The 67,997-nt window shown below is 39.3% G+C and overlaps 1 protein-coding gene across 5 annotated transcripts; it reads left to right on the top strand.

Annotated features, from left to right (window-relative positions):
* The first annotated feature begins 22,967 nt into the window (after nucleotides 1–22,967).
* On the top strand, nucleotides 22,968–46,337 carry LOC134218511 (uncharacterized). Of its 5 annotated transcripts, none has more exons than XM_062697615.1 (3): nucleotides 22,968–23,246; nucleotides 41,282–45,753; nucleotides 45,819–45,979. In XM_062697615.1, exons 2-3 carry the CDS (start codon nucleotides 41,300–41,302, stop codon nucleotides 45,835–45,837), a joined length of 4,473 nt encoding a protein of 1,490 aa, XP_062553599.1. In that variant the 5' UTR covers nucleotides 22,968–23,246; nucleotides 41,282–41,299; the 3' UTR covers nucleotides 45,838–45,979. The 5 variants fall into 5 exon arrangements, with proteins under 5 accessions (XP_062553599.1, XP_062553598.1, XP_062553600.1 ...); XM_062697614.1 differs by having other exon boundaries at nucleotides 45,813–45,979; XM_062697616.1 differs by lacking the exon at nucleotides 45,819–45,979 and having other exon boundaries at nucleotides 41,282–45,279; nucleotides 45,362–45,584.
* The last annotated feature ends 21,660 nt before the right edge of the window (nucleotides 46,338–67,997 follow it).

Here is a 67,997-nt window from a genome sequence, read left to right as displayed (position 1 = left end):
CTGTTTTCAACATAAAATACGCACACTATTACTTGTGTGTATACGTAACGATATGATTGCAGTGATGCCGAGTTCTTCCATGTTTTGTATTTGAGTTGAAATATAATTACAAAATTGCTGTTTTTGTTGCAGTTTCACATCTTAATTTATCTTTTTGATATAATTTATTTTACAAACATAAGAGTTAAATTTCACAGTAAAAGTTCATTCAATCGCTTTGAAATAAAAATCTAGGTCGGCAACCCTTGAGAGTACTGCAAGCCATGTAAACAGTTTGAAATACGGACAAGGATAATTTAGACGTTGTTCGAAATAAACCTATATCAAACTATAGGAAATCGCGTTGGTTTTTCAAATATAATTATATTCATAGTGAAGATGTGATGTGCTTTATGTGCTGTGAAGTGAATTATGATGGGATAGAATTGTTTTAGCTTGAAATTGAGTGGAAAATAACGGCGGGAAACAGATGAATCTGCTAGTAGCAATCGAGCAGTGCATCAAACCATCAGTTCAGAGGTAGGAAAATGAAAATAAAAGTGCTTTATAATTTTATCTTTTAATATTTTGATTCTTGTGAATTAAAACATTACTTAAACAAAATCTTGAATAATATTCCAAACATTCAAGAATATGTTCCATCCATTATTGTGTACATACGATGTGAGAAATTGTAAATAAATTGATTTTTTATCTGGTTTATCGACGGTTGGGATTAATATACGGACTGTTATTAATATGGGAACAGATACCCTATATGCTGTACGCAAAACCTGCAAGGGAGCACTTAATTGGGAAACAAAATAGCTTTACTCAGTAGTTAATATGATATAATCCATCTTCCATCTTTAAAACTGTTACGTCTTTCGAAAATATGTTTCACTGGCGCAAGCGCCCCAGTGTAAACAGAACGATGTGCCCTTGGATACAAGCGCGGTGAATACAGCAGCAGTTGCTTCCAAATTATATGGAAAATATCAAAATGTAATACAATTCTGGTTATATGGACTTATGCTGGTTTTTTAATGACAAGCACATAGGGGTTTGTAACCTTTTTATTATAGAGATTATTGAGATCCATTTTTCACGACTTTTCAAAAAAGTTTTATTACGTGTTCTCTGTTATATTGAAAGTTATATTGAACCAGCCATACGCGGTAGTTGATTTAACTCTCAAATATATTTGTTTGAACCATGCTTTCCAGCTGTCACTGTCAAAAAATACATCAGAAAACAACAATATTCATGATTGTTATTATTTTCGAAAATGCTGCGAAACTACTTTATCGACAATACGATGATATCGAAAGAGGAAGAAAAGTGACAGAAACAGAATCGAACTAGTTAGATACATGGGAAGCCACCTTACCTCAGCTCTATCCCGAGTAAAAGGTCATATCAAATTTATATCAAAACATGTTATTATGTAAATTAAATTTGTTTGAAACTTGGTATTGGTGCAGGATGTTGATAAAATATATAAATTTATATACAAAATTACACTACTTAAAATAAAAAACTATCTATTTTCATAACAATTTTAGCATACAATTTTTTTTTATTTTGTTAGAAATTTATAACAGAATCAGATACACAATATATTGTTTACTATGCAGTTGGAATTTTTCACAGGTCGTGATAGGTCTCCATATTGTGAGCGACAATCAGATTTTTTTTTGTTTTTTTGTGAACAAGAATATTTTTCAAGAACATGAAACTAAGAACATTACAAATTAGGCAACCTTTTCAAAGTATAGCAGCGTTGTGATATTTATACTCCATTGCACGGTGACGTCATCACATCGTCTATCTCTTTCCCACCTGTTGAAAATTAGAAAACAACAGAACCAGTACTTGTCAAATTTTCCAGGTAGTTGTGTTGTTGATTTATATTTTTAATTAAGTTGGAAAGAGATACCAAAGTCCAAAGCTTAGTGCAATGCCATTGGTGGGAGACTTTGCTATATCTATTTTTATTGTCGATGTTGCATTTTTTAATCATATTACGATAAAATCCTGTTACAACATTTAAATGATAATGGCTCAAAAAAAAAGTTTTATAAAAATAAGTTACAAATATCACATTATGTTAATATTGTGTTCAGTTTTTGAAATGCTCTTCTTGTCAGGATGCGTACTTCATGTAGACAGGATGATTTATGTAGATCAGTTTATACAGTTTTTCCATATTTTGAAATGGTCGTCATTATTGTTTCAATCATGTGACGCAGGTTTGAAGCAACAATAATGTTCAATCCAAACAGAATCAGTGAACCAGCGTTGAAACAACGTTGATGCATCAATCGGAATAGTTGAATCACTCGTACAAAAATCTTCTGCGTGCTGTCTTTCGTGGTTCTACAATGGCACTCTACCCTACAGTGACGTAGCCATGGGGGTGGTTTTGGACAGAGACAAATTTTTTAGAAGAAATGTTTTTTCGGACCCTCTCAATTAAAAAAAACCTTCAGAAAACCTTCCAGGCAAATTTTCTGGCTACGCCACTGCTACTCTACATCGTATTTGAAACTTCTGTTATTAAAACTTTTTTTTCAGGGTGGTGGCTCGTACGTAGTTATTTCTACTTACGGCCAATTTTCTTTTTGTGATGCAAGCTTGCAATTAGTTGAGGTTTATCGGGCCTTTTGTGTTTGTATAGGTATTTTATGTAGAAAGAAAACAGTTCTGGTTTTCCTCACTGTGCAGTGGATGGTTTCTGACCCAGCGCTCCAAGCATTTAGGCGCTAAATTACATGCGCGAATGGCAACACGAAGTTATCCACCAGAAATGTGTATAGTTAAAGACTTCTTTTTTCTTCAGAAGTCGAACATTTTCACGTAAAACTATTTGTTAAAAGTTATGAAGGGCACCTCTAGCTCTAGATGAAACTTAATGAGATGGGTAATACAACCGTGAAATAATTAGTTAGTAGTTTTCACGATTTCCCAATTGCAGTATTCGCGATGTTAACCAAAAACACGAAATTGACTTTAGTCTTAACAAGTTGACATATGTATCATGCGTCTCCATATGCTCGTATGCATAAGGACCATTCACAAATTACATAACGTTTGAGGGGATGAGAGGGTCAGTAACCTTCATATGATTATACACCTTTTTTATGTTATATGAACATAAAACATGCAAGTGACTTAAATGCATAAGTAGCGACAAACCCTCTTTACTCTGTCTCGGAATTTTCCCAAGGGTTCTTTCTAAAATTACGTAACACAAAAATTTGCTGATTTTGGAACCCCACCCTCTCCCTCGTAACACTGTTTGTATGAAAGGTTTATTTTTAGTATGCTTGGCTTGACCCCATCCCTCCTCTCCAGCGTTACGTAATTTGCGAAAGACTCCCAATCAATCATCTATCTTCAGTCTCTAGTCGATTTCTGAAGTCGTGAACTAAGAATGCGTAGTTTTAGCAACACGGATGCATTTTTTTCTGATTTAGTCGTCCAGTGTAATCATTACCCCTTCATCATTTTGTTCCGGCCGTATCTAAAATTTAAACCAGCATATTACTATTAGTATTCGTCACTACACCAACGACCACTGTGTGACCCACATCAATTGCAAAAATCTTCACAATCACCATAGCATTTGCTATCATTATCAGAAGATCAATTCGACTGCAACATTATAATTGTCTCGAACAGCCTACAGAAATAGATGTGCAACAAAATTACACCTTACTTTCTTACATTGGTATAGTGCGTGATGACAAATTGTTTTTTTTTTATGACAAAACAAGCCGACACCGTTGAGTCGGCTATATCACAATGCGCGCATGTCAGTTATCAAAATGAAATGCCATCTCCTTCGGACATCTGGTTGAACATTATTCGATATAATCTGGTTCACACTAGATGATGATTGATTTCAAGATAAGTGCCTATCCGCGTTCATATGACCAACTGGGGGGATAATGTAACAAACGGATCGTCTCGGTCATATATGTCACGTCACACATAAACATAACGTTCGCGATGCGTAATGCAACCGCAAATATCCAGTTATCAGCGGAGCATATAGCAATAATGTTACTTCTGTGCATATCGCTATAATATCCTTTGAAACACACAAAAAATGTGCATCTCGTCCGCACACACTATGGTACAGATATGCAGGGGTTTATTATACAATATCATCGCACCACATTCGGATTAACCGACCGAGAGCAAATGTATCAACGCAATTACAGCATCATCACTTCGAGCACAGCAATTATTATGCAGGTATACTGAGTATGTACACATATGTAAAAGTTGCTGAAAATTGAGATTTCTAGAAACTGAGCCAAAATGCGTAATGCACTGATAAGTAATTAGTAAAATGTTTTGTAGAGTGGGTGTCCCTGTGATGGTAGTATCAGAGTAGAAGCAGATGTATTAGATCGCTAGTGGCGCTGTTATTCCATTCGCAGCTAATGAATCATTGGCAGTGGCTGATTTTCTTCTCGCCGCTACCACATCCAGGCGCTATAGTATATGCGTAAAATAGCCAGCATAAGTTATCCGCCAGAAAATTGTATGGCGAAAGACATCTAACGCGGGTTTTCTCGAAATTAGGAACCTTTCATGAAAAACTATTTGGTATCGGTTGGTGTAGAAAGATGTCCGCTATTACGCTTACCAAATAATTTTTTGATGAAGGTGCTTAATTTTGAGAAATCGGACCTTAGATGCCTTTCGCCATACTGATTTCAGAAAGTTAACTCCTAGTGTGCCGCTGTAAGCACGCTCAAAGCAGGCGATTCATTGTGTTCAACAAGGGTTAACCATAGTAACCCGGATTTCACAAAAAAAATGATCGGTACCTTGAATGTCAAATTTATTGATTTGTTTGCTACTACTGTGATAAAAAAGAAGGACATCTGACACATAAAGTACCACCTTGAATAAAACATGTTGATCACTAGATTTAGAGCGCTATTAGCGATCTAATACTTGTACTGGTAATAACGGAAAATTTATGACAACGTTTTTGGTATACCGTATACATAATAAATGTAAAAAACGAATGCAGCATGAAATGTATAGATTGTTGTGAAAATGTTAAAATAGCATTGTAAAAGAGAGAATTCGGAATACGGATTACTTTCGAGATTTGAATTGCCATTTTTAAGTTTATTAGTGCTTGCTTATGGCAATTAGCTTATAGCAGAGGTTCCCAAACTGTGGGTCGCGACCCCCGGGGGGGTCGTGGGCTGTTCAGTGGTGGGTCGCGAAAGACAAATCCTAATTCATGATTTTGTTACTATTTGGCCCACAAATTTATTCCATATTTTGAATTAAGATCTAATCAATGATTGGATGATTGAAAAACAATAAACCTAACGAGGTTAACGGCTTTTTTATACGATATTTGGGCAAGTAGAAAGAAGTCCTATACAATCCAAATGTAAGCCCCGAACCCAATCCAAAACCAATCCTTATCCAATTCGAATCCGATCTAAATCAAATCCAAATATAATTCAAATCCAATCCAAATCTAATTCAAATCTAATTCAAATCTAATTCAAATCCAATCCAAATCAAATTGAAATCCAATTCAAATTCAATCTGAATAAATTTATAATTCAGTAATTTATAATTAATAATTTCATATCCAATCCAAATCCAACCCAAATTCAATTCAAATTCTATCCAAAACCAATCCACATCCAATCCAAAAAAAATGACGAATTTTTGACAAATACAATGATGGGATATAAAGCAATTTATTATAATTGTCCAATCTAACGCGAACTCATTTTTATCTAATTTCACAAAATCAGTGCATATTTGGTACCTGGTGGGTCGCAAGCAATATGGGATTCTGCTAGGTGGGTCGCATATCCAAAAGTTTGGGAACCTCTGCCTTATAGTAGAAACTCAATTCCTGATGATTTCTTCAGAAAACCTCACAGTTGATGCAAAAGCATGTGTTCCGAAAAATAACGATACTTTTTCACGCATATTCATGTTGATAAAGTCCGATTTTCACTATCACTGGTACAGCCACCCTACCTTCTTCACTGTAAGGAGTACAGCATCAGTGTCAAAAGTCTAATATGTTAATGCGATGCTTACTACCATCGAATGTTGTATCTACGATGGTAATTGGAAAAACATAAATCAATCAAATCTTCAATAAGCATTTGAAAATATGATTTAAACCGTTTCAAAAGATATAGGGTAGATCCGGGCGAAAGGCCACACCTTTTTATTTGTCCAAAATAATAAGTTAAGTTGAAACTCTTCTAATTGTTTATGATAGTTTAGGGATCCTACTACATAGTGTAGAAGTCATTCACTGTTTACATTTGAAAAAAAAGGCAAATCCAGGTGAGATGCCACACCTCAGGGGGAGACGCTGCACGTGGGAAACGTTGGAGAAATAAGATTTTTTTTTTGAGGTGATCGATATTTTTTTCAGAAAGCATAATAATTTATATTTACATTTCAACTCAACAACAGACAAATTTATAGCGCGAACGATTTTCAATTACTTGTTATAAGACGAGTTTTTTTATTTATTTATTCAGACTAAGGCCGGAGTGGCCTGTGCTGCACATAAAAGTCTTCTCCATTGAGATTCTCACGTCCGAATGTGTGAGTGGCGATAAAAGGAAAACAAACACTCCTAGATGGAGCAACTCAGCAAAGATTGGGTAAAAATGAGTATATTTCCATATATTTTTTGGCTCTTTTGAAATCATTGTGATGACCCGATCATTTTTGAGGTTATGAGCAGAAGGAAAACAAACATGTTTTTACACATGACGAATTACACATTAGTGTGCGAGCGCTAAACGTCACTCATCTCTATTTAGCTCGGTCCATGGCTGCCATAGCTGGTCCCGATCGATTGTATCATATGCGGCTTTGAAGTCGATAAATAGATGATGTGTGGGCACGTTGTATTCGCGGCATTTCTGCAATACCTGACGTGTGGCGAACACCTGGTCTGTGGTGGAGCGTTCACCCATAAATCCCGCCATAAATCAGCAATGTGATTGCGCGGTAGTTGCTACAATCCAGCTTATCGTAGATGGGACACACGACACCTTCCATCCACTCCTGCGGCAGAACCTCATCCTCCCAAACCTTGGTAATCACCCAGTGCAGCGCTCTATCCAGTGCTTCACCACCGTGTTTAAACAGCTATCCTGGTAGTTGGTCAACTCCAGGGGCTTTGTTGTTCTTCAGCCGGCCGATCTCCTCCTGGATTTCCTGGAGATTCGGAGCCGGAAGTCGCATGTCCTGCGCGCGTGCTCCTAGGTTCATTACCATATCGCCACCGTTGTCTGCCATATCGCCATTCAGGTGCTCTTCGTAGTGCTGCCGCCACCTTTGGATCACCTCACGCTCGTTTGTAAGAAGGTTCCCGTTTATGTCCTTGCACATATCGGGCTGTGGCACGTGGCCCTTACGTGAACGGTTCAACTTCTCATAGAACTTTCGTGCGTTATTAGCGCGGTACAGTTCCTCCGTCTCTTCACGGTCTCGATCTTCCTGCTGGCGCCTTTTCCTCCGGAAAATCGAGTTTTGTCTGTTCCGCGCCCGTTTGTATCGTGCCTCGTTCACCCTCGTGCGGTGTTACAGCAATCTCGCCCATGCTGCATTCTTCTCCTCAACTAACTGCTCACATTCGCCGTCATACCGGTCGTTTCTCTGATCCGGAGCCACCGTGCCTAGTGCGGCGGTTGCGGTGCTTCCAATGGCGCATCGAATATCTCTCCAGCCATCTTCAAGAGATGCTGCGCCTAGCTGCTCTTCCGTTGGGAGTGCCGCTTCCAGCTGCTGTGCGTAGTCTTGAGTTAGTTTACCGTCTTGCAGCCGCCCAATGTTTAGCCGCGGCGGACGACTCAGACGCGTGTTGATCACCGTCGAGAGTTTTGAGTGCAGACATACTGCAACGAGGTAGTGGTCGGATTCAATATTCGCACTGCGGTAAGTGCGTACGTTCGTGATGTCGGAGAAGAATTTACCGTCGATTAGAACGTGGTCGATTTGGTTTTCCGTTACTTGATTAGGTGATTTCCATGTGGCCTTGTGGATATTCTTGCAGGGGAAGAACGTGCTTCGGACTACCATTCCGCGGGAGGCTGCAAAGTTTATGCATCGTTGGCCGTTGTCGTTCGATACGGTATGCAGACTATCCGGTCCGATGACCGGTCTATACATTTCCTCCCTTCCTACCTGAGCGTTCATGTCACCGATGACGATTTTGACGTCCCGCAGTGGGCATCCATCGTATGTCTGCTCCAGCTGCGCATAGAACGCTTCTTTCTCGTCGTCGGATCTCCCTTCGTGTGGGCAGTGCACGTTGATGATGCTATAGTTGAAGAAACGACCTTTTATCCTCAGCTTGCACATCCTTGCGTTGATTGGCTGCCACCCAATCACGCGTTGGCGCATCTTTCCCAGCACTATGAAGCCGGTTCCCAGCTCGTTGGTGGTGCCACAGCTTTGGTAGAAGGTAGCCGCTCGATGCCCGCTTTTCCACACTTTCTGTCCTGTCCAACAGATTTCCTGCAGCGCTACGACTTCGAAGATTCGGGGATGTAAGTCATCGTAGATTATCCTGTCGCAACCTGCGAAGCCTAGCGACTTGCAGTTCCATGTTCCAAGCTTCCAATCGTGATCCTTTATTCGTCGCCTAGGTCGTTGCCGATTGTATCGAGTCGTATTATCTTCTATGTCGTTTGTAATAGTTGTTTTTAAAGGCGGCTTATTGGGCCTGCGCAAACCTCCTGTCTCGTCGGAGGACCGTCGTGTCAGGGCTGTTTAGCATCCCACCTAACACCAGGACTTGGGCTTGTGCGCTTTGAGCGGCACACGGTCGCTTTGGCGGAGCCTACTTGCGGATACATGCAGCTTTTTATAGAGGTTTAACAGGGCCCACTGTCAAACCCCACCACATCCTAGGCAAGCGCCACAACTTGCAGATGGCCTGGGGAGGGATCGTCAAGCCCTTGGACATAGTCCCTGTTGCCCCCAAATATGTTTATATACGGGAAAATAATACCGAAAGCACCAGCAGCACATATGTAACAGTCTTATAATGTAAAATAAGTATATACAATTCATTTCTCAACAGAATTGAATGAGTTTTGATTTTTGGTCCTTATAATTCATGACCTTTGCTTTAGTATCTACTCGCTTCCAGATCTGTGATGAGATAAGTTTCAAATGTAATTTCAATTAAAAGCAAAATCTGTCAATATATTAGGCACTTTTCGAAAGCACTCTAAATGTCTCTTAACCATTTCCTGTTGTAAAACATCAAAAACAAATCAAAATCAAAAATAGGATCGAAAAAGCAAGACAAATTTTTTTTGTTCACCTGCTTGTGTGAAGGGGCACCATAGTGCATTGGGGTATAAATACCGAAAATTCACCTGCATTTATTATTGCCATCGGCTGGATGAAATGATGATGATTATTTGCCAACCCAAACCACCAGATTCTAATTTCAGAGTCGCTTCGTTCAAGGTTTGTCATGCGAGTGGAACGCAAAACTCGTCATCGGTTAACGAGAATCCTGAAAGTTCACCACGGCGGATATTCGATTTTTCAAAGAATGTCTGTTCAAATTCCCTTCATATGGAGTTAATCCTTCGCGGCATCCTAGCAAACATCAGTGGTGACCTGGATCGGCCCATTTCGATGGTCTAATTCTAACTCACTCTTCGTTTCTGCTGCGGGCAAGTATACAATTAGGTTCAATTTGCTTTAAAACCTCCCAGGGAGGCACACTCTTTTTCTTGTTGACCGTAAGAGCACTTGTTGATTCTCTGCTCAACTTCACTAGTTGTAACCCATCATAAACTATGTATTGCTTGACATGTTTATTTTATGTAACTGTGTTAGGAATAAGAATTAATTCCAAGTGGAATTATCAAGTATTTTATCGAATGCAATTGTAATACGACATCCGCCATTATACGTAGGTACCCCGGGTTGCAAACCTCTAGCTCAATATAATGTAGTCTAAAAGATTCTGTTACGAAAAGTTACGACGATTCAAAGACTGATTTTTCATTCCAAATCCAACCTGCCTTGCTATCGGAGCCTTCTAGGTTACTTCTCATAACTTGTCGACAACTAAATGTGGCAGGACAGGCACATGGGATTCACGTAATGGGTTGTTACTCATTTATCACATACAGCTTACATATGTTGTACAACGTTTGGGAAAATTTGATTGCATTTTATATCAGAAGGTTTTGTCGAGCACCGGATGCGGCAAAGCACCACAAGGAGAAACTGAACGCGAGAAAAATAATAATTACCAACGGAGCGTGTTGATGTATCACATAACTTTATTGTCCATCATTGGGGATCCCCTAAATATATCTAAAATCCTAGGTAAAAAAAATGATTTCATCATTTGTTTCTGCTCGGAGTCAAATGCTAGATTGATTAAGGTATATGTGAAATTTTATTTTGAAAAGATTTTAAAGTATCGTTCGAAGGGTGCAATTGCATTGCTGTAGACGACCTTCAACTAGTTCCCCTATATAAGACTCAATTAGAATAAAGCAAACAAATTCGTTTCAATTTGTAAGCACAATGGCTAGGAGTATCACATTCAAAGACAGTATTTATTGTAAAAAGTGAGAGAATTATAGAAATAAGAAGCATGCGGAATACCATACGAATCCTCTATTTTTCTAAGATTTTTCTTTTTAAATGTTACACTACTTTTTCCTCTCTCACTAGACCTAAGTTCAATCACAGTAGGTACTGTGCCGCTCATAAAAAAATCTACTCCTCCGCTCATTTTTGGTCGCAAAGAAAAATACGCGCCAGATAGTCGCCTAAGAAAAACATACCTCCAGAAAAAAGCTACTTCGATATTTTTTAAAATTTGGCCGCCACGTGTTGCATTCCGGCGGTGAATGCTTGGATAACACGTGCTATTTGTACTGCGGAGAAATTTGTCACATCTATGAAAGCCTTGGAAAATGATCACGAAAGTTGCCATTTTGTTGCAAGGCACCATAGGTATTAGCATTGAGGGATTCACTAAATTTGGTTTAAAGCCGTAAAATAAGCAATGTTCTTAAAAAAATATCTCTTAAAAACACAAAAAAATATGAAAATGGCCAATAAAGAAATTGGGATAGTAACAAAAGGATAATTACTAGATATAAAATTTCCATGGAAGAATAGTAAGTTTCTGCATAATTTATTAAATTAAAACATAAATCTGAAAGACTTTAGCAATTATAAATGTCAACATTACAAGTAATAATACAAAAAACCCAGATTAATCCACCTAGCGGTGATGATGCCTTTCTCGTGCGGTAAAAAATAGTATTTTGGGCATTACTTCTGAGTCCATCGTCCGATCGGGCCAATTTTCAATAGGAAATAATGAGACAAGATTCTGCGTCGAATGCAACCTGTTCAGGGTAAGCAATCGGTCAAGCTGAGTCGATTGGTATATAACACTATGGGTCTCCGAGCCTTCTATAAAAAGTTTGTTTTTGGAGTGAACATATAGCCTTTACGTCTACTTAGTATACGAGAAAGGCAAAAAAGTGAGCGAGACTTTTTTACGCGCTTTTTTATGAGAAAAAGTATTTTGGCCATAACTCCCAAGCCCATAGTCCGATCCGGCCAATTTTCAATAGGAAACAATGGGGCAGAATACTGCGTCAAATGCAACCTGCTGGGAAGAAATCGGTCAAGGGTAAGTACAAAAACCCAGATTAATCCACCTAGCGGCGATGATGCCTTTCTCGCTCGTTCAAAAGGTTTGGAAAAATCTCAAATAACACCAACATGTGGATTGGTCTTATTTTTCATATTTGTTTATATGCATAAAAAAATTCTCGCCAAACGCAATTTGCTGCAAACAAATCGGATGAGCATAAGAGCAAAAAATGGCATTTTATTTAGTAGTTTTAAAATTAGTATTTTCGCCATAACTTTTGACCCAATTGTACGATCCGGCCAAGTTTCTATAGGAAACAATGGGACAAGATTCTGCGTCGAAAGCAATCTGTTGCGAACGACCTGAGAAGCACACCAGTGTTGTGCTGAATCATTATCAGACGATAATGATTGCCATTTTCATGTGAAAACTTTTCACGTGAAAACAGTAGGCGAGTTGTCGCCGGCGACAACTTCTCAAATTATGTACTCAAACGATAATAAACTCACAGTTTTCATTCAAACATTAATCTTTACTATGATCAGCTAGTTGTGAACAGTCCCGTTATATCTTCTAGTTGGCGTTATGGTTTCATGGTAGTAAGGAAAAAGTGTTCAAAATGTAACGGTAAGTGCTTCAAATCAAGATAAGATTTTCAAACGATTCTTAATCGCTGGCGAGTTTTTATCACTTGATAATTTAAAAGTAGGATCGCGGGTGAGTTTGATCATCCTCTATTTTTTGAAAATTTGATTTTTCCCAACCCTGAAGCACACATATTGCACATCAATCACAGTAACTTATATATGACCGGATTCAGTCACAATATGGTTACTGCAACCAGATTTGTTGAAATTGTGTTGCTTGGGGAATAGATGAAGTATAAGTGCTAAGAAAGTGAGCTAGACTTTTTTTAACTCTTTTTCACAATAAATAGTAATTTGACCATAACATCTAAGCCCATAGTCCGATCTGGCTAATTTTCAATAAGAAAATATGAGACATTCTGCGTCGAATGCAAATGCGAGCAAATCGGTTGAGGAAAAGTGCCTGAAAAATGAGTGACATGTTTTTAAACGACTTTTTCATAAAAAAATGGTATTATTTTCGATCCCATAGTCCGATATGGCCAATTTTCAATAGGAAACAACGGGACAGGATTCTACGTCGAATGCAACTTGTTGTGAGCAAATCGATTGAGGATAAGTGCCCGGAAAATGAGTGACATTTTTTACGCGATTTTTTCGTATGAATTTGTATTTTGGCCATAACTTCTGCTTCCATAGTCCGATCTGGCCAATTCCAAATAGGAAACAATGGGACAGGATTCTGCGTCGAATGCAACTTGTTGTGAGCAAATCGATTGAGGATAAGTGCCCGGAAAATGAGTGATATTTTTTACGTGATTTTTTCGTATGAATTTGTATTTTGGCCATAACTTCTGCTTCCATAGTCCGATCTGGCCAATTCCAAATAGGAAACAATGGGACAGGATTCTGCGTCGAATGCAACTTGTTGTGAGCAAATCGGTTGAGGATAAGTGCACGGAAAATGAGTGACATTTTTTACGCGATTTTTTTGTATGAATTTGTATTTTGGCCATTGCTTCTGATCCCATAGTCCGATCTGGCCAATTTTAGAAAGAAAACAATGAGACAGGATTCTGCATCGAATGCAACTTGTTGCGAGCAAATCGGTTGAGAATAAGTTCCCGAAAAATGAGTGACATTTTTTACGCGATTTTTTTGGTATGAATTTGTATTTTGGCCATAACTTTCGATCCCATAGTCCGATCTGACCAATTTCGAATGGAAAACAATGGGACAGGATTCTACGTCGAATGCAACTTGTTGTGAGCAAATCGATTGAGGATAAGTGCCCGGAAAATGAGTGACATTTTTTACGCGATTTTTTCGTATGAATTTGTACTTGGCCATAACTTCTGATCCCATAGTTCAATCTGGCCAATTTCAAATAGAAAACAATGGGACAGGATTCTGCGTCGAATGCAACTTGTTGTGAGCAAATCGGTTGAGGATAAGTGCCCGGAAAATGAGTGACATTTTTTACGAGATTTTTTCGTATGAATTTGTATTTTGGCCATAACTTCTGATCCCATAGTTAAATCTGGCCAATTTCAAATAGGAAATAATGGGACAGGATTCTGCGTCGAATGCAACTTGTTGTGAGCAAATCGGTTGAAAATAAGTGCCCGGAAAATGAGTGACATTTTTTACGAGATTTTTTCGTATGAATTTGTATTTTGGCCATAACTTCTGATCCCATAGTTCGATCTGGCCAATTTCAAAAAGAAAACAATGAGACAGGATTCTGCATCGAATGCATTTTGTTGTGAGCAAATCGGTTGAGAATAAGTTTCCGAAAAATGAGTGACATTTTTTACGCGATTTTTTCGTATGAATTTGTATTTTGGCCATAACTTCTGATCCCATAGTCCGATCTGACCAATTTCGAATAGAAAACAATGGGACAGGATTCTGCGTCGAATGCAACTTGTTGCGAGCAAATCGGTTGAGGATAAGTGCTCGAAAAATGAGTGACATTTTTTACGCGATTTTTTCGTATGAATTTGTATTTTGGCCATAACTTCTGATTCCATAGTTCGATCTGGCCAATTTCAAATAGGAAACAATGGGACAGGATTCTGCGTCGAATGCAACTTGTTGCGAGCAAATCGGTTGAGGATAAGTGCCCGGAAAATGAGTGACATTTTTTACGCGATTTTTTCGTATGAATTTGTATTTTGGCCATAACTTCTGATCCCATAGTCCGATCTGACCAATTTCGAATAGAAAACAATGAGACAGGATTCTGCGTCGAATGCAACTTGTTGTGAGCCAATCGGTTGAGGATAAGTGCTCGAAAAATGAGTGACATTTTTTACGCGATTTTTTAGTATGAATTTGTATTTTGGCCATAACTTCTGATTCCATAGTCCGATCTGAACAATTTCAAATAGGAAACAATGGGACAGGATTCTACGTCGAATGCAACTTGTTGCGAGCAAATCGGTTGAGGATAAGTGCCCGAAAAATGAGTGACATTTTTTACGCGATTTTTTCGTATGAATTTGTATTTTGGCCATAACTTCTGATTCCATAGTCCGATCTGGCCAATTTCAAATAGGAAACAATGAGACAGGATTCTGCGTCGAATGCAACTTGTTGCGAGCAAATCGGTTGAGGATAAGTGCCCAAAAAATGAGTGACATTTTTTACGCGATTTTTTCGTATGAATTTGTATTTTGGCCATAACTTCTGATCCCATAGTCCGATCTGGCCAATTTCAAATAGGAAACAATGGGACAGTATTCTGCGTCGAATGCACATTGGTGCGAGCAAATCGGTTGAGGATAAGTGCCCAAAAAATGAGTGACATATTTTACGCGATTTTTTCGTATGAATTTGTATTTTGGCCATAACTTCTGATCCCATAGTCCGATCTGGCCAATTTCAAATAGGAAACAATGGGACAGGATTCTGCGTCGAATGCAACTTGTTGTGAGCAAATCGGTTGAGGATAAGTGCCCGAAAATGAGTGACAATTTTTGAGTAGTTTTGCACACACACACATACACACACACATACACACACACACACACACACACACACACACACACAGACATCACCTCGATTCGTCGAACTGAGTCGATTGGTATATAACACTATGAGTCTCCGGGCCTTCTATAAAAAGTTTGTTTTTGGAGCGATCATATAGCCTTTACCGTATACTTAGTATACGAGAAAGGCAAAAAGTGAGCGAGACTTTTTTACGCGCTTTTAATGAGAAAAAGTATTTTGGCCATAACTCCCAAGCCCATAGTCAGATCCAGCCAATTTTCAATAGGAAACAATGGGGCAGAATACTGCGTCAAATGCAACCTGTTGCGAGGAAATCGGTCAACGGTAAGTACAAAAAAAATTGAGCGAGACTTTTTACGCCCTTTTATGAGAAAAGTATTTTGGCCATAACTCCCAAGCCCATAGTCCGATCCGGCCAATTCTCAATAGGAAACAATGGGGCAGAATACTGCGTCAAATGCAACCTGTTGCGAGGGGGTCAAGGGGTCAAGGGTAAGTACAAAAAAAGTGAGCGAGACTTTTTGCTCTTTTGGTGCGCACATACACACACACATACACACACACACACACACACACACACACACACACACACACACACACACACACACACAGACATCGCCTCAATTCGTCGAGCTGAGTCGATTGGTATATAACACTATGGGTCTCCGAGCCTTCTATAAAAAGTTTGTTTTCGGAGTGAACATATAGCCTTTACGTCTACTTAGTATACGAGAAAGGCAAAAAGTAGTATTTTGGCCATAACTTCCGAGCCCCTTAGTCCAATCTGACCAATTTGCAATAGGAAACAATGGTAGAGTATCCTGCGTCGAATGAAACTTGTTGTGAGTAAATCGGATAAGGATAGGTGCCTGAAAAATGAGTGACATTTTTTACGCGATTGACCAATTTGCAATAGGAAACAATGAGACAGGATCCTGCGTCGAATGCAACCTGTTGCGAGCAAATCGGTTGAGGATAAGTGCCCGAAAAATGAGTGACATTTTTTACGCGATTTTTTTCGTATGAATTTGTATTTTGGCCATAACTTCTGATCCCATAGTTCGATCTGGCCAATTTCAAATAGGAAACAATAAGATAGGATTTTGCATCGAAGGCAACTTGTTGCGAGCAAATCGGTTGAGAATAATTTCCCGAAAAATGAGTGACATTTTTTACGCGATTTTTTCGTATGAATTTGTATTTTGGCCATAACTTTCGATCCCATAGTCCGATCTGGCCAATTTCAAATAAGAAACAATGGGACAGGATTCTACGTCGAATATAATAAGTGCCCGAAAAATGAGTGACATTTTTTACGCGATTTTTTCGTATGAATTTGTATTTTGGCCATAACTTCTGATCCCATAGTTTGATCTGGCCAATTTCAAATAGGAAACAATAAGATAGGATTTTGCATCGAAGGCAACTTGTTGCGAGCAAATCGGTTGAGAATAATTTCCCGAAAAATGAGTGACATTTTTTACGCGATTTTTTCGTATGAATTTGTATTTTGGCCATAACTTTCGATCCCATAGTCCGATCCGGCCAATTTCAAATAAGAAACAATGGGACAAGATTCTGCGTCGCATGCAACCTGTTGCGAGCAAATCGGTTGAGGATAAGTGCCCGAAAAATGAGTGACATTTTTTACGCGATTTTTTCGTATGAATTTGTATTTTGGCCATAACTTATGTTCCCATGGACCGATCTGACCAATTCCAAATAGGAAACAATGGGACAGGATTCTGCGTCGAATGCAAATTGTTGCGAGCAAATCGGTTGAGGATAAGTGCCCGAAAAATGAGTGACATTTTTTGAGTAGTTTTGCGCACACACACACACATACACACACATACACACACACACACACACACACACACACACACACACACACACACACACACACACACACACACACGCACACAGACACAGACATCACCTCAATTCGTCGAACTGAGTCGATTGGTATATAACACTATGGGTCTCCGGGCCTTCTATAAAAAGTTTGTTTTTAGAGCGATCATATAGCCTTTACGTATACTTAGTATACGAGAAAGGCAACAATGGGACAGGATTCTGCGTCGAATGCAACTTGTTGCGAGCAAATCGGTTGAGGATAAGTGCCCGAAAAATGAGTAACATTTTTTACACGATTTTTTCCTATGATTTTGTATTTTGGCCATAACTCTCGATCCCATAGTCCGATCTTGCAAATTTCAAATAGGAAACAATGGGACAGGATTCTGCGTCAAATGCAACTTGTTGCGAGCAAATCGGTTGAGGATAAGTGCCCGAAAAATGAGTGACATTTTTCACGCGATTTTTTCCTATGATTTTGTATTTTATCCATAACTCTCGATCCCATAGTTCGATCTGTCCAATTTCAAATACGAAACAATTGGACAGGATTCTGCGTCGAATGCAACTTGTTGCGAGCAAATCGGTTGAGGTTAGTGCCCGAAAAATGAGTGACATTCTTTACGCGATTTTTTCGTATGAATTTGTATTTTGGCCAAAACTCTCGATCCCATAGTCCGATCTGGCCATTTTCAAATAGGAAACAATGGGACAGGATTTTGCGTCGAATGCAACTTGTTGCGAGCAAATCGGTTGAGGGTAAGTGCCCGAAAAATGAATGACATTTTTTGAGTAGTTTTGCGCACACACATACACACACATACACACACACATACACACACACACACAGACATCACCTCAATTCGTCGAACTGAGTCGATTGGTATATAACACTATGGGTCTCCGGGCCTTCTATAAAAAGTTTGTTTTTGGAGCGATCATATAGCCTTTACCGTATACTTAGTATACGAGAAAGGCAAAAACGTGTCCAGAAGAATTAGAAAATACGATACAAAAGCTGTTTCGAACTCAACGAGTCTGTGACATCTGGAGGTTCCAACGAAGATAGTTACTGAGCATTAGACTGGCCCAGATTACTATGGGGAGAAAAAAATGTTGTCGAATTCCACGGGGCACCCCCCAGAATTGTGTCTTTGGGTGAGAAAATCAATCTCTGAAAATTTCAGCTCAATCGCTTGTTGCATAAGCTGGCGCATTTGATTTGAAGTTTGTATGGGGATTTCAGCCAAAATGTATAGGAAAATACACCTCCGTCACTCATTCGATCTGGAAATTGGTTCTGATTGTTCAATTGACCTCAGAATTGCAAAAACGGCAGTTGGTATGCTACAGAACAATTTCACAGAACATTGCATGATGATTAAATGAACTTTTATATAATTTTCGGCTGAATTATTAGGAGCTGATTTGTGTATTTTTGGGTTTTTTGATCGAATCGCATCAGCCGAAACCCATATAAAAGTTTATTAAATCATCATACAATGTTCTGTGAAATTGTTCTGTAGCATACCAACTGCCGTTTTTGCAATTCTGAGGCCAATCGAGCAATCAGAACCAATTTCCAGATCGAATGAGTGACGGAGGTGTATTTTCCTATACATTTTGACTGAAATCCCCATACAAACTTCAAATCAAATGCGCCAGCTTATGCAACAAGCGATTGAGCTGAAATTTTCAGAGATTGATTTTCTCACCCAAAGACACAATCCTGGAGGGTGCCCCGTGCAATTAGACAACTTTTTGTATCCTGGGCCAGTCTACTGAGCATCGAACCCAGACTAGCAAGAATTGAACCAGAGGAGTTAATTTACCAAGAAATGAAGAACCTCAATAGAAAGTCAAGGAATTGTATTATTGTTAATTTTTCAGTTATCATATAGTCTCATGAAAATGTATTAAGATTGGTCAACTATATATTTTATATTAACATTAACAACTAAGAAAAAAATATAAAGTTAAAAAAAAGTAGTTTGTGCAACTAGTTGCAAAAAGATGATTTTTTCAGCACGAGTTGCACGTTTATCTAACGAGGCTTGCCGACGCGCATCAAATTTGTGATTTTCACATTGATTGTTGTCTGAATGCATAAATATTACTCCATACGATCACAGCATTAGTCGTTAATATCTTCTTTAGACTATTAGATAATCTTTAGATTATCTACCACTTTGACATTTATACTACGATGGAGTACACATCCAATAACTTTTTTCAAATTTTGCTACCAAAGCATGCAGCAGCACTGATTAACTGTAAAAATATTCCTGCATTACATTCATCCAACAAGGTACAACTAATTTCCTTAAGTCGAGTGTATAAGTGTTTCTTTCTATCATTAAATTACTTATCAAATTTGCTCATCTTCCAATTTCCCCAACGACTGTTCGTTTGCCGCAAGCTTATGCAGCCTCGCACCGGTAGTAAATAATGACTACCACCAAGCTAAGGAAAAAAAACAGGAAGTCCAACACGTTACGTTTTAAGACACTATCGCAAAAGCGTAGCCATTGTGTAAAAGTCAGCAGCAGCACCATTTAGATTTACACTCCAGTTTGTGGCTTTCGGCAGTTTTTCTCTGGCATTTTGAGATAATTTTCACCTTTTCTTAGTTGCGCCTCTGGTCGGAGTTATTCAGGTGGCAGTCCAGTTTTGCTGAAACTGCTATACACTAGTGTTAGCTTAGTTCCTAAAGAATAAAAAATATTCGTAGCCTGCATTTATCGTCTATCTATCTGCACCCCGCCATAAACACTTCTTTCAAAGTTGTGCGTTGGTCCTCGCAAACATTGTTTAGGCCTCGTGTTCATAGAGAACTACTGGGCTGATGATTATTTTGTAGATAGTTTAATTGCCACTATGGGGTGTCAGGCCATTAGGCAGAAGGTCATTTGGCCGAACGGTCATTAGGCCGAATGAGAAGAGAGGAGCAAAACGTGAGAAATAAGAAGTTCGTCCTTTACCTTATCCATTTTTCCTTCTTCCTTATTATGTTTTTTTCTTCTTCTCTTTTTCCTCTTCGCTCTTCTTTCTATATTATTCCTTCATTATTCTTCGTTCTTCCTTCTTCCTTCTTCCTTCTACCTTCTTCCTTCTTTTTCGTCTTTCTTTCCCCTTGTCCTTCTTTCTTCCTTCTTCCTTTTTTCTTTTCTCTTTTTCCTTCTTCCTTATTCCTTCTTCCTTCTTCATTCTTCCTCCGTTCTCCTTTCTTCTTACTTCTTTCTTTTTCTTTTTCCTTTCTCCTTTTTCCTTCTTCGTTCTTCTTTCTTCCTTATTCTTTCTTCCCTCTTCCTTCCTCCTCCTTTCTTCATTCTTCTTCTTTATTCCTTCTTTCTTCTTCTTTCTTCTTTCTTCCTTATTCTTTCTCCCTTTTCCTTCTTCCTTTTTTCTTGTTCGTTCTTCCTTCTTCCATATTCTTTCTTCCTTCTTCCTTCTTCGTACTTTCTTTTTCCTACTTCCATCTACCTTATTCCTTCTTACTTCTTCCTACTTCCTTCTTCTTACTTCCTACTTCCTTCCTTTCTTCCTTCTTCTTTCTTCCTTCTTCTTTCTTCCTTCTTCCTTTTTCTTTCTTACTTTTTCCTTCTACCTTCTTCCATCTTCGTTTTTCCTTCTTATTTTCCCCTTTTTCTTCTTCCTTTTTCCTTCTCCCTTCTTCTTTCTTCTTTCTTCCTTCTTCCTTATTCCTTTTTCCTTCTTTCTTCTTACTTCTCCCTTATTTCTTCTTTCTTATTTATTTTTTATTTTTTCTTCTTCCATCCTTCTCCTTTCATCATTCTTCTTCCTTCTTCCCTCTTACTTCTTCCTTTTTCCTTCTTCATTCTCCATTTCTCTTCTTCCTAATTCCCTCTTCCTTTTCACTTCTTCCTTTATTTTCTTCCTTATTTCTTTTCCTTCTTCATTCCTTCTTCGACTTTCTTTATCTAATTTCTTCCTTCTTCCGTCTTTCTTCTTACTTCTTTTTTACTTCTTCCTTCTTCCTTTTTCCCTCATCCTTCCTTCTTCATTCTTTTTTCTTCCTTTTCCCTTCTTCCTTCTTTTTTCTTCCTTATTCCTCTTCCTTCTTGCTTTTCCCTTCTTACTTTTTCCTTCTTCTTTCTTCCTTATTACTTCTTCCCTTTTCCTTCTTCCTTTTTCCTTTTTTCTTCTTCCTACTTCATTTTTCCTTCTTTCTACTTCCTTCTTCCTTCTACCTTCTTCCTTTTTCCTTCTTCCTTCTTCTTTCTTCCTTCATCCTCTTTCTACCTTCATTCTTCTTTCATTTTCCTTTTTCTTTTTTTTTCTTTCTTTCTCCTTCTTCTTTCTTTTGATTTCCTTCTTACTTTTTCTTTTTTTCTTTCATCTTACTTCTTCCTCACCTCGCACTACTCACTTCTCATTCCTAATGGCCTTCGGTCTAATTTACTGCCAACCGCTTTTTTCTATTGATTTTAAAATTTTTGAAAAAAAAAAAACAATTGAATCAAGTTGTACAGTCTAATTTATTTCACATGATCATTCTTAAAAATTAATTATGTTGCTGAACAATCAGAATCCATGTTATCGTGCACTATTGCATTCCTCGACAAGTCATGACGCGATATATGAACTTGCCTATGACAAATTTAGACTTATTACGCGACGCGAATACAACGACAGCACAATGGATTGCAGTTGTATAACCAAATCGGTTCCTTAGAATTTCTGGGTTTCCAAGGCACACACAAATGTCGAACAACCATACACCTAGAAACCGCAAAACAAATAGGTTTTGGTAAAAGCTCTTTGATAGTTCGGAATAAAAAATATAGCATCGTCCAATAAAATGATTCAATGTTGCAAATGATATCTAACGAGGTTCAATTAATGTAAGTTTCAAAATTCACATCACTAATTGCAGGACAAACCCAGATAAACGTGAAATTTTCTCATCTTGCAAGAACCTCGATCTCGGTCGTAATTAAAGACCCCAAAGCTAAACGACCATCATCCCCAATTAAGACACAACCTGTGTCCGCGTGGTGTGATTGTAACGCGCCAAATTATCAGCAACGACAACGATAACGATTGATTTGTTTGGGTTTTTTTTCATTCAAAACACATCAAAACAGTGCCCGCCTGAAGACAAGAAAAGTTCCACGAGAGTGAGAGTGAAAAATGTGCACTCATAGACTCTATAGAGTTGTGTGGGAATGCAAGACGAAAAGAATGTGGTCCAATACGCATCCCAAATTGAAATCCGATGCATGGCCAAAAAACGGTATTACTGTTTTGATTTTCCCATGGAAGGAGTAAGTTATGACTGATGAAGGCTTTTAATGAGATAACTCTCAAAGAAGGGTCTAAATAGCGGGACCTTGTCATAATACTTTATTCCTTCTAAAGCTTATAAGAAAAACAAAACAAAATCTGTATCGGAACCGATACTGCTTCTCATTAGCACTCGAGTAATTCGACATGCAATTATACACTAAGGATACGGGCTATAACTGGTCGCAGTGACACACCCAAACAGGAAACAAATTTCAAAGATGCTTGAGCCCTGCCCTTATTTAAAAAAATGTAATACGAATCCTACAAAGATTGGTCTTAAGCCGTATTATGTCTATCCAACCGTTGTGTTTCACCTTACTTTCCCCAACACGCATAATGCAATTGGTGGTGCCTACACCTGCAAAATGGAGCAATTAATATCGTCTCCTACCCGCACCGGGGGTCTCCGATTGTGATCCTAGGGTGAAGTTGAGGTTTCAGTGGCAGTGTAGCAGTCGAGGTACCTCCGCCAGATCTTGGTTTTGTTTCGAGAGCGAAGCCATTTCTATTGAAATCTATAAAAGTTTTGAGGCGTGCAAAAAACGTTGGTAGTCTTCCGTCTTTATTGATATCGTTAACAGCGGTAGAGCGTAACGAAAACTGGGATCGGGCGCGATTGCAACGCGAAGTGTTGCAGTGATAAGACTGACGCGATCGAGTGACGAGTGTGAATGGATGCCTAATGATCTGATGCAGAGTGAAGCTTTTGGACCTAGACCTGGACTAAGGACAATTGCGAGGGAGTGTTAGTGCACAAGCAGCTTGGAAGACTGGATGCTGAATACTTGTTCATAAGGATATATTCAACATATACAATCGATGTGCGTAAGAAAAGTATTTCACCAAAGAATATAAATGAATAAACGACATAAACGTTATATGTCAAACGAACAGAAATGAAAAGTGATTTTAAGGATTGATAATGTTGACGATGTTGCAGAAAATCAGAAGCTTGTGTGTTTATTGCAGAACTGTTATGGAAAAGATGATTGAAACAAGTGAATGGTGATGTGTGATGTGCAACGTGTTAAGAAAATAGAATGACCTGAATAGACATAATGATTTTCATGTCATGGACCAATAACATAAGCAGCAGATAATGACGGGACTATTTGCAGTGTGATTAAAAAAACAAAAACTTGTATGGATTGTGAAGAACTTTGCTAGTCGACCAATCCGATTTTCAACCATATAGAGTATATCTTTTCAATGGATTCCAGTACACATTTGTCAGGATGGAGAACAGGGAAAGGCAACTTTACACCATCTGAATCACACCTAGTTTTAGTCTACTAAAAGGAAACTACTTCAAATTCAAGTTCGTGAAATACAAAACTACTTTTCAATAAAAATCAACACGTATGTATTTCAAAATTTAGGAGCCCAAAATTCTAACGTAATGCAAGCCTGCTTTGTTTTAATAAAAATATCTTGAACTGGACATTGAACCTGTCATCTTAGGATTCGAAATCCAACTCCTTTTCTTAAAACGCGTCCGTACCGCGAAAATCCTTGAATTGTATGTAAAAGTTTATGATTTACTGTAAGAGACTTACAGGAGAAGCCGGGAAAAAGAATTATATAAATAATTCCAATATTTACAGAGCATTCAAAGACTTTCCAGATGATTCATAAAATCGAATTTCTTGAAATTGTATGTTGAAAAGGCTGAGGCATCTAAATTAGAATTTTGAATTTTTAAGAAAGATTTCTAAAACTTAAAACTTTCAATTTCTAAAACTTGATTTCGACAAGGTAAAATGCAAATAATAAAACTTTTAAATAAAACTGTTATGTGGATAGGCGGCATTGGGTAGTTTTGGCCACTCCTTCATATAGGGCATGTAATGGGGTCAAATTTTCCAAGATTACATTGCTAGCTCCAGACAAATAGTCGGACAGGCATACAGACTTCAGATTTAAATTGTTCTCGTTCCGAATATGCACGATGGCAATTCATTCATCAAAACACCTCATTCGACTAGGTCAAATCAATGTCAGAATATCCGTCATCTTACTCGAGTTGGCCAAAATTGGTCAAATTTGGTCAAACAGTGATTCAAAACCACCGACAGACACACCCCAGAGTTGGATTTTTCTTGATCCAAATAGGACCGATCTTCGATCGACCCACTTCAGGGTGGGTTGAATTTCCGGCAAGTTCCAGTTTAAATTTCAAAAGTTTCCTTGCAATTCGATAGATATTAGCATTTTTTTTGCTTTAATCATATTCTAGCATAATTCACAGCAAAACTTGGTGATGTTGAAGCCCTCTACCTTCGTCAGGTGTTTCGGTAAACATTTGAAACTTTAATTTCTCACATTCCCTTCTTCGTGATATACTTTGTAAACGACTTCACGGTGCCTTACATATGTTTCAACATATCTACAAAAATGCCGATAAGCTAAATTGTAGCAAATACTGCGCAATCACACTGCTGGACGCTACTGAATGTACTCCTCAAAATGTTATGCTGTCGGCTAATACCAATTGCAAGAGAGTTCGTGAGGCAGTACCAGGCGGGATTCATGAGCGAACCCTCTACCACGGACCAGGTGTTCGCCGTACGCCAGATATTGCAAAAATGCCGCGAATACAAAGTGCCCACATAACATCTATTCATCGACTTCAAAGCCGCATATTAAACAATCGATCGAGATCAGCTATGGCAACTAATATGGTTGGTCAAGGCAACTATGCATCGGATGATGTACGTAGTTCGAGTTTCAGGGGCATCGAGTTCCTTTGAAACGCGCAGAAGATTACGGCAAAGTGATGGTCTTTCTTGCCTGCTACTCAACATTGCTTTGAAGGGAGTAATACAAAGGGCAGGGATTGACACGAGTGATACGATTTTCACAAAGCCCTTTTTAGCTGAAGACATTGCTATCAAGGCACGCCGACGACTTTGATATTATGGCACGTAACTTTCAGAAGATGGGGGAAGTTGATATCAGACTGAAAAGCGAAGATTGGACTTTACAACAGAATAAGCTGTTTGGACTGCACCTAACCGGTGATTGTTAGATTTTATAACAATTCTGTATAAGAACCTACCAAAACCTGTATAAGAGCTGGGCATATGCGAAAATGTTAGATTCTTATACAAATATTGTAGAAAATCCAACAGTCGCTGGTTGGGTGTAGTCATCAATACGTCGAAGACGAAGTACATGATACGAAAAAGCTCAAGCAAGGACAATGTACGCCACCCCTACGAAACCGAGGTGGTTGAAGAATTCGCGTACTTAGGCTCACTGGTGACCTCCGGTAACGATACCAGCAGAGAAATTCGGATACGCATGGCAGGAAATCGTACACACATTGATCTCCGCAAAATGCTCTGATCCTATAGAGTTCTCCGCCGTACCAAACTGACTATATACAAAACGTTTATTAGACCGGTAGTCATCTCGGACACGAGACCTGGACAATACTCGTGGAGGATCAACGTGCAATTGTGGTTCTCGAGATGAAAATGTTCGTACTATCTATGGCGGGGTGCAAATGGAAGATGGTACATGGAAGAGGCGAATGAACCACGAGTTTCAACAGCTGTTGGGAGAACCGTCCAACGTTTACACCGTAAAAACCGGAAGACTGCGGTGGGCCGGGCACGTAGCCAGAATGTTTGACAATAACCCAGTGAAAACGGTTCGGGCACAAGAAGGCGAAGTTCACAGCGAGCAAGGTTGATCGATCTGGTGGAAGACGATTTGCGGAATCTCGACGTGCAGCCATAGACCGAGTTGAATGGAGAAGACTTTTATGTACTGCACTGGACAGATAATAATAATTGGTATTTACCACTGGGGGTGGTTATAAATCCGAAGAAGTATAAGAAACTGGATCGTTGCTATCAGAGTAAAAGGAGTATCTCTTCATTCAGAGTTGTTGAAAGAATCTGGCTTCCTGAGAACCTTTCCGACGGTTAATTAGCATCTAAACCGTTTGTTTGAAAAACTGCATAGGGTAACCGTACTTTTAGTGGAGGTAGCACCAATAGTGGAGGTAGTGGGGTTTTCATGAGATTTTTCATAATTATACACTTTACGATGGTGTCAGTTGATGCGTCGTGCTTTCATAAATCGTGTTACATGCAACTTATCCTAAGATTTCGCTTAAAAAACGTTTGAAAACTTTGTTTTTTCTACTAATTTTTTTTATCTAGTTATCTAATACTTGCATTCAGAGCATGAAATATTCACTTTCATGAAGCACATTCACTCCGACTTTTGACATTCGTGTTTTGATTATTCAAAACATAGAATGACTTACTCAGTTTACTTCTTCATAAATTCATTCAATTGATTACCACTGAGTATGGTAACTGCGCGCGAAAAAAATAAAATTAGCCTTGATTATAGTGGCATGTGGCGCTAAAATGGCCCTGAATTGAACGTTAGATCTATGTGTGTATTTATTTAAATCATCAAACCTGTGTTCAGTTTTACGATTATTTAATAATTTGTGATATTCAAATAAATACTCACTGATCCATAATCATTCTGAAAATTTACGGTGCAGAGCTGAATATGAATATGTTTAGAAGTGAAGTGACAAAGAAGGCCGATGGGCTACATAAAAAATAATCGAATATTTAAAGCTCTGCTTGCATTCATCTCTTAGACTAGGTGTTCATTATTTCCTATGACAATTTTTTATTATCTATCTTCTATCTATATCATAAAAATGAAATGGTCTGTGTTCGTATCCGCATAACTCGGAAACGGCTGGATGGATTTTCTTCATTTCTTCAGCAGTTACGTTTGTTATAGTTTCCAACGGCTACTATGTAGGACAACGTCTGCCGGGTCGACTAGTTATTGATACATTTTAATTTCCCCTGGTAGTTAGGATTTTGCCTCTGGTTGAATTGAACCAATGTTTTAAACTCAAACTAAACTTAACCTAATTTATACTAAGGGTACAAGGAGCTAATCGTTGCAATCGTATTCACTGCATCACAGTAGTCTCTACTGCAGCTACTGGCTTTATTCAAGACGCCACCAGCGCTGTAGTTTCGACATAATCTGTTGAGACGCTGTGTTCACCGCATTCCATGTAAACTCTTCCCGGCACATGCTCTCAACGAGGTTGTCCCGGGTTGTATCCATGTCGCTGACAAGCAGGATGGCATTGCGTTCAACATCGAAACGCTCTTAAAGAGCGTTATAAAACTAAACATGTGCTGGGAATGCTACACCCGCTATAAGCCTACGCACCTAACTTTGCATCATTCGCGGTAAAGATTTTATCGCCAATAAAGCCCTTTCCCAAGTAACATTTTAAGTTTTATAACGCTCGTGAAGACCATAATTTGCTCTTCAAGAGTGTATAAAACCAACAAAAACCAAAATGTTACTAGGGTTGGCATTCATTATCGACGTAGCTCGTAAAATTGAGCTTATCGTCGATCATCATGCCCAGATGTTTTAATGATTATAACTGTGCAGGTCCCTACGTTTATCCTCGCTTGCTGCAACCCATGGTGGTTATTATGGTGGCTCAAAAAACACTTTTTCAAAATTTTTGATGGGCCGCCCTCTTGTTCGGTTCTATTTGATGACCCGATGCTCTGGACAAAATTTCTGCCAAATCGGTCAACGTTTTGGCGGTGCTAAACTCGTTGGAAGTTTACATAGGAAAATGTATGCAGAAACTTCGAAAAACAGCGATTTACAGTTGGACGGCACAATTTACGATGAAGAACAATGATACTTATTCAGTTCTTGTAGAATTAAATACTGAATAATATTATGCTGAAACCAGCGCCGTATCGTGTGGTTGGCCAGGTTGGCCCTCGCCAAGGGCGCCAGCCTTCAAGGGGGCGCCAAAATCAATGTTTACTTTGAGATAAATAGAACAGTTTTATTATTTAGAGGGCATATGGCATATGGTATATGGTAGATGTTTTTCATATCCACATGCTATATGGATTTTTTTACTGCTATTCAGGATTCTCAGGGACTTCTGGGACCGGGTTAAAGAAGACAATTGAATAATAAAAAATCTGAGAGAATCTTATAAAGTTAATTGAAAATCAAAATGTTTGATACCCACATTTCTATTGGTATGCTTTCTGGTCACTATTATGGCCACCGTAATGTTCCTGCAGTGAGGAATGAATAATAAGGAAATGATTTAGTTTTTTATGTTGGTCCATTCGAAAGAATACATCCATAACCAAGTGATTGACCATATCCGAAAGGCTCTTTAATTTGCGTTTAATTTAGAGAAACTCCATGTAGTCCGAATAATTTTGAGTTATATCTGCGTCTATATCGAGGAATTTCAATAACTACTAAATATTTGTTTTATTAGAATTGTTGGAAGGACAATTTCCTTCTTTTTCGTTGGGTTTCTTCTCTTCGCCCTCCTGCTTCCAATAGCGTTTTCGGCTATCGATCAAATCACTCCAGAGTTGGATTCTATCGACTAAACTAGATCACCAAGAGACCCAATCCAGAAAAGGATTTTCATTTATCTGAATAGATCCTGTGCTAATTTCCTCCACCAACCATGATTTGTCTAGGTCCGAAAGCGATTCTGGCAATCGACCACCTAACCCTAGAATTTTATTAATCCAACCACATATGTCCAATAGTAGTTCCAAACAATGACCAGACCTACTTCCGAGTTGGATTTTCCTTGATTCGAATAAGGGCGATGACATACTGACGGAACGATGCGGAACGCGTCCAAGCACTCGTAAATCAGAATATCAGCAAGAGAAATTCTTTTGTCTTAGACGCACGCACACGCGTGAGTATGTCATCGGCCTAAGCCTGATTGTGATTCTGAGCATCGACCTTTTAACCCCTAGATGGATTTTATTGGCCCAACAAGAGATCTGCAGTGCGTAGGTTTTGATTTTTTATATTTCCTTAAGTTAATTTTTTTTTTTAATTCCTAGGATTTTTTTATTCAAATAAAACGTGCAATCCTTACTGTTTTAACCATTTCCGAACATAGATCACAGATGATTACAAAAACCATAAAGGAAGTATTCATTTATTACATCACGCAAAAATAATTGATTTTGAACGTCCTCTTTTCGTCCCGATATATGTTTTAAACATCTAAATGTTCAATAAAATTTTAAAAATCTCAAGCCCATCTTGTTCGTTCCAATCTTCCAATTTGAATCGTCGTTACTTTAGAGATTTCCGTCAAAAGTTTCAGCAATTTTTATGAGATTCTGACCCGGCTCTACAAGTTTTCTCACATTATTTGCGTCAAAAACTATCACAAAATTAGAAATAATTTTAAAGGTATTTTGTTCAATCCACATAGAACTTTCAGGTATCAGGTTTCAACACTTTCCTGAATATTGAATGCTATTTAAAGCATGTTTAAACCATTCAACTTTTTTTTGTGCACCCAATCTGTATACAATTTTGGCATATATAATTTCGGAAGATTTTAATACAATTATTGTATTGAAACCTTACAATTTTGTATTATTTTAATACGGTATATGTATAAAAAGCTTATCTTTCTTGTAATAAAACCTTGCAAAATTGTAAATGTTTAGATTCTATACAATAATTGTGAGATGTGTTTTTTTGTTGCGATATTCAAATTGTTTACGCATTTTATTTCTCTTAGTATAAAACTCAAATAAAAAAACTTTTTTCAATTTTTTTTGATGGGCCAAATCGTTCACCGTTTAGGCGGTGCTAAACTCGTTAGAAGTTTATATTCTAAAATGTATGCAGAAACATCGAAAAACAGTGATTTGTAGTTAGACAACACAATTCACGATGAAAAACTTGGTCTTGGAGAACTTAATACGGAATGTTATGCAGAAAACCGCGAGAAGATTAGTAATAAAGTTGAGTAAATCGTGAAAAACTGAAATAAAGATTCGTATGGAAATTTCGCCTACTATGCAGGACAACGTCTGCCGGGTCGACTAGTTATTGATACATTTTAATTGCCTCTGGTTGAATTGAACCATGTTTGAATTACAATGTTTTAAACTCAAACTAAACTTAACCTAATTTAAACTAATGGTACACGGAGCTAATCGTTGCAATCGGTGCTGGGTCATTAGGCCGAAGGCCGTTACGCCGAAGGTCATTAGGCCGAAGGCCATTAGGCCGAATGGTCATTAGGCCGAACGGTCATTAGGGGAAGTGAGTAGTGCGCAACGAGGAAGAAGTAGAAAGGAAGAAGGAGGAAGAAGTAAAAAGGAAGAAGGGAGCAGGAAGAAAAGAGCAGGGAGAAGGAAGAAGGACGAAGGAAGAAGGAAGAAGGAAAAAGGAAGAAGGAAGAAGGAAGAAGGAAGAAGGAAGAAGGAAGAAGGAAGAAGGAAGAAGGAAGAAGGAAGAAGGAAGAAGGAAGAAGGAAGAAGGAAGAAGGAAGAAGGAAGAAGGAAGAAGGAAGAAGGAAGAAGGAAGAAGGAAGAAGGAAGAAGGAAGAAGGAAGAAGGAAGATGGAAGAAGGAAGAAGGAAGAAGGAATAAGGAAGAAGGAAGAAGGAATAAGGAAGAAGGAAGAAGGAAGAAGGAAGAAGGAAGAAGGAAGAAGGAAGAAGGAAGAAGGAAGAAGGAAGAAGGAAGAAGGAAGAAGAAAGAAGGAAGAAGGAAGAAGGAAGCATGAAGAAGGAAGAAGGAAGAAGGAAGAAGGAAGAAGGAAGAAGGAAGAAGGAAGAAGGAAGAAGGAAGAAGGAAGAAGGAAGAAGGAAGAAGAAAGAAGAAAGAAGGAAGAAGGAAGAAGGAAGAAGGAAGAAGGAAGAAGAAAGAAGAAAGAAGAAAGAAGAAAGAAGAAAGAAGGATGAAGGAAGAAGGAAGAAGGAAGAAGGAAGAAGGAAGAAGGAAGAAGGAAGAAGGAAGAAGGAAGAAGGAAGAAGGAAGAAGGAAGAATGAAGAATGAAGAAGGAAAAAGGAAGAAGGAAGAAGAAAGAAAGAAGAAGAAAGAAGAAAGAAGAAAGAAGAAAGAAGAAAGAAGAAAGAAGAAAGAAGGAAGAAGGAAGAAGGAAAAAGGAAGAAGGAAGAAGGAAGAAGGAAGAAGGAAGAAGGAAGAAGGAAGAAGGAGTGAGGAAGAAGAAAGAAGAAGAAAGAAGAAAAAAGGAAGAAGGAAGAAGGAAGAGGGAAGCAGGAAGGAAGAAGAAAGAAGAAGGAAGAGGGAAGAAAGAAGAAGGAAGAGGGAAGAAAGAAGGAAGAAGAAAGAATGCAGAAGGAAGAAGAAAGAAGGAAGAAGAAAGAATGCAGAAGGAAGAAGGAAGAAAACGGAAGAAAGAAGAAAGAATAAAGAAGGAAGAAAAAAGAAGAAGGAAGAGGGAAGAAGGAGGAGGAAAGAAGGAAGGAAGAATAAAGAAGAAGTAAGAAGGAAAAAGGAAGAAGGAAAAAGAAGAAGGAAGAAGGAAAAAGGTAGAAGGAAGAAGGAATAAGGAAGAAGGAAGAAGGAAGAAGGAATAAGGAAGAAGGAAGAAGGAAAAAGGAAGAAGGAAGAAGGAAAAAGGTAGAAGGAAGAAGGAATAAGGAAGAAGGAAGAAAGAAGAAGGAAGATACAAGAAGGGGTAAGGTGAAGAAAGCACTTCTCATTTTTCACTTCTTGCTTCTTTTTGCTAATTCGGCCTAATGGCTATTCGGCCTAATGACCATTCGGCCTAATGACCTTCGGCCTAATGACCTTCGGCCTAACGGACTTCGGCCTAATGGCCTGACACCGTTGCAATCGTATTCACTGCATCACAGTAGTCTCTACTGCAGCTGCTGGCTTTATTCAAGAAGCCACCAGCGTTGTAGTTTCGACATAATCTGTTGAGACGCTGTGTTCACCGCATTCCATGTAAACTCTTCCCGGCACATGTTCTCAACGAGGTTGTCCTGGGTTGTATCCATGTCGCTGACAAGCAGGATGGCTTTGCGTTCAACATCGAAACGCTCTTAAAGAGCGTTATAAAACTAAACATGTGCTGGGAATGCTACACCCGCTATACTGCCGCTAATCGCAAGTCAGACTTATCTGTATATGGGCGCCATATAGAGATAAGTCTGACTTGCGGTTAGCGGCAGTATAAGCCTACACACCTAACTTTGCATCATTCGCGGTAAAGATTTTATCGCCAATGAAGCCCTTTCCCAAGTAACATTTTAAGTTTTATAACGCTCGTGAAGACCATAATTTGCTCTTCAAGAGTGTATAAAACCAACAAAAACCAAAATGTTACTAGGGTTGGCATTCATTATCGACGTAGCTTGTAAAATTGAGCTTATCGTCGATCATAATGCCCAGATGTTTTAATGATTAACTGTGCAGGTCCCTACGTTTATCCTCGCTTGCTGCAACCCGTGGTGGTTATTAAGGTGGCTCAAAAAACACTTTTTCAAAATTTTTGATGGGCCGCCCTCTTTTTCGGTTCTATTAGATGTCCTGATGCTCTGGACAAAATTTCTGCCAAATCGGTCAACGTTTGGGCGGTGCTAAACTCGTTGGAAGTTTACATGGGAAAATGTATGCAGAAACATCGAAAAACAGCGATTTGCAGTTGGACGGCACAATTTACGATGAAGAACCATGATACTTATTCAGTTCTTGTAGAATTAAATACAGAATATTATGCTGAAAACCGCGAGAAGATTATAGTTTATTAGGCAAAGATATTAGCATTTTACTGGAGTGTTGTATGGGTGAATTTATTTCTTTCCAAAGGTAAAAGAAACGGAATTTGCTCAAACCCCACTTCAGAGAAATGCTAATAACTTCGCCGGGCTTACACTAATCTTCTCGCGGTTTTCAGCATAACATACCAAGGATGTTATCGATCATTTAGTAACCTGCCTTCGATCATTTAGTAGGTTTTCAATAACTCATTCCAGAGGCTTAATTTCAACATGTGTTTTATGGTGGACTTTTAGTGCGAAGGTTTTTCTACAACTCTCCTTAACAGGTCGATGTTCGAATTCCACTGCTAAAGGAGTTACGGAGCCAGTTGCTTTACTTATACTAAATGATTACAAAATATGAAATTATTTAGTAAAAGTTTCTGCTACTAGCGCTATAGCTCTTTTATTAATGAAATTCAAACAACGAACTGTTAGGCAGAGTTGTAGATAAACCTTTGCACTACAAGTCCACCATACAACACATTTTGAAATTTAGCCTCTGGAATGAGTTATTGAAAAACTACTAAATGATCGAAGGCAGATTACTAAATGATCGATAACATCCTTGTAACATACTGTAGTAAATTCTTCAAGACCTGAATGAGTATCATAGTTTTTCATCGTAAATTGTGTTGTCTAACTACAAATCACTGTTTTCGATGTTTCTGCATACATTTTAGAATATAAACTTCTAACGAGTTTAGCACCGCCTAAACGGTGAACGATTTGGTCCATCAAAAAAATTGAAAAAAGTTTTTTTCCATACTAATTTGAGCCACTCTAGGTTATGCACCACAACAACCTCAGTCTTGTTATGTCCTAACACTGACCTTCTTGAGTTGAGCCATTCTTCGACTCTGCTAATCGCGAATTAAGCTGTTAATTCAACTTCGTCGAGCTTGTCGCCTGTGACCTCTAGCATTACATCATCCGCAAAGCCTTCTATTTTCACACCGGCCGGGAGATTTAAGCGTAATACTCCGTCATACATGATACTCCACAGAACCGATCCAAGGATCGATCTGTGGAATACCTGCTAACACTTACCAGTGTCGGTGTCGACTAACAATATCCTGTTCTGAAAATAGCTTTTCAGAATCCTGCACAAATAATCTCAAACGATGCAGGAAATCAGCTATAGATGCCCAGCTAGCGTTATTAAATGCATTCTTTACATCTTATGTAATCAATGCACACTATCTAATACCTCTCCTATTTAAACCACGCGCTATCTTAGCTGTTTCCGTTACACCTAACCAGAGAATGCATGATTTTATTACAATCTTGCATTCATTTCATGCACAGATTGTCATAAACTGAGGCCTATGCACATATTGCATTAAATCAATATTGCATGCCATTGCATTAGGTCTCCGGTCACGAGGAAAAAGAACTGAATATGTATTTGTATCTTCATAGAATCTATTATTAAACTTCTTTCGAGGTATGATTCTTTAAATACTTCGCCAACCTTAACGTGCTTACAAAAAATTTGACCGTAGACGAGAATCGAACCTGAGCCCTCCATCAAGCAGCTTATAATTTCCTGATTTTTTTTACCCCCTGGTGAATTTTGGGGTGATAAAATAGGGTATGTGACAAAATCGGAGAAAAATTATTTTAAATTGTTTAATTCATTTCACAAATATGAATCATTTTATGGCTTGGAAAGGCAAAATGTGTGAAAGGAAGCCGTTATTTCTGGTCGAAAATGCTTACAGAACCCTTCCCAGGTACTCAGATGTCGTTTATAATAAACTACAGGCGGTGAAAGATATTTCATGGGAATCAACGTTGTTTGCGGTATTATTTACGACAATAAAAAGGATTTTGGGGTGACAAAATCGGGTCGAAAACGTGTCTCAAGGGGAAGGGAGATAGCAATGGGTGATTTATTTGTTACCACCGTCTCAAAAATATTAAAAAATATTCTACAGACTACACCTTAACCTAGAGCCGTAATCCTATTTTTAAACATATTTTTATGATACATTAAAATCAAAAACATCACTGTTGAACAAACGAAGACATTGATCAAATGGGCTGTTGTAACAATAAACGGTTCTGCGGCATCTAACGAATAATAGCTCTCGCTCTCGCAGTTGTCGAGAAGGAGCATAAATAGCTACGTTATCCCATTATTTAATGCAGTCGAGATTTCCGCTCAACAGGTCATAGATGAAAACTAGTTGCATATTGGTCCGCCTTGGAGATAGCGTCTCCAATGCAATGAGTTTGAAGCGCGCCGTGTAGTCGGGCAAATTATCTGGGTTCGACCATGGTAGTTTACGAAGGGCGTTTCGGATAAAGCTACGTTGCACTCTCTCAATCCGAATAATCTACGTTGTGTGATATGTGGACCACACCCATGCTGCATACTCCAAGATGCTGCGTACATATGAACAATACAGCGCTTTAACTTCGTAGATATCATTAAAGTTACTGGTGATGCGTCGAACAAACCCAAGAACATCGAAAGCCTTTGCGATAGTAGTGTTTATGTGTGTATTCAACTGAAGCTAGCTGTTAATCATTACCCCAAGGTCACGAATAGTCTCAACGCGTTCAAGCTATCCAATCCGACCGAATATTCAAAATCAACGGTTGACTGTCGACGAGTAAATGTGATCGACTTACACTTTTTGATGTTCAATTCCATCCCGTTATCGATACACCACAACCTTAACTCCTCGATGTCAGCTTGCAGCGCGCAACAGTCTTTATGATTCGGAATGATGATGATGGAATTGGCACTATGTTTATTTGCGTCCTCTTTTGTCATCAAGTTAAACGGAATCGTGAAGATTGTGTGAGTCAGTTATACTGCTGTACACGATGAATACACTTGTTGCTGGATGAACCAGCGTTTAGATGTGTTGATCGAAAGCAAATAAAACGACTTAATGCAATGAGCTGGCATATGCTATATAGCTATATAGCTAATGTAACAGTGAATGAATGTCATAAAATTTTTTTTGGGATACCGCCCAAATTGCTTCGATGGTAGAACGGCCTTTTCGGAACCCATACTGGTTGCTTGATAAGCCACCAGCAACTCCGTAAAGTCCGTCAATCTATTCAGGATCACCCTCTCTAACAACTTACCAGTTGTGTCGAGTAGGCAAATTGGTGTGTATACCGAAGGCTCTCTCGTGGATTTCCCAGGCTTAGGCAATAGCACCAACTTCTGCCGTTTCCAACGATCTGGGAAGTTTCCTTCGTCCAGGCAACGTTGGAGGCAGCTCCTAAGCATATCTGGAGCGGCAAGAATTAAGGACCAGGTCAGGAATACAATCCGGACCTGGTGCATTATTTAGCTAAAGTTTTCTTGCAACGGCGATAAGCTCATCGTTAGTCACTAGCGGTACCACGTTCACTCGTACGGAGTGGCGGACCAGTCTACAGTCCGATGTGTCATGCTTCGGGAACAAACTTCCAACGATCCTGGATAACATCTCCGGGGATTTCTCAGGAGGTGTGCTGTTGGTCCTAACCATCAATATGTAGCCTATATGCATCCCCCATGGAGTATTGTTAGCCATCCTACACAGCTCTTCAAAGCAGGTGCTACATTTCAGAGCTCTGCTCGCTGTTTGGAGCACCCGGCGTCTTTTTCTAGCCTGTCCGCTTCGGTCGGGTCGGACAGCAAGGCAACATCAGTCTTATTCTCGTGCTTGCGCTGCCTCGTAGTGGTTGAGCCTGTCTGGAGGCCAGTTGCTCTGTCTCTTCACGGTACCGATCTTTCCGCTGGCGCTTTTTTCTCCGAAAAATCGAGTTTTGTCTTTTCCGCGCCCGTTTGTATCCGTCAGTCGTTTCTCTGATCCGGGGGTATCGTGCCAAGTGCGGCAGTTGCAGTGCTTCCAATGGCGGATCAAAAATCTCTCAGGCCATCTTCAAGAGAAGCTGCACCTAACTGCTCTACCGTTGGGAGTGCCATTTCCAACTGCTGCGCGTAGTCTACCATCTTGTAGCCACCCAATGTATAGCCGCGGCGTTCGACTTCGACTAGTGTGTTTGAGCGCAGACATACTGCAACGAGGTAGTGATTGGTAAGTGCAGACCTGCATTAAGTGCGAACCTTCGTGATGTTTAATTCGCGACTATAAAGCAAGACCATGCTGAAGGTGGCTGGGTTCGATTCCCGGTATGGTCTACACAGTAAAATATTCTGAAAATTAGCCACGACGGAAATCCTCACTGAATGTAAAATTCTGTAACAGAATGTGTACTTGATCATAATTTTCAATTTATATGATGTAAACGACAAAATCGTTGATATTTCCATTCAATATGACTTAATTTTACATGCGTCTAACGGAAACCTTGTTGTGCGAGAACGTGGCTGTCAAACAAACCCCTTTCCATTTCAAGTAAACCGCAGCTGGCGCTTATTTTATTCATATATAAGCTTCAATCAAATTGAAATATTCGGATGTTTGTATAAAGTGGCCATCATAACGCAGCATTTCATCGCTGTAAAGAGCTGAGCAGAATGAATACGTTTGCGTGCGTTTTGACAGTTTTGCCATGGGAAAACTGTCAAAACGCACGCAAACGTATCCATTCTGCTCCGCAGAGCGCGCTCTTAACTCAACGATTTTCTAATATCCCTTCGAGAAAGCTGTGATGTATTCAGTATAGGGGGAAAGACGGCTTTGGCAGGTTTTGTTCTATTATTGGCAGGGGGGTTTTTGTCCACCAAATTTTATGAAATTTGGCCACAATATTCGTTGATATGCAAAAATGTCAGTCATAGAAAACCCCCCTGCCAATAATAGAACAAAACCTGCCAAAGCCGTCATTCCCCCTACTTAGTATCAAACATTCGCGTCTCAAAGAAGTTTCCGTGTCATGTAAATTTAAGTTATCGTTCAGTTTGATGAAGAATAATTAAATCGACAGAACGCTTAACTTGTTACTCTTTGGTCGACTCGCTTTCAAGAAGTTGAAATGCACTAGGCTAACGAGATGGCCTCTCACTCTTTGGATTGAAGTTCGCATTTTTGGTCGCTTTTTTTTTATTTTCCTATAAAAATATAAACTCGTAAATTACAGCACGTGTAAATTTAAAATAACCTATAACTTTACGTTGCTTAACACGGAGGTCAATTTGTTACATCTACTTGAACGGAAATTTACAGGTTTCGTTCGAACTGTGTAGGAAATTTTCTTGACTTCCCTGAACGTACAAAAAAAAACCTTATAAGTTTTGGCAAAAACTCTTCGAAAATACTAACTTAATTCATTATGTCATCTAAGAGGGTCCCGTAGCTACTAGTCTAGTTGGGTACACGTTCGCCTTATAAGCGAATGGTCATGGGTTCAATTCCCAGCCCCTCCACCAAACCCTCGTCAGTCGCCGAATCCGCAGCCCATACGGTGGCGTTTTGGGGTACGCGTCTTACCGTCGCGGCTGCCTGATGACGACTGACAACTTGTTCTTCTCGGAGTCACGTTACCCGGAATAAATGGCAACCGAACAATGCAACTATCATTGGATACACGACATGGACAAACGGACACAATGGACTTACGACAAGATGAACTGGCAACGACAACAATAACGAATAATGGATATCTAAAAATAGGTTTTGTGTGGATTCTGTACAGCAGAATACCTGATATTGATCTTTTGTTTCATTCGACCTTTTGTCCCGTTCGACGTTTTGTCCTTTTTACCTTTTTTTCCCGTTCGACATTTTGTCCCTTCAACCTTTTGTCTTTCGACCTTTTTTCCTTTCGACCTTTTGTCTTTCTACCCTTTGTCCCTAACCCGTCCAGACCTTTGTCAGATTCGACGATGATGATTAAAAGGGGATCAAAGTTTAGAAAATTCTCTTCTATTATTAATCTGTAATTTTTTCGTCAATTCGGGCACTGTTTTTCGTTTTTTGCCTTTCTAGTATACAAAGTGCAACGTAAAGGCTATATGTTCGATCCAAAAACGAACTTTTTAGGGCCGGATACCCATAATGTTATATACCAATCGAATCAGTTCGACGAATTGAAGTGATGTCTGTGAGTGTGTATGTGTGTGTGTTTTTTTTTCTTCCTAAGCATTATTGGAGGGGGAATCTGCTCAACAGACATCCTGGGGTGTCCAGGAAGTGCGGGGCTAGGGACCACCTCCAACAGCAAACGAGGGAGGCAGGACTACATCCCCGACCCGCTAAACCGTTTCCATTGCAGCCAAGCCCATAGTCCCTTCGGTACAACCAGAAAGTAATACTTCAAAGGGGTGCCAGTGCACAACGCACCCTCGAGGTTAGCTGCGTGTCCTTGCAGCACCGAACATCGTAACTCGCTTTTTTAGAAGAACACCATGGTATCGTGCCAGCGCGTTGCCGGCTTTCCAGGTGGCCTTACCACGCCCTATGTCCTCGGAAGGTGGGAAGGGTCGATTTCGCGCCTGCTTCCCTCTGCACGACTGGTATCAAGAATGATGATGCCGCGTGCACCCCAAATTGACCTTTCTGCGATAGGGCCTATTCGCCAGCACACAGAGGGACTTGCCGACGCGGTGCCTACACCTGCCCCAGCCTTGACGAGAACCCCTTTCCGTCCTTGGGCTCGGAACCCGCCCGGTTGACCGACGCCGCGAAAGCGACGATACCATGTTGTTCTTCGCGCAGCCACTTGTTCGATAAAAGGTTCGAGTTCGACCACAGGGCACCGGTATGACCCATGAAGCCGACTCCGAACCCACCTCTTATTTGCGCCTGAACTAACCATTCCTCGAGTCCACGCGCCACCTTCTGTGAAGCTCCGAGACGATTTGGACGATAGCCGATAAAACGGCGTTCCAGCCAACTTCATCTTTACACATCCTCCGGACTAGGTAGTCCGGAGTAGTGTCTAAACCACATGTGGCAAGCATGTGGTCACGCATTGTGCGAAAACGTGGGCACACGAGCAACACGTGTTCCGCCGTTTCCTCTAAGCCTGCGCACACCGCTTCAGGGCCTTTGCAGTCCCATTGCTTGTGCCCTGGTTCCAGGCACTTGAAGCAAACTTCGGGTTGCTCGTATATGCCCAAAGGGCACACCGACCATGCCACCTTGACGCTCCCTAACTTGACTACCTTGGAGGCGTCTGCTGCAGATTGCCGAACCAACGCTACCTGCGTCCCTGCCGGACCTTTCCGTAGCCGAACGGCTGCGGTGGCCGTCTCCACTTCACACTGTCGCCGCAGTGTCGTGACGAGCTCTTCGACTTCGGTGATCTCGTCCAGGTCTTTAACCCTTAGATTCACCTCCGTCGTGATTGCTCTCACATTGTCCGTCTCACCTAGGACTTCCTCCGCCAACTTCTTGTAGGCGGCGCCCTTTTGCGAGCCGCCCCGCTTCAGCCCGAGGATCATCTCGCCCGTCCGGGTACGTCTTATTCGACGTACGTCGGTGCTGAGCTTGACGTCACTCCTCATTGCCTTCAAGACATCCGAGTACTTAGCCTCGTCCGTCTTGATGACTAGGGCATCGCCCCTAGTGATTGGCGTCTACCCTAGATTTCTTGCTACCTTCATTCGCCTGGGCCTTCTTTTCGGCCCTTGACGTCTTCGGTTTCCTCTTGTCCTTGACCAAGGTCCAGGAGGCGTCATCCCCCTCTACTTCCCTGGTCTGGTGCGGCTGAGAACTCTCAGCCTGCCGTAACCCCTTACTACCGTCTTTCCTGGGTGGACGGACCTTTCCAGGTGCTTCCCAGATCGAACTATTGGCTCAGAAGCTATGGTCAAAATTCTATTTTTATAACATACGAGAAAGGCTCCATCACCGCTAGGTGGATTAATCTGGGTGTTTTATGAATTGTCGTTGATAATTTCGCGAAAACTTTTTGCAATTCATATTTTTCCAGATTGCTGACAGTTTCGTCGACAAACTTTGTTCCTATGATGCTTCGTTTATCAGTTGGTAATGTCTGAGAAAAACTGAAAAATTTCTTATCTACAAACTCCGCTTGTTGAAAATATTTTAATATGGAAATCTGATACCCTTCGGCCCAAACCCGTATGGTATTGAAGGCAATCCCTGGGTGTGTTGCTATTTGAGTTACGAATAAAGCTACTCGTTTGATACGTCGCACAATTCTCATGCCTTTTTAATATAAACACTCAACGTCCTATTACATGGCACTAACCATTTAAATCCACATACTTCATTTTTACCCTTAGAATATTTTTTCTTGAAATAAAAATATACATTGGCTGCAAATTATCTAACTTATTAATATTTTCTCAATTACAGGTTGACATGAACTAAAGGATGGCCTTATATCAAATATCACTTATCATCCTTGTGATTGCCTGCATTGTCAGGGGTCAAGTGAACCAACTTTCGACAGATTTCAAACCACCACCTCCGCCACCACCGCAGCCAGCACCCGTGCAGAGTAGTGCTAAACTACCGTTCAGCCTTCCACCCTTGTTGTCTCCGTCGTCTAATCATATTTCTAGTCCTGCTAACAATAATATTCCTTCTACATTCCAAAGTTCATTCTCTCAACCTTATCAATCCAAACTTCCTTCTCAGCCACCTCAACAAAGTCCTGTTCAATTTTCGTCTCAACAAACCCCTCAACCCTTTTCTCAACATCTTCCTCAACATCCTCCCCAACATCCTCTTCAACATTCTCCTCAACATCCTCCTCAACACTCTCCTCAACATCCTCCTCAACAGTCTCCTCAACTTTCTTTCCAACATACTCCTCAATACCCGCTTCATCTTCCTCCTCAACCTTCGCCCCAACACACTCCTCAACTGCCTCTATATTACTCTTCCGAACACCTTCCTTCACAATTTTCTCCTCAATACCCTCCTCCATATTCCCCCCAACTGCCAACTCAATTTCATCCTCAGAGTCCCATCCAGTTACCTCATCCACTACAGCAACAAGTTTCCTTCCAACTACCTCCTTTCCCTATTCAACCAACTCCTTCTTTCTTACCTCATTACTCATCAAACCTACAGACCAATTCACTATCCTCAATTTCTCCATCCCACATTCCTCAAGCTTTGAACTTAAAGGCCCTTCCTCCATCTCCTTTGCAAACCCAGCCAAGGACAAAGCTACATCAGTTCCCAAAAGCGCCAGAACAACATCAGTTCCCAAATCCGCCAGAACAACATCAGTTCTCAAAACTGCCAGAGCCACCATTCCCATTGTTTTACCTTCAAAGTGGCACTAAAAATATCTCCTTGGATGGAAATCGTTCACCGCGAACATTGCAGATGATCGGTTCCAACAACCCACATACCCTGCAAAAAATGTCCGATAATCTTCGACCCAACACCCAGGCCTGGTTTTACAAGAAGAACGCTTTGCCGAAACGGTCACCTTATCAACAAGCATCTATAATACCCATGACAACTACAACGCCTCTGACGAACACGCCACAGCCAATTCCATTGAATCAACTTAACCACTTCGAACCAACCATAAAGCACAACCAACAAGGTCAATCCACTAATCAAGCGCCAATAAATCATTATCCAACAGCATTGACCAATAATCAATACCCGTCGAACTCATACGGTGGTTTGTGGAACAATATACCGCCTTTCCATCCAGGCTCATCGAATACTTTGAACAATTTTTATCATAGCAATCAAGCCCATCCTTCGAGTAATTTCAACAACGTTGACTCATTACCAAAATTGAAAATCCACAAAAGTAATCCAACTACGAACCAAGCGTCATCTTTGCATATAAATGTTGGATCAGACACTCCCTCCCTGTCAGGTGGACATGGTCAACAAGCACAACCGTACCATCCACCATCGTACAACCTGCACCAAGCCCCCTTGTTCAGACCACATACTCAACAAAGTCCTCCTTACAATTCCCATCAACAGTCGTCACCGTTCCATTTAAGTGCTCCCCATCATCCAATCACTCCCTTGGAGGTGTTCCAGGATCCGTCGTTGCATATAGCTCCCATCAGCATCCCCCCACCTGAATCACCGCACTTCGAAACCCTCCGTAGCCAGGTTAGCGCTCTGAAAGCCAAACATAAGAGCTTCTTCAGTGACCATAAATCTGGCGACCCATCAACCAGCAATGTTGCTCCACATCCATCTCAAACAGCGCACAGTCCAGTTGCCAAGCCAGCCTATGGAACACCTCCTCATCCTACACCGCCTTCTCCTCCTCCACCGACTCCTCAAGTTGCTCATACTCCGGGTCTGCAGAACTATGCGGTCCAGTGGAACCCTAACGAACAAAACAAGCTGGCACCACCCAAGTGGCATTTTCAAAAGCACGAGTTCGAAAACAGCAATAGCTTTGGAAAAACTCCCGAGCAGTTCAATGGCCCCAAAAAACCGCACAATGATTTCGTTGGATTCCCACCTGCCAAGGGGTCGATCAATAATGAGCTCAACTTCATCAGCAACTGGGAAAAGGGTATCGGAATCATCCACAAAACAGATCACGGCAATGCCGAGAAGGGCCAAACGATAGTATCCCCTGGAGTTACGGACGAGTTCAAAAAGATTGACAAGCAAGAATCGTCCAAGGTTGAAGTGTTCACTACGGATGGGGTGCCACCACGGCGATTCGCGGAGAAGGGGGAAGTGAAGAAACAGACGGGTGTTCTGAAGAAAAATTTCGGGAGGGGGAAGCCACCGGGAATTGAGAAGAAAGGCTGGGAGGACAAGCGTCAGTATGAAACCACAACATTAGTTCAGGAACTTTCCAGCATCGATGGTGGACAGGCAATTTCTAATGCAACGCAGAAGACGGAAGCAATATACAGAAGAAAGCGGGATGTTTTTCAGTTTGAAGATAGCACCACGGAAGGTATCGATGTCGACAATTCAGAGAACGAAAGTACGGAAGCTCCTATTGTGGAACTGGAAACCGAAGAGCAATTACCATATGCAGAGTCGCTGGTAGCTTCTGTAACGGAATCAACTGAATCAACGACGCAGTCGGATCTGCCACATGCTGAGCCATTGGTAGCCGTAAGAAAGGTTGAAGATTTGTTGGATTCGAGCGAAGAAGATGCTTTGTTGTTGGATTCAGATGAAGGACTTTATTCACACGCGGCCGATCGTAGAAGTTTGGATTTAGAGAGCGGCGAAACCTCATCGGAAGAACAAGAGGCCGAGGAGGCAAGGTTTGCCGATATGACGGATGATGATTATGATGATGCCTATACGGATGAGGAATTATCGAAAGAGTCTCACGTGGACACGTCTATGTTCGAAGAATTTGATGGAACAACCTCGCGGCCTGAAGCCATGCCCATCATTTCGAAGAGAATGGATATTTCGGCGATGGTTCATCAGCTGGTGGATCCCAGAGGGCTGCACGGCGCAGAGCTGATAGCTTTCTTAGATGAAGCATTACGGAATTCTTCCCGATTCCTACCGGATGAAGCCGAGGATCGTAGTTTCGACATAGTTGAACCTCCGAACGATATTGTTAAATTTCCATACTATGACCGGAAGGAGCCTCCAATAAACGTTGATTCGGCTTTGCGATTCGCTGAAAATTTGACCACCTTTTCCAAAGGGCTGTTTGATTCTAAGTATGGTGATCAGTGTCCTGAAGTAGATATAGAGATTGCAGATGAACCAACGGACCCTGGACGACATACATTCAATCCGGTACGAAGATTGAAGCGATTGGGAAATAAAATCGATTGCCTGAAGAATAGAAATTTCGGGAAGGATCCCTTAAATAATCCTTTGTTTAAAGAAGAGTTTGTCGGTGGTGGACGGGCATCGCAACCAGATCCATCCGTGGCAGTGTTTAGCGATGTGATTCGATTGATCAAGCAGCATTTGGATGAAGAAGAGCGTGAAAAAGCCAAAGATTTCAACGACATAGTGTCACCTAGACAGTTGAACCTATCCGATACAAAAACTTCTACCTCTAATAACGCCGTTCTCGAGCAGTTGAAGCTTGGTAGACGGAGACCCTTACTCCCGAAAAAACAGCATAAAAAAGTTGAAGAGCCGAAACAAGAAAATACTCAAACAACTACCAATGAAAGTCATGGATTAAAGATCGTGTTTCCTCGCAGACTAAACATCACCAAATACGATGAAGCAAAAAAAGCCACGCTTCTAAAATCAAAAACAGTAGACCTTGAAGCGTACAAAGCAAAACTCAACCAATCGCGGTTGTCTGATCATGACATTTACAAGGTGTCATTGGCCAGGAAGATTAATTTTGACAAGCTGAACAGAACCAAGACTCCTAAAAGCCAGCGTCGGGCCTCGGATGATAGATTCACGTACGAAGCTATTCCTAGAAGTAACCCATCTTCAATGCAAATATTTGATATTAATTCATTTTTTCCAAAAGCCGTTGCGCAGGTTTCTGATGATGAACCAGCGAAGAAAGAAAAATTCGAATCGAAGTATGATCAGCTGGAACGCGAAGCTAATGAATTGATCGATGCTGTACAGAAAAGCAACGACGAAGTGGATCGTCGTTTAGCGAGCAAGGCAAAAGAAGATGCTAAAGATTCAAAGGACAAACCGTACGGTACCAGTTATTCTCCATCTTACCGACAGTACCGGTTGTTATCCAGAAAAGACGATCAGAAACGAACACCCACTGTAGACGAACTGGTGAATTTCTACAGTAAGAGAAGCAATAGTGATGAGCAAATTTTGACGACAACAATATCCCCTAACCTCCCGTCCATATCACTCCCATCGATGAAATTGAAAGTTTTCGACGTATCAACATTCTATCCTCGCAGGTACGAAGAATTGTACAATTCTATATACAAACGAAGAGCAAATAAAAATAATTTTGAAGATTTAGAAGCCCTGCAAACTTCTAAATTTTCTCTGGATAGATCAGATAGTTCGGAAAACTTCCAAGCCGTGGAACCCAACAAGCGGGTGGTGGATGACATAGCAGATTTTGGCACCCAATCACAACTTACCGAATCATTGGGTTCCACTTCTTCGAACGATGGCCATCACACATTCAAAAAGTCCGAACCCCCAAATCCGGACCTCCCGGAAACGGACAAAGCTACCTTCCACTTGGATCAACCAGGAGCCGCATCAGGCCACAGAGCACAGCTGCATAAACGTATCCCTCCGGTGAAGATTATCAATCGAAAGCGTTTCAAAGCCAATGTGAAAAGCCTTAAGCGACCCCCTCTCAAGTATCGACGAAAGAAGGTTTTCAACGGTTATTTCTAGTGATGTCCACACAACACCGACTGAGTCACTCATTCGTCTTCCGTCCCCCTACGATTAGATGATAGTAATTTATTTGTCGATCTTCTATCATATAACGTCTGTCCCAAATACATGCTTTTAGATAAATGTAGATTCTGTACCAAATCGTTTGAATTGTGAACAAATAAATCCAAGGCGACACGTGACCTATTGTAAAGAGATTAGCAAATGGATTGTAGGCCAGTATGATTAAAGTGGTTGAATGTATATGAATGAGAGTAGTTGAATTGAATTAGTTGTAGTTTTACCAATTTAGTAAGTGTTAGTAAATAAATGAACGTCGATTACAATTGTGTTTCGAATCGCTTTTCATTTAAATATCCGAATGAATTTTCTGTAAATAATATCGTTCCAGATTTCATTACCAGTAACAGTTGTTTCCTGTCCAAGATTCAATCGATTTGATAGCTGGCAGAAATGGAATCCGGATTAATATTGTTTTGAATCATGCATGAGTTTTCTTATATCCCGACGTCCACTTCACCGTTGTGCTATTCAGCATAATTCTACAATATTCTGTTATAATGACTCTAAAAAATCGTGAGTGAATTGATGTTCCTCTCCACAACAGACAGACAACTTTGTGAGTAAGTACGTTATTTCGTGACACTTCAGTTGAAAAAATACAATGCAGGTTAAAATTAATGCAAAAGTTATGATTTTCGCAATCATTGAGAGTCCGTAATGCTTAGGTAAAATTCAATATCGACGACTTGTAACTTTTCACGGAAATATCGCACCCTCACATCAGGAGAATAGTTCGTTGAGAATGTTCGGAACACTTCCGAAGCAAATGATATTTTCAATGGTTTGGAGCTCTCAATCTTCTATTTTTTTTAATCTTTATTTAAAAAAAAGTCTTCTGTTCTATTCTATTAATGTGACAAGATATTTTGCCCATAATCGCACATTTGTAACATTGGTAGTTTTTGGTTTTTGTGTTAAGCTTATAAATCATCATCATTAGTTGTTTCATCTGACTACGAGAAATCAGAGAGTTTGCTCTAAAATCTAAAAAAAAACTACCTAGATGTCATACATTGAGCATAGTGACCGCATAACTGTAACACTGGAAAAATATGTCACCGGTGTGCCACGTTCATTGAACAAAAAAACGCAATCAAGGCCGTTACAAATATTCAGTAAAAGTTATATTCTACTAGTCTCCGAAAGGTCAAGGAGAGGAGGGTGGGGGTTGAAAATTTAAAAAATATTAAATTGAAGAAAAAAATCAAAAAACTCCTCGGATTTGTTAGAGAATGTTTTGAAAATTCTCAACATTTTCCGGATTTGTTTGTTGTCCCCGTCAAATTATAATTTTTATTTAAAAAATCCGATGGAGGGAGACACACATTTTTTTTTAAATATTTGAATAGACCTAATTTGCATTCACTTATCAAGTAATGCAAATATTGGTGCCAAAGATTCCAACTGCAAAAAAGTGTTTGAACAATTTTTGTTTTTTTTAAATCATAATGATTTTCATACTAATTCATACAAGAACAAACTTTATTGTTCCATTCTTCCCAACCTTACTTTTGTCGATTGTTACAAATATATGCAATCGTATGCAACGTTATCCTAACACGAATCTCTGCGTTTGTTTGAATTAGAATTTATTAAACTGTGGATACAGTTTTTTATGTAATAAATTATTATAAAATGTACTTTTAAATTTTGTTTTTTTTGTCTTCAAAATATTCACAAATTAAATTCACGTAAAACTTGGATCATGAATCGATATGGTCAACCAAAGCCACAGTGAAAATTGATTTGAATTACATTTTCTTTCAAAAATGCCAGAAAAGAGGAAAAACTGCGAAGTTGTTGTTGTAAGATAGACGAATATCTTCATTGCTTTAAACAGAAAGTAAAATACGTTTGTTAACAGCTTAGGACTGCATGGATTAACGGGTGCTCTGTTTTCTCTGATCATGCTACATACTTATTATCAAATTAACGTAAATATCCGTTTACACCGGTAGCAAACCTCCGCTCGCACATCAAAACAGTCATATTAAATTCATTGGATTATTCAACCTCAAAATTACTCTCTATTTCGTCTTTCGCGCTGCCAATTACTACCTGTTTCGTTACTCATCCAAATTACACTTGGAGCACTGAACCGTGCTACATACATGATCATCTCTATCTCCCATCATCAGCGTCGTCATCGTGAGCATAATCATCAATTTGGCAGAATTGAAGAAGAAACTGCACTGCAAAAGCATAAGGTGATAATTGCGACCATACTTTACTGCGTTTGAATTGGCCTGCTTTGAATTATATAACGGCCTACTTGAAATGCGTCGCACCGGAACCAATCGGAATTATGACACGATTCTGCAGCCGCAGTCGACGACGCGGAAAATTGATTCACACCTGCTTCATTGCTACATCATAGCAGCCGTCGCGTCGCTAACTTTCCACCGATATTTTCTTGCCAGATGAATTGGGTGAGATGCTTATTTCCACCGTCTAATGTAGGCAAGTGTGCGCGATTTTAGTTAATGCAGATTGGCACGAAAAATCTGATCAACGAGTAAAAAACAGAACCGGAACAATTATAGCAGACATATTTTCAATTGCGTTGGCTCCATCAGTCCAATTTGTGAACTATTTTTTTGCACTCCAGTTCCAAATTATCTTTCAAATTATATGCTTCGACTGAACGCTTGTACAGCATTAGCATTAGCAATGTTACGGTATATTTTGTGGATTGTACCCTAGTCATAATCATGTTTCTTTTGAAATCCCTTTGTAGATTACTATCAGATATCAATAAGTAAGATTTGATACCAATCTATGGCTGACATAGGCATACGGGTTACGGCTCCGGACCATAGACGTAACTAGGAAATAGTCAGCAATCTTAGGACAGTTCGGCATATTCGCCATTTGTCCTGCGCTTGAAAGTGTTTCGGGGAACGTCCGGCATTTCACTTGTTTCAAGATGATGTACGGCAAAATACAGAAGAATCGAAAAAAGAGATTTTGAAAATTTATTATATTGAATAATTGCATAAATGTTGTTTCAATTATTAGAAGTAGAAGCGTGGAAATTAGGAGACACGTCTGTGTCCCATTGCTTCAGGGAAAATGTCCACGTTGTGGTTTTTGTCGTAGAATTACGTTTTTCGGTAAGATCATTCCAAAGTTTAAAATTTGTGACCGTCACGAAAAGAGGTCAGGAAGTAAGAGTCAATAACTCAGCCGTTTTTCAACGGATTCTGGCGATTTTGGTATGAATCGTTCAGTTAACTCTCTAAGATTTCATACAACTATTGTAAACAATTGATTCAATGCATTTAACTATTGAAAATCCGATTTCGACAGGTAGTGTTAAAATTTCACTTTTACCGTAAATTGCCTACATTTCGGCTATATTCATCCGCAATGAACATGCAAAAAATAATAGAATTTTGCATCCACTGTCGACCTATACTTAATTCTACGTTCAATTTGCGGTCGTGTCTTTAATACAACCCTCTACTTTTTAAGCTGCGTGCACGCCACGACTTCAAAGGTACCCAGCATCAAATGGAGTAATGCTCATAAAGCTATGTCCATTTAGAATCTGGAATAATAAAATCATCTGTATCTCGGTAACGGATTGACGTACAAATAAGGTTAATACATCAAAACAAGGGTAATTCACTGTACTTTAAGGAAAAATCATTGATACAAATAATTTCTTCTTGTTTCTAGTGAAAATTCGCACCTTCTTCTTTATTCCCCTCATCAAAAGTTGCACACCTCCGGAGTCAACTTCCTTGGCACATTTGTTTCACATTTTGATCATCTGAGTCGCGTCCCGAGCTGTTTTTCCACTTTTTCCTCTTTTCTTAAGCTTCCGCTTTATTACTGCCCAAAATGTCTCGATGGGCCGGAGCTGTGGGCAGTTGCGTGGATTTTTATGTTTTTATCGATGAAATCTTCGTTATTATCGCGGTACCACTGGATGACTTCCCGGCTGTAGTGGCAACTCGCCAAATCTAGCCAAAACTTCACGGGACCTTTATGGACTTTATGGAAGGTCGACCGCGGTTTTTGAGACATTCCTCCTTGTAAAGCTTCGAGTTCATCGTCTTATTCGTCACAAACACTTAGGTCTTTGTCCCACAGTTGCATACCCCTTGCCAAAATCATCCGTTTTTTTGCTAGTTTGACCAAAAAGCAAACTTAAACTTCGCAGGAACTACTCCTCGTGCCGTCACCATGTAAAATTTTTGGCTAGGAAGCTGTCCGAAATCCATTTTGACGTAGGTTCCATCGTCGATGAGCAGGATTATCAACGTGGGTGTGCAGACTTTTTTCTCTCCTTTCGGCTTCCATCTGGAATAATTTTTGACACGCTGCACGAAACTTCGTGAAATTTATACCACAGCAAGTGGGCGCCTAGGTAGACAAACCGCTGTAAAAGAATTCTTGCAGCGGTCACTTTCCGTGCCGCTGCAATACAATAAATTATTCCGGATTCTAAATGGACATAGCTTTATATACGTGTGCACGACTACTGCAGTTTTTATATAGGTACCTTCACAGAAAAAAATCCTGTTGTAAAAACTACTATTTTGTAGACTACGCTCTGTTTTTAAAACTGTTTCATTTCTGCGCGCATGGTAGAATCAAACGGGTTTGTTTTCTGTTGATAATAGTCGGTGAATATTCTTAAAATAACCCTCGGAATAGTAGTTTCGACTGCAATATTTGTTTGCGTGCTGCGTGGACGCGGCATTAGAGTGGGGCGTCACGGTCATTTTTTTTTGTTTAAATCAATGGTTTTTCGAAGCCATTCTGGCTGGGTCCCAAACATCTCTGCAGAATTTCGGCCCGATTGATTGCTTCATCGCTTTCCGCAGAGACAGTTCGCGAGAAGCACGACCCCCTTTCCAAGGGACGTTGCAACAATGTTCTCCGATTTGGTTGAAATTTCCAGGATTTGTTCATATATGTAAAAAAAGACATTTTGAAATTTTCAGATTTTTTCATTGAGGGGAAGTGGGGTAAAACGGTCCTTGAGTTTATTCGATAAAAAAAATGGTCGTTTACCGAAGGGAATATTTTTTACCAACAGATCTAGGACAAAAAACTAAACCAATAGAGCAATAAAGGAACTAAAGAGCTTTATTTTTATATATAATTCAGAAGCGCCAACTCAAGAACATCCAAGAAAATCACAATTTTCTGCAGCACTGTTTATTTAAAAGAAAGTTCGCACAAAAATAACTCTATTTATGTTGATGTTTTCCGATCTGGGTAAAACTGTCAATGTTTCTATTATCTATATAGAAATAAAAAAATCAAAAATTTTCATTAGGGGAGAATGGGGTAAAATAGTTCAGTAAAAATAAAATGCCGAAAAATTTTCAATTTTTATATGTCAGTTCTAGCAGAATATACATTAGTAAAAAAACACAATTTTTTCTTCATTTCAATTCATCAACATTTTCGTCTTATTCAGTATTTTGTTATCAAAATGATGTTATATGTTATGCACACTTAAAATTTTTCACCGATCTCGGCTGTGCAAATGTCGGTTAAAGTTCGTTAGCTGAAATATCGGCTGAATGGACGTATGATTACGGCGGCTCCTTTGAGTGCCGCAGTGAACAAATTGCTTTTTCAGCTGAGATATCAGCAAAAAGTCACGAACCGAGCGCTCGGCTGTGCGGATCTCGGTAAAAGAATCAAAAAATGCCGAGCTGGACTTAGTGTGTGGTATAATGTTATAATTGATTGAATTCAAATTGATGCGTGATGACCCTATTTTTCACACCCATATTTTTTATCACCCTGATTTTGTCTACTTCTAATTTTAGAACGTTTTTATCCGATTTTATTACCGTTTTAAATCCGATTGCAGTTTGATGTGAGATAGCATACATTTTAGTCTTCCTATTCATGAGGTAGACCGCAGAGTTCCTACATTTGGAGAAAAGTACCTTTTGCGAATAAAAATGGGCCAATTTTCAAAGGGAATATGTTTCATCAATCGATCTAAGGTGAATAAATAAACTCGAAGGGCAATAGGGGAACTAAAGAGCTTTTATTTGATAGCCTTTCATTTGATCGCACCGCCAACTTAGGAACAATCGATTAAATTATAAGGTTCTGCACACTGTTTTTTTGAAAGCCCATTTTTATTGATGATGTTTCATGATCTGCCTGAAACTTACAAGATTTATTCCTATATGTAGATGAAACTATTTGGCAAAATATTAGGATGGGGAGAGAGGGGTAAAATAGACCTCCAAATATAAATAATGCCACAAAACCAGATGAATGTAACCGCATTTCTTAGATTTGATTATTCCGACCCAACTGGCAACTTTTGTACTAAATATAGCACCGAACTTCAGAACGATTTGATTTAGCGATTTTGCTAGTTTCCTTCAAAATTCTTCCAAGTGTAGTATTTTTATGATTTTTAACTGCCCCAATAAGATTTACGGTATTGCTATGCTTCACAATCTCTCAATCTCCGAATAAACCAATAACGTGAGGTCATCTATTCATGTTCTTTATATAATATTGCGGAAGAGGTATTGCAAATTTAGAGCCGCCTTGGACTCCCGTTGAAAAATATTGCCCCCCCAAATATATTTTTTTACACATCAACTACACAGTCTTGTTGAGCCACTCAAGCACTTTCAGGTGGTGTAAATTAAGCCGAGAATAAAACAGATTGGCTTGGTAATCTTTTAATTAATTAAATAAACGATCTACAATTTATTTAGTTTATCTATGAGTGTAGAGACGTGTATCCTAAAATTTTAAATATTTTCATGAGGGAAGTGTTTTAAAATCAGTATACTCTATTCTATTCAACAGTATACACATTACATTGTAGCTTCTTCTAAAACAAAAATTATCAACAAGCATGTTCTACAAATCCGTTCATTTTTCTTTCAGTTTGCGAAATACGTGCTGACGCCTAACCCTCTCTTTTCTAGGACTTTTTTCAAAGATTTCAATAGGAAGGAATCACCTGTGAACAAAATTCTAGCACAAAAGTTATTTGGCATATATGGCATAAAATTTGTGTAAAACAAAAAAAAAGTTTTTGATTGTAAATCAATAGTTACTTGATTGTTTTCAATAGTTTCACTTTTTTTTTACACAAAATTGATTATATTTGAAGTTTAATGAGACTATAAAGTTGTGCCAAATACTGTCTTTTATTGTTGATATAATTCAATGAATGTTGGAAGGTGCAAAATTTGATGAAGGTCTACAGCTACCATGAGGAGGAATGGGTTAAGGCACTTCTGTTGAAAATTGTTCTGCAAATAGTTACTATCTAATATCGATCAGAGAAGGATATACGTTTCTTTTGAGACGAAAAATATAGATGAATTGAAAGGAAGAAGAAATAGTGGTTTTAAACTTATATATCTTTTGCTAGAAAACACAAAAAAAAATTGATGAACTTTTAACATTTTTTTTAAAGGGCTACCCTCCCTTCTCATAATGGAAAATCTTGATTTTTTATTTCTACATTTCTACATCAACATAAGTAGGGTCGAAATTTGTTCGAACTTTCTTTTAAATAAACAGTGCTGCAGAAAATTGTTATTTTCTTAGATGTTCATGAGTTGGCGCTTGAGAATTATATATGAAATGAAAGCTCTTTAGTTCCTTTATTGCCCTACGGATTTAGTTTTTTATCCTCATTTTCTCCTAAAGTAAACAATTTTATAATCATAATAACCACCTGGCATAAAGTACAAAATTTAAACAAAATTGGTCAGTCAGTGCCAAAGTTATTGCATTTTTTGATTTTGGCTATTATTTAATATCAATTTTTAAAGGGCCGTTTTACCCCACTTCCCCTCAATGAAAAAATCTGAAAATTTGCAAAATGTCTTCTTTTACATATATGAACAATTCCTGAAAATATCATTTAAATCGGAGAACATCGATACAAGAGGGGTCGCGGTCGCGCTTCAAGCGAACTAGCTCTTAAGTTTGTATGTAAATTAGTATGGAAAAAAGTATATTTTCACTTTTTTACTTCATTATAAACCAGGTGACATATTGCGTTAAAGTATAAACCAAAAGATGTAGAAATACTTTGCTGAAGAAGGTACGTTGCTGAAACGTCCACGAAAAAAGTTATAATGCTTCGAAGATTGATTTTTCAAACCATATGAAAAAATCGTTTATTTGAGCTACGTAGACCATTAATTTAACTAAGTGTTTTTTTCAAAATATTTGATTTCATAGGGCTTCGAAGCTTTTGGGAGTCATTCGCAATCATTTTACAAAGTAAAAACTCCGACAAAAACGAAGATGGGTTTTGCCCTCTGAAAACCATAGGTTATTCGGAAGTGCTGGTAGAAACATTGATTTGTTGCATATGGTTTGAACAATTCATTTTCAAAGCGTAATAACATCAACCGTCTAAGATGAATTAAGCACTCTCCATTTAATTCCACTAGTTAATTTTCGTTATCTTTGCAGATACGTATTTCGACCACAACTGTGTGTTCGTCTTCAGTGTCTCGTACTTGACTCGACTTCAGTCGACACTCGACTTGAGTCGAGTCAAGTACGAGACACTGAAGACGACCACACAGTTGTGGTCGAAATACGTATCTGCAAAGATAACGAAAATTAACTAGTGGAATTAAATGGAGAGTGCTTAATTCGTCTTAGACGGTTGAATACATTCCACTAAAAGAGCTTTATATATTTTTCCGTAATAACATTTTTTGTAGACCTTCCAGCTACGTACTATCTTTGGCAAAGTCTTTCGGCATCTTTCAGCCTATATGCTAACGTATTGAGTCACGTGATTGACGATAAATTGAAGTTACTGAGAGCGAAATTGTAAAAAAAAGTACGTTTTCCTATACTAATTTCCATATAAGTTTAAAACGCTATGCGGGAAACGGGGACACAACAAATCGAGCTCATAGTTTTCACAGTTGATTGGGCTCCTAAAACGATTCAGAGAAACTTTGATCTCACTTGATTGGATGAAGTTTGCGTTTTTCCATACAACAACAACGCCCTACTCTACTGGGCATAGTGTATCTATTGTACTTGCCACACAAGACACATACTCACGCAATGACGAACATAGAAAATCTTTCAATGAACAACTGAGGAAATGCTAATAGAAGAAAAAAAGAAGAAGAAGAAGTAATCTCTGCTACCGGCATCATAGCAACTCCCCACTGCCTCTGGTCGACCACGTTGAGGTTGAATGATCTGCAGCATTCACCCCGACGACCACCACCGCATGCGATGGTTCTTCGTTGAGACTGTTATTAGGGGCTTCGTGCTGATGTGTCCTCTTTGTTGCGTCAAGTCTGCGTGAAATCTTTTTGGAACTGAGGATAAGATCCTCGATTTCGATGTCTGTGCTTGCGATGCATGTACCGAATTTATTGGTTCACCTTTTTGTTGAACTTTTTACCAATTATACTTAATAAACAGTATGCTCAAAACAACACAAAGGAGCGTTGATTCTTTCTTGATCGAATGGTCCGAAAAAAAATCCATCAAGAAACGGCTGAGATATTAATGTTAAAACATACAGTAGGCGGTCGATAACTGCAAGTCATTTCACTGTATTTAAATTTTAAAAATAAAATGTTTTTCAACTTCAAAAAGCCATTGTGTACGCGGCCGTTTCCGGGATCTCTACTAAATATTATCTTGAAGTTCTTCCGACATACGAACAACGTGTTCAGCCCACCGTAATCTGCCGTGTTGTAAAAGCTTAACAATATCTAATCCTTTATACACCTGGTACAGTATTGTCCGTAGCACCTTACGCTCAAACACTCCGAAAGCTCTCCGATCAGCCTCCTTTAACGTCCATGCTTCATAGCCATATAAGGCCACCGGAAGAATCAGAGTAGTTCGTTTCATTTATTTAGTTTACATTTAAACAGATAACACCGAATCAACAATTTGACGCCACAATACACCGATCGAGGCCGCATCTCTCCATCCTCGAATGCACCCCACGCTCGCCTAGTCGTTTTGCACCTGGGGTGACATTGCGTATCTCGAATCGAATCACTCGATTCGAACGTTTTTGCGGCAATATGTATTTCGTTACGCGCTTTTTTTTTTATTATTAATTTTACACATATAGTTGTATAAAGGTTTTATAGATCTTTCAGGCGGTTGAAATCGTCAAGAAATACGTGAAAACTACGAAAAAATGATTTTCGGTGAAGTCGTTTTAACGCGGATTTTGGGATAATTAGAGATACCGCCATCGGGGGATATCGAAGTAGGTCGCAATGAGAAGCGAACGTAAAAACCAATTTTATCCGTCAATTTTTTTTCGCTGTGGAAACGGTTTTCTTCGGGAAACTAACTTCCCTAAATAATGTACTTCAGTTCTTCAATTGTGATAGGCGGTAGCTGTAACTGGAGCCAGTTTGCACAGCATATTGATTCATCTCTGGAAAACATAAAGTGGCGAATTTAGGTTGGCTCATAAAGACGAAAGCACAACGTTTGAGCAGGATGGATTGTGCTCGATTGAATGAAACGAACGAAGGACGGATAGCCTATCAGATATAGCAAGGCAGCTAAATTACGCCGATGTATGTTGTGTGATGATATGTCCCAGGTAGTATGATGGTTTCAGGGAAAATATATAACCAGAACTGGTACGTATTGAACGAGACGGTACACAACAATTAATACATAAAACAAGAAACAGGACTTGTAGGCATAGTTAAACGTTTATACTACCGTCAACTGGGGGGAAGATGATCATTGAGGTGAAGATGATCATTTGATGTGTCAGACAAAAGTGCCAAATTTTTTTATGAAACGGTAGTCAACAATATTCTCCGTTCAAGTAATGTTACCGCTAGGTAGAAATCCGAGTTTTTCGATTATAATCATGAAAATGTGTTTTGTGGAAGAAAGAGAGAGATAGTCATAAATGACGCTATTTTCGTTTCAAATATTGACTTCGTAGACTTCTTTACGTAGTAAATTCAACATTCATGCAAATAACCTAGTGTATTTTGACTACTAGGTCATAATGATTTTAGTAGAGCTGTCTTGATCAACTTCACCCCAAACCAGATTACTCAAAAAATGTGTGATAATTTAATTTATTTTAATAAATGCGAATGCGTTACAGAAAACTAAAGTTGTTGATTATTGCAACATATAGCACATGTTTTGAAAATATTTGTTTCGATTTAAAATGTAAACACACATTGTTGTTGCATGTTTTGTCTTAAAAATGATCATCTTCCCCCCAGTTGACGGTACTTTATTTGTAGGTATTTCAATGTTATTTCGCCTATTTTTAACATTTCTGCTGACTTCACATCTATGCCATTTGGCACCGATTTATATGTTTGCATTTCTGATTTTCTACCGATAGAATTATCCCTCTCTCCCTTCCATCGACAACCACTATAATTGTAATGTACTAACTTCTCTTTTTCATGGTACGCCCTGAATACCATTTTTAAATATCTCTTTTGTCTTATGGTTTTTCAACCTTACTTTAAGTAGTTTTCAATATATTTTCCAAATAAAAATAGCTTTCAAGAATAATTTGATGGTATTTTATATACCACAAATTAATCAATTATATTAATCATTTCAAGTTTTTGCTATGGAGCTCTAGACCACTATTGCAAAAATAAAGATTTGTTTCAAAAGAATGTAAAGGAAATTTCAGCCGTATTAAATCATATCTAAAATTTAAATGTTGAAACTAATCAAATCTATAACACCTTTTCCATTGGGATTCCATTTGCCAGTAAATAGAAAATCTCAATTGATTCGTTTATCCCATTACAGTGTACAGTTTGCTAATTGTACATAGAAAAAAAGTGTACATCGAAAAATTTTACGCACCAAAGTAAATCGAACCCTCCAATCGCGAAAAGGAAATCTCAACCCTGTTTGGACATAACATTTCTATGTTTGACTGTTTGACTGCTTTTTAATTAGGTTTTGCCAGTGTTTTGCCTCAGTTAGTGAGCCCCTATTTGAAAACTATGCCAACTGAAGAAAACTTCTATACATGCTTATAGGTGTGAAAAATGCGATTTCTAATATTCCGGGACTTCTTCATGCGGAATCACTCATGCGGTCTCGTATACGTGGTGTAAAACTAGTGCATTTTCGCAGGTGTTTTTTTTTTTGTTTTCAACGGGGCGTCTCCTCGAATGCCTCAATCGTTTTCTGAGCATAATTTTAAAATTATATATTGCTTTCAACATATTGGACCTAAATACAGTTGTTTTGTTTAATAATAATTGTAAGACTTGTTTGTTTTACGATGTATAAAAAAATGTTTGTGAAAATATTTATTTTATTCTAAACGCTTATGTTATTATGTATGATACTGCCATCCGTCTTTTTATTTCATCTTTTCAGAAATCAAGAAGTCTATTTTTCGATCTTTGAACTAGAATGAAGCATATTCCTTGATTCAAACCAGGCAATTTTTTGACGAACTATTTCCTTTCCATCTCTGAAGACAGCATACATCTAACGAGCTGGTCCCTCCTCATCCAGGACATGTGAATTGAAACTTGGTGAGAGAATTCCATTATATATACCTTTTTGACAAATTATGTTGAAACTATATGACTATATACCAAAAAAAAAACACCATCAGGGCACCCGATTTAAGCGATTTGGATAGTAAGAGTGGAATCGCCAACTTCCTATTGTTAACATCTCGTGGATAAAGGGCGGGCTCTTCTCCCCATCTATTGGGTGAATCTGGGAAACGAGGGCTAGATTATATTATTGTATGTACGAACTTTCTTCTGGAAGGAGATTCTCTATTCATCCCGTGGATTCGCATAAGTGTCTCTGCTTATGGAACCACCCCACCCATTTTTGGCCCTTCATACAGGAGTTTGATGAAATACAAACAATAGTATAATCATGATCAAATCGTTTATCAGATATGGCCAGTGCTATCGGCAGGTGCCTTGCTACAATAGATGGTAGTATCATCATCATCATCATCATCAATTAGAGATACCGCCATCGGGGGTGACAATGGGTCTGGGGGGTGAGAATGGGTCAGCGCTCTCACCGGCAGCCTGGAGGTCGGATAACAAAATCGTTCAAAAAGGTCTCTTATATTTTAGTCTTCTTGACCTCAGACACATTCAATCTATTCTATAAGCATTCTAAGTTGTTGAAACAGTGACCCATTCTCACCCCCATTTGACCCATTGTCACTCCCGACGATGGTAGCATATTGTCTGGAAACTATGAAAGTAGGAATACTAATGACTTTCTTGCCTTCTAAATACAATAATAAAACCTTTAATTGTCTTTACATACAGACATATTTACAAATATAATTAAAAACTTTCAGCAAGAAATGACTCTCAAACGACATTCGAAAGCTGTAAAGGTGACGAGCGTTTTTCATTCCACTTGAGTCGTGTGTGCTATCGAGTATCCATAATGCTAAAACATCTCGATATTGTTGTACCTCCCCAAGCATACTCTAACGATGATTCGAGAAAGAATCGAAAGCCGTAATGCCAAACATGCTCGACTCGATAGAATTTCGTTCGAGTCGAGATGCGCAATGCCACCCCTGGTCTGCCCACCTCGCTCGCTGCGCTTCACACCGTCTCGTACCTGCTGGAGCGGAAGCGAACACCATCTTTGCAGGGTTGTTGTCCGGCATTCTTGCAACATGCCCTGCCCATCGTACCCTTTCGGCTTTAGCCTTCTGGATACTGGGTTCGCCGTAGAGCTGGGCGTGCTCGTGGTTCATTCTTCACCGCCACACACCGTCTTCTTGCACACCGCCAAAGATGGTCCTAAGCACCCGTCTCTTGAATACTCCGAGTGCTTGCAAGTCCTCCACGAGCATTGTCCATGTTTCATAACCGTAGAGGACTAGCGGTTTTATCAGCGTCTTGTACATGACACACTTGGTGCGGTGGTGAATCTTTTTTGACCGCAGTTTCTTCTGGAGCATGTAGTAGACGCATTCACCACCAGTCCAACTTTTGTTGCTTCACGTTTCAGGCGGGTGTACAGTTCTGCCACCTTTGCAAATGTTCGGCTCTCCGCATGACACCTTCTAGCGCAATGTTGAACAACAGGCACGAAAGTCCATCACCTTGTCTTAGTCCCTGGCGCAATTCGAACGAATTGGAGTGTCCGCCCGAAATCTTCACACAGTTTTGCACACCTTCCATCGTTGTTTTGATCAGTCTGGTAAGCTTCCCAGGGAAGCTGTTCTCGTCCATAATTTTCCATAGCTCTACGCGGCCTATACTGTCGTATACCGCCTTGAAATCAACGAACAGATGATGCGTTGGGACCTGGTATTCACGGCATTTTTGAAGGATTTGCCGTACAGTAAAGATCTGGTCCTTTGTCGAGCGGCCGTCAACGAAGCCGGCTTGGTATCTTCCCACGAACTCATTCACCAATGGTGACAGACGACGGAAGATGATCTGGGATATCACTTTGTAGGCGGCATTAAGGATGGTGATCGCTCGAAAGTTCTCACACTCCAGCTTGTCGCCTTTCTTGTAGATGGGGCATATAACCCCTTCCTTCCACTCCTCCGGTAGCTGTTCAGTTTCCCAGATTCTGACTATCAATTTGTGCAGGCAAGTGGCTAGCTTTTCCGGGCCCATCTTGATGAGCTCAGCTGCTTTATTGGTCTTTAGCTGTTGGATGGCATCCTTAACTTCCCTCAAGGTGGGGGCTGGTTGGCTTCCATCGTCCGCTGAACTGACGTGGTCATCTCCTCCGGTGTCTTGACTTTCGCTGCTTGTACTCTCAGCGCCATTCAAATGTTCCTCGTAGTGCTGCTTCCACCTTTCGATCACCACACGTTCGTCCGTCAAGATGCTCACATCCTTATCCCGGCACATTTCGGCTCGCGGCACGAAGCCTTTGCGGGATGCGTTGAGCTTCTGGTAGAACTTGTGTGTTTCTTGAGAACGTCACAGCAGTTCCATCTCCTCGCACTCCGCTTCTTCCAGGCGGCGTTTCTTCTCCTGAAAAAGGCGGGTCTGCTGTCTCCGCTTCCGTCTATAACGTTCCACGTTCTGCCGGGTACCTTGCTGCAGCGCGACCGCCCGCGCTGCGTACTTCTCCTTCAGAATCTGTCTGCTCTCTTCGTCGAACCAATCGTTCCGTCGACTTCGTCCCACATACTCGACGTTGTTCTCCACTGCGTCGTTAATAGCTGCTTTAACTGTATTCCAGCAGTCCTCAAGAGGGGCCCCATCGAGCTCACCCTCTTCCGGCAACGCTGCCTCGAGATGCTGCGCGTATGCAGTGGCGACATCAGGTTGCTGCAGTCGCTCTAGGTCGTACCGCGGCGGTCGTCGGTACCGAACATTGTTGATGACGGATAGTTTTGGGCGCAGTTTAACCATCACCAGATAGTGGTCAAAGTCGATGTTGGCGCCACGATATGTCCTGACGTCGATAATGTCGGAGAAGTGCCGTCCATCAATCAGAACATGGTCGATTTGTGATTCTGTCTGCAGTGGTGATCTCCAGGTGTACCGATACGGAAGGCTGTGTTGGAAGTAGGTGCTGCGAATGGCTATACCCGAGTAGAAGAGCATAACTAAAACTAAACACAATTTTAACATATTGTGATATTTATAACTTATTTTAATACAATTTTGTTGTTAGTAGCCATTATCTTTCGAATGTTGTAACAGGATTTTAACATAATATGATTTAAAAAATGCTCAACACCTAATTGCCCAATAGTAGGCAATTAAGATAGATATCCTAGCAAAGTCTACCAGCCATAAATATCACAACGCTGAAACATTTTGAAAAGGGGTAACAATCTGGAGACCTATTACGGCCTGTAAAAAATCGAACTGCACAGTAGACAACATATTTTGTATCTGATTCTGTTATAAATTTCTAACAAAATATGTTATTTTTATGATAAAATTGTAACAAAATTTGATAGTTTTTTTGTTTCTAGTAGTGTAATTTTTGATAGAAATTTAGATATTTTAACAACATCCTGCACTATGTGTCTAACAAATTCTGTTATAAAAATTTAATATAACATAATAACATGTTGATATAATTTTGATATGACCTTCTAGTCGGGTATTCTTGGAGGCAGCGAAATCAATTAGTCGTAGGCCGTTTTCGTTCGTCAGCCGGTGAGCGCTGAACTTTCCAATAGTCGGTCTAAACTCCTCCTCTTGGCCAACTTGAGCGTTCAAGTCTCATATGGTCGGGGTTCAGCCAAACCGCACCAAGCGGCTTTTCGACTGACTTGTGATATTTTGTTCGTACAAGGGCAACGGAAATAGTTTCAGATCAATTTAAGCATACATTTATATACATATCACCCATCACTGACTATGAAAGCTGTTCCCAGCTCGTGTGTGTTGACTCAGCTCTGGTAGATGGTATGTTGAACGACAACTTTATAGTCGGTAGTAGTGTACCTTGTAGTCGGAATGGGCTCTCAAAATAGTGCTAGCTACATTCTCAATATTTTACAGATATTAGTGCTGTCCAATGAGAACTTGAAGTAGCTCGAACTTTCTCCCTGTCCTGCTCATGCCCTTTTGTTGACAAAAAAACGAGCAAGACGGGAACAACTTCGAGTTACTTTGAGCAGCTCATTGAACAGCATTACTGTGATTTTTTTTTCGAGATTTTGGAACACGTGTCATATAAAACGTACACAATTTTTACTCTCTATTATTTTAAAATGGATGCATTTAGGCTTGATTATGTGTTTACAATTTAACTTCAAATAAGATCATTTTTAATTCTTTGCAATGAAATTGCCATAGCATCATTCCGTAAATGAATATGTGATGACCCGATTTTTAACATGTTCCAATTTTGTCTGCTTCTGATTTTGTCTACACCCGATTATATGAAAGTTTTGATATAATTTATTCACGATCTAATTTTGCCACATTTTCTCAGAAAAAACTGAAAACATTTTCATCGCCTGTTGCTTATAATGAATTATTTTAAGAATTTGGAAGTTCAAAGATTAATAAGAATTATTCCAATTGTTTTGGAAGTCTATAGGGTAACCGTACCCTTAGTGGAGGTAGCACCAATAGTGGAGGTAGTGGGGTTTTAATGAAATTTATCATATTTATACACTTTACGATGGTTTCAGTTGATGCGTCGTACTTTAAATATCCTGTTAAATGCAACTTATCTGAAGATTTCGCTTGAAAAACTATTGAAAACAATGATTTTCCTTAAAAAAAATTACTCCTTTGCACCTATGTTGGTGCAATTGTACCAATAGTGACGAGTCTCATAAGAAACCAATGGATAGCACCACTATGGGAATCAATTATTAGTTTATCTATTGACCAAGATATTAAAGCTGTAAATTTCCCATAATTATCAATTTAAAAAAAATATTTTCTTTTGTGGATCTACTAATACCTCCACTATTGGTATCGTTACCCTATGACAGTCAAAAACCATTAATTGCTTTATATTTGTGCAATTTTGACCTCTCTCATATACTTTTCTCGATACATTTTATAATGAGCGAGAAAGGCATCAGGTTTTTCAATTTAACTGGCAAAAATTGTTATTTTTAACATTTTGCAATGTAATTGTCACAGCATTATTCCCTAAACAAATATGTACATGATGACCAGATTTTTAACATGTAAAAATTTTACAAGTCTATAATGGATCTATTTGGAATTGCAATTGGATTGGAAGTCTATATTACAATCAAAAAATTTGTGCCTAGCACTACGTATCGTAGGATACATTTTCAGCGCTAAGCTTTCAATTGCATTTTACTTGAGCTGTTTTGACTTTCCTAATGAACTTTTTTCGACACATTTTATAATGAACGAGAGAGGCGTCTTCTCCGCTAGGTAGATTAATTGAAAACTGATATGTATGTTAGATTATTGATAAACCCTTCGAAAATACATTGTTTCGGATGAAATTACCATTAAATTAAAAGATCTGCTAGGAAGCGCAAGTTGACCATCCTTTCCCTAATAGGGACACGGCAGGTATTTCCGTCCATCGTCATAGGGGCTAAAACCAACGAAAGCAACGTACATTTGCTAGAACTCCACTATAGCAGAACGTTTCTCCTGAGCTTACGATTTGGTACGCATGAGTTTTACAAAAAAGCGTCTCTTTTATTGGTTTTCGAGACTATGACGAACAGACGAAAATACCTGCCGTGTCCCTATGCAATAATCTTTGTTAATATGAAGCACAGACCATTTCAATCAACATCGTTTTACAAAGGTAAAAGATGAGGAGTAGGTATGTAATTACTGATAATCTCGTATAGCTGAAATTAAAACAATCATGAAGTGTTTATGACGCTTTCAATTCCAAATCCACTTGATCGATTACATGTTTACAATTAAAGCTTTTCCGCACACCTCAGTAAACAAATAAAACATTTCTTCTTTGCCGTTCAATTCATGAAACATTCCAACCATCGCTAATTGTTCGTATCTTCAATGGAAGTTCGTGAACCTTCCCCCTACCAGCACGGTTACACCCAGTTTGCTTATAGGTGCTTCCATGTGCGATCACAACTTAACTTCCATTTATGGATCATTAATTGATCGATGATGTATTACCAATTACCATACGGTCCAATAACGCCAGAAGGTAGGAATCTGCAGTTGTTTCCGATTCAACTTAATTGAACTTTCCATTTCCATTCAATATTTGAGCGTGCGCCACGCAACATATAAATTTGTCCATAGACACCTGATCGACAATGATTTATCCCTATTTGTGCAGAATCATCTCTACGTACATAATACGCTGTACGCGTATTATTCAAATGCGATGAGTCACGGATCATCACCATAATGTCCGAAATTGGGCATCCTATTAGGGCTTTCTGCACCACACGCGCGTGCATGCAGTTTGGCGGGTGCCATTAATGTTGCTGGTTATTATGGTTTTAATGAGACTGGACGATTGGGCGATTAAACGGAAATTAATTCTTCCGAGATGATCACCTATGTGTGATGGGCGTAGGATTATGAATGACAGTCTGAACTAGTGGAAGTATTGAAAAATTTGAATTTAATCCGTTTGTTTTTGGTATCAGAACGTCGAATTAAGTTTGATTTCATTGCTGCTCAGTAGAAACAGTTGTATTCGGTCATATGAAATTGATTAAGATTATCATTAGTCAACGAAGTGTATCAGCAGAATGATCTTTATATTGATTAATCTATTATTCGTTCGTTTGTTGCAAACGAAATACCTCTCTGATTGGCCGATTAAAAATCATGTCTTATTATAGTCGATTGTCGTCCTGGGGTAATTGATACCTATTAAATAATACTCAGGCGAGCTGGCAACATCTGGGCTGGATTACGAAGCGTGCCATTGAATACTTTGTGATGCAAATGGGGATGTGGGACAATTTTAGAAGTTTATTGCATATATGCATAGCTGCAAATGACCATTGATCGATTGTCTATTGGCATATTGCAAATGATAAGCGCTGAGTAATTAGGTTGGAATATTTATTATGGAAAAAATGTAGTCCCTCTTATTATACACAACACGCCATTGTTAGCGTTGGCGACAGGTGGGATATTTTGAACTGGGGTAATTGATCAGTTCCATTTTAATGTCATTTTAGTTTACAAGATATTTTGTATTTCAATTAAAAACGGCAATCAATGGCTTTTCATAAGAAAATTATTTTGAGCTTTTTAGTGGAATGTTTTCACCTGTCATAAGACGAGTTTGAACAATCCCATTGAATTCCACCACTTAATTGTATCCTGACAGATACGTATTTCGACCTCAACAGTAAGGCCGTCTTCAGTGTCTTGTACTTGACTCGACTTCGCTTTTCATATTTAAACTATGTGGTACCTTCAAAGGTTTTTTTTATTGTAGCAAAGTCATCTGATCTACCACCTAAATCCATCCCGGTTTCACACGGTTTGCCCCGTTTTGTCGGAGAACTCGTAAGAATTCAACCAGTGAATCGCAAATGTGGGTTAATTATGGGAATGGGAATTGAGAACATTCTTAAACATTCCATCGTCGTTCGTTTGTTTGTTCCAAGCTGCGATTATCGCACCCCAGCCACAATGCATCTGCATGCAGCGGTGCATTTATAGGAGGTGTTGACGTTCGTGAGCCAACGATGGAAGGTAAAACCACAATCAAACACAAACTAATTGCAGCGGTGAATATATAATAAATTAACGAAGGAAAATTATAAGTCAGAGCAGCTCCCTGAGAGTCTAAATTGGTCACACAAAGGGTTTTCAAGATTTTTAACTCCCAAAGGAAAGAAGAGAATTCTGCAACAGTTTTATATGAAATCGTGATCGAGAGAAAACCAAAGCTTGTGTCCCAACCCAAGCCGTGAGTTGGCTGACGAATTAATAAATATTAAATATCTTGGCTGGGCATACAGCACATGCTTCGAAATGGACAAATTGATATGAAATTTGCGAAAAAGAATCCACGTGTCTTGGAGGGACTCGAACCCTTAACTTCCTACTCTCTAGATAGGCGTGATAACCCCTACACAACAAGACCACTGAAAGGTCACGTTTGCGGAAAAGCCATCAGAATCCGAGTACCAACCTCCACCGCGGTTAGCTCTTTTTTGCAAATTAAATATATTTCGGATGCTTGATTTGTCCAATCGTCACATGTGCTTTACTATTGTATATTAGACTGGCCCAGGAAAAAAATGTTGTCGAATTCCACGGGGCACCCCCCAGAATTGTGTCTTTGGGTGAGAAAATCAATCTCTGAAAATTTCAGCTCAATCGCTTGTTGCATAAGCTGGCGCATTTGATTTGAAGTTTGTATGAGGATTTCGGCCAAAATGTATAGGAAAATACACCTCCGTCACTCATTCGATCTGGAAATTGGTTCTGATTGCTCGATTGACCTCAGAATTGCAAAAACGGCAGTTGGTATGCTACAGAACTACAAACAATTATGATGATTAAATGAACTTTTATATAGGTTTCGGCTGATGCGATTCGATCAAAAAACCCAAAAATACACAAATCAGCTCCTAATAAATCAGCCGAAAATCATATAAAAGTTCATTTAATCATCATGCAATGTTCTGTGAAATTGTTCTGTAGCATACCAACTGCCGTTTTTGCAATTCTGAGGTCAATTGAGCAAACAGAACCAATTTCCAGATCTAATGAGTGACGGAGGTGTATTTTTCTATACATTTTGGCTGAAATCCCCATACAAACTTCAAATCAAATGCGCCAACTTATGCAACAAGCGATTGAGCTGAAATTTTCAGAGATTGATTTTCTCACCCAAAGACACAATTCTGGGGGGTGCCCCGTGGAATTCGACAACCTTTTTTTCTCCCCATAGTAATCTGGGCCAGTCTATTGTATATCCACAGTCAAGCGAGTGCACCTTTTTTATTATTCGAGAAGAAAAGAGATTTATTTTCGCAATTTTCATATCAATTTGTCCATTTCGAAACATGTGCTGTGCATATGCACAGCCAAGATATTTAACAAAAAAATGATTTTGGTACGGCCGAATAATATGCAAATAATTGTAACGAATTGAGTTCACAAATACATTGAACGTGTATTCGCAATACATATTTTGATGAAACCTACATGGTTGACTGTGGCATGTATCATTTTTTGGGTTATTTTTTCAAAACATAATCATAATTATTCGAAATTATTACTGCTAAACTGAATGTAATGAACAATAATACATTTTAATAGTAAACATTTCCAGGATAGATTTCTTTGCTATATTCGTTACT

Source organism: Armigeres subalbatus, chromosome 2 (assembly GCF_024139115.2).
Source record: "Armigeres subalbatus isolate Guangzhou_Male chromosome 2, GZ_Asu_2, whole genome shotgun sequence".
In the NCBI taxonomy this organism is placed as follows: domain Eukaryota; kingdom Metazoa; phylum Arthropoda; class Insecta; order Diptera; family Culicidae; genus Armigeres; species Armigeres subalbatus.
Note: the sequence above shows the minus strand (reverse complement) of the source record. Positions and strands in the feature narration are given on the sequence as shown.

Excerpts from the sequence above, each read along its gene's own strand:
- LOC134218511 (XM_062697613.1), top strand. The coding sequence starts at position 41,300 with ATGGCCTTATATCAAATATCACTTATCATCCTTGTGATTGCCTGCATT.